Source organism: Sinocyclocheilus anshuiensis, unplaced genomic scaffold (assembly GCF_001515605.1).
Source record: "Sinocyclocheilus anshuiensis isolate Anshui unplaced genomic scaffold, SAMN03320099.WGS_v1.1 scaffold95, whole genome shotgun sequence".
NCBI lineage: Eukaryota > Metazoa > Chordata > Actinopteri > Cypriniformes > Cyprinidae > Sinocyclocheilus > Sinocyclocheilus anshuiensis.
The window spans coordinates 345,555-417,305 of record NW_015548190.1 but is presented as its reverse complement, the minus strand read 5'-3'; the positions used below and the strand labels follow the sequence as shown (position 1 = coordinate 417,305).

At 37.3% G+C, this 71,751-nt stretch overlaps 3 protein-coding genes and 1 pseudogene across 9 annotated transcripts; 3 read left to right on the top strand and 1 right to left on the bottom strand.

Moving 5' to 3' along the window:
- The first annotated feature begins 11,837 nt into the window (after positions 1-11,837).
- Positions 11,838-28,827, top strand: LOC107705055 (SH3 domain-binding protein 2-like). 4 transcript variants are annotated; one of them, XM_016508182.1, is made up of 13 exons: positions 11,845-12,049; positions 20,047-20,186; positions 21,732-21,834; positions 23,149-23,266; positions 23,390-23,454; positions 23,777-23,859; positions 24,622-24,678; positions 25,382-25,910; positions 26,974-27,082; positions 27,579-27,634; positions 28,008-28,086; positions 28,340-28,399; positions 28,653-28,827. In XM_016508182.1, exons 1-13 carry the CDS (start codon positions 11,964-11,966, stop codon positions 28,806-28,808), a joined length of 1,641 nt encoding a protein of 546 aa, XP_016363668.1. In that variant the 5' UTR covers positions 11,845-11,963; the 3' UTR covers positions 28,809-28,827. The 4 variants fall into 4 exon arrangements, 2 of the variants coding, with proteins under 2 accessions (XP_016363668.1, XP_016363667.1); XM_016508181.1 differs by having other exon boundaries at positions 26,971-27,082; XR_001636035.1 differs by lacking the exons at positions 28,340-28,399; positions 28,653-28,827 and having other exon boundaries at positions 11,838-12,049; positions 26,971-27,082; positions 27,371-27,634; positions 28,008-28,040.
- Positions 28,828-32,906: 4,079 nt separating this feature from the next.
- On the top strand, positions 32,907-55,955 carry LOC107705052 (very low-density lipoprotein receptor-like). 3 transcript variants are annotated; one of them, XM_016508173.1, is made up of 20 exons: positions 32,907-33,323; positions 41,047-41,166; positions 42,740-42,862; positions 43,875-43,997; positions 45,097-45,468; positions 45,711-45,833; positions 46,685-46,807; positions 48,542-48,661; positions 48,794-48,919; positions 49,814-49,985; positions 50,360-50,578; positions 50,732-50,850; positions 51,662-51,801; positions 51,877-52,018; positions 52,863-53,012; positions 53,386-53,472; positions 53,917-53,958; positions 54,231-54,311; positions 54,678-54,847; positions 55,120-55,955. In XM_016508173.1, the coding sequence occupies exons 1-20, from the start codon at positions 33,257-33,259 to the stop codon at positions 55,153-55,155; spliced, it is 2,655 nt and encodes an 884-aa protein (XP_016363659.1). In that variant the 5' UTR covers positions 32,907-33,256; the 3' UTR covers positions 55,156-55,955. The 3 variants fall into 3 exon arrangements, with proteins under 3 accessions (XP_016363659.1, XP_016363660.1, XP_016363661.1); XM_016508174.1 differs by lacking the exon at positions 53,917-53,958 and having other exon boundaries at positions 32,908-33,323; XM_016508175.1 differs by lacking the exons at positions 53,386-53,472; positions 53,917-53,958 and having other exon boundaries at positions 32,909-33,323.
- Positions 55,956-57,615: 1,660 nt separating this feature from the next.
- On the top strand, positions 57,616-61,222 carry LOC107705056 (potassium voltage-gated channel subfamily V member 2-like; annotated as a pseudogene).
- A 28-nt stretch (positions 61,223-61,250) lies between these two features.
- On the bottom strand, positions 61,251-69,079 carry LOC107705054 (pumilio homolog 3). 2 transcript variants are annotated; one of them, XM_016508180.1, is made up of 18 exons: positions 68,970-69,079; positions 68,607-68,680; positions 68,247-68,422; positions 67,990-68,128; positions 66,998-67,073; positions 66,807-66,900; positions 66,651-66,717; positions 66,324-66,498; positions 66,109-66,212; positions 65,167-65,245; positions 64,989-65,087; positions 64,834-64,887; positions 64,515-64,595; positions 63,490-63,632; positions 63,143-63,365; positions 62,447-62,534; positions 62,188-62,278; positions 61,251-61,448 (listed from the first exon to the last, which is right to left on the bottom strand). In XM_016508180.1, exons 2-18 carry the CDS (start codon positions 68,672-68,674, stop codon positions 61,322-61,324), a joined length of 1,884 nt encoding a protein of 627 aa, XP_016363666.1. In that variant the 5' UTR covers positions 68,675-68,680; positions 68,970-69,079; the 3' UTR covers positions 61,251-61,321. The 2 variants fall into 2 exon arrangements, with proteins under 2 accessions (XP_016363666.1, XP_016363665.1); XM_016508179.1 differs by having other exon boundaries at positions 68,247-68,420; positions 68,599-68,680; positions 68,970-69,070.
- Positions 69,080-71,751: the final 2,672 nt, after the last annotated feature.

Here is a 71,751-nt window from a genome sequence, read left to right as displayed (position 1 = left end):
GCCAAAACAAACATCAAACCACAGCGGCAGATACTTGATACTTTTACTTGCTCAAATTACTTTTTTTTTTTCTGTTAAATATTTGTTGGAAATTCTTCTAACTCTCATGTAGCGTGACATATACGCTCCTAAATGGCCATTACATGTATAGCGATTCCTCAAACCATCAAATTTATCTGTGAAAAACAGCAGTGCCGAGTCACTGACGTGAAAGTGAAATGAAACGTGACATTTTATTGGCTAAAGTTCAGTAGTGCAGCTAAATGGTAGTGAAAGTAAATAGGGTCATATTTAATTTCATGCTGACATACATGACAAACCTTACTTTAAAAATAAAACAAAAACATTGCTCCATAATGAAAAAAGTATTAACAATTCATGATTATAATAAAATTCTATAATTATAAAAATTAATAATAAAAATAATATTTGACTAAAAATAACTCATGCCTATGCATGATCTGACTTATATAATAACTGTCCTCTGATGTAATATTTTGTTGCATCAACAGAAGCTTTGGTGCACTCTTGAGAAAAAGTTAAAAGTAGTTCATTAGTGTTTTTTAAGTACAGGAATCTCTGGCCCTTCTTGGGCTTTTTAATAGGACTGTATTTTTTATTTGATGCTATACTTGTCTTGAGAAGAGGCTATTTTAAGTGGTGACCGTGGCAGGGGTTTGTGACATACTTTTTTCCCATTTCCTGTCAGAGACGTGAAGCCTGTAAAATGTCTGTTTGAGGGACTTTACAAGGACTGGGGAGGGAGCAATAGAGCAGCGCTGTCGCTTTCTCACACAGTGCAAAAAACGTTGTTTCTTTTTAAGTATTGCCTTCTGGTGCAGCAATAAGTATCATCCATAAAGGAATGATCAGTGGGCTTCTGCCTGTTAATTAACAGCATATCTCTGTTTGAGAGCATACTGAGGAGAAACAGTGACCTGCGTCAGTTGACGTCAAATAAATGAAAGGTGTTGATGTCTCAGTAAATTGCTGTAATTAGGGCCGTCCCGGGCCCTCTGAAATTAAGTGGCAGTCCGGGCTGCAGTACAGGTTTTCCCATAGTACTGGTGCAGTTAGAGTTATGTAGTTTTAAGAATGAAAAATAAACTAATTTTGGAGTTTGACAACGAACACATTGCAACCAGGTCCCCATGTTTGTGACGGCCCTGATCGCAAAACACACAGCTATACTGCATAGTTCAAAACAATGTGAGCAAACAGATGAAGAAACCCAGAAAAACACAGAGATGAACACAACACTCCCCTCCCTCCACACACAGCTCACAGAACAGGAGACCCATAAACAAGCCAAAACGCTTTACATTTCTTTGAACATTGAACATTGACTCCCAGCCTTTATTCACCTATTTCTTGTGGTTTCTCATTAAAATTCATGAAAGTAAATAGTGTAAATTACATCACTAATGTCATAGAATAGCATAGTTCTAATAATAGCGGAGCACATTCTAACACAGTTAGTTACAACATTTCCCATCTGCGCAACTGGAATTTAAAACTGGTTAGTGTTTTCTGCTAGTTAGCGAAGCATGAAAAAACTGCTATCTAAACTATCTAAAAAAATCTAAACTGCTAAATAACAGATCGGAGATTAAAATAATAGCAGATTTGTCTCATTTTAAATGAACACTAAAAACTGAGATGAAAAGTTTACTTCAGCCAGAAATGTACTTTTGCTATGGTTAAATAAATGTTCGGTGATATCATCAAAAGATTTTTTAATTTTGGCACAATTTCTTCTCTATATAGGGGGAGAGTGGGGACGGTTGCAACACATTTTGCATTTCCTTTAGTTTCTAAGAAACTGTTTATATTAGAAAGCCAAAATTTTAATACAGTAAAGCCACATCCGTCCACTACTCACCCACACTGCTGTAACGTGTACATATGATAATATATAGAGTAATATGATACATTGTATAGACAATGTCAAATGTTGCAACTGACCCCACAACAGTCCACATGCAGGGGCAGTTGCAACATTCATTCAAATGTAATTAAAATCAGTCTTAAATATCATTTTGCAATTTGTTTATTTTATTTGTGCACAGATAGAGTCTTCAATAAGTTAAATTGGCAGCATAAAAACCAAGAATAGTAAATGGAAAAACCATTTTCAGGTAACAACCATGTTTTGGTTAATTATTACAATTCATTTGAACTACAAAATACTAATTTAATCAAAGTCAAGACACTGAAATTTAATAATAGCCTACTTCTGTTAACTTCTGTAAAAGTTTACAGAAAGTGAAGGAAATTAGTCCACCTAAGACTTGAACTGATTTTTAACCTATTCACTTAAATAAAAAAGGAGAGATACCTAACTATTGATAGGGGTTCTTTATTAATCCATACAATTACAATTATGTCATGTTATGACTAGCTTTTACATCAATGTTGTGGTAAGGGACAGCATGTTGGGACCTGTCCCTACACTGACAGCTGTGATAAAACTTGGTGTATTAACTTGACACAATACCTTTGACACATGCTAGCTATGCCTATTAGAAGCTAAGAAAACACATTAAAATAATATTATTTACAATGTTTCACTCAAACAACTTAGACAGTATGACAAAAAAATCTGAACATTAAAAAAAAATACTTTACCATGAAAATGCTTTTTTTGTAGAAGGAATGGTCACATGTGGCTGCTTTCGTCCAGGAAGGATGAGGGTCTAATTGAGCATGTGCAGTATGAATATCATCACTGTTGCTCTTTCCTGATTGAATAATAATAATAATAATAATAATTCATTACATTTATGTAGCGCTTTTCTAGGCACTCAAAGCGCTTTACATTGTCAGGGGGTATCTCCTCATCCACCACCAGTGTGCAGCATCCACCTGGATGATGCGACGGCAGCCATAGTGCGCCAGAACGCCCACCACACACCAGCTAATTGGTGGAGAGGAGACAGAGTGATGAAGCCAATCAGCAGATATGGGGATTGTTAGGAGGCCATGATGATCAGAGGCCAATGGGCAAATTTGGCCACACCTCTACTCTTTTCGAAAGACATCCTGGGATTTTTAATGACCACAGAGAGTCAGGACCTCGGTTTAACGTCTCATCCGAAGGACGGTGCTTGTTGACAGTATAGTGTCCCCGTCACTACACTGGGGCGTTAGGACCCACACAGACCACAGGGTGAGCACCCCCTGCTGGCCTCACTAACACCTCTTCCAGCAGCAACCTTGTTTTCCCAGGAGGTCTCCCATCCAGGTACTGACCAGCTCAACCCTGCTTAGCTTCAGTGGGCAACCAGTCTTGGGCTACAGGGTGATATGGCTGCCAAAGAAAAAAGCCATGTTGCAACTGCCCCTAGTTGCAACCGTCCCCACTCGTCCCCTAGTGTTCATATCGCAACTATAAATAGCGCAAATTTTGTTATGCTAGGATGTGTGGAAATATTTAAACCATGTGTATTACAACTAACCCGCATTAGGTTGTGCCCCGCGCACCCCTAGTTCACCCAAAATTTACCCTCAGGCCATTCAAGATGTAGATGAGTTTGTTTATATCACTTGCTCAGCAATGGATGCTCTGCAGTGAATGGGTGCCATCAGAATGAGAGTCCAAACAGCTGATAATAACATCACAATAATCCACAGGTAATCCACACCAGTCCAGTCTATCAGTAAACGTCCTGTGAAGCGAAAAAGCCGCATGTTTATAAGAAACAAATCCAACATTAAGACGCCTGAACTTTACAGTGACCCTATAATGCTATTTCGAATATTGCCATTAATGCAGTGTGTAATGTAGCTGTATGTCAGGGTTGTCCAATCCTGCTCCTGGAGGGCCGCTGTCCTGCAGAGTTCAGCTCCAACACCAGTTAAACACACCTGAAGCAGCTAATCAAGATCTTAGGCATACTAGAAACTTCCAGGCAGGTGTGTTGAGGCAAGTTGGAGCTAAACTCTGCAGGACACCGGCCCTCCAGGACCAATTTTTGAGACCCCTGCTATACCCACTTCCGTGACGGCTACACATTCATGGTAACACATTTGCATAATTTCCACCTATGTTCCTCGTTGGCCGGTCGCGAACAGCTTCACCCGCCCTCAAACACATCATTTTACTAACGACTGCTTCTGTAATCTCGGGCAGTTCAATGCAGGATTCACAAAACGCTTGCTCTTGAAAGATGAGCTCAGTGCTCAGTTTATTTGAGCAGCTGGCTCCACTGAATCACAACCTGTAAGTATGATAAATAATAGATGTTTATATTTTTTATCAAGCGTTCAAAATACAGAATTATGGTGATGGGCGCATCGTTTCCGACACGCGCTGAACGCGGTAGACCAATCACAACAGACTAGGCCATCTGACCAATCAGAGCAGAGTAGACTCAGGAAAGAAGAGGTTTAGAGCAACTGAATCTTAGAACTGCTCCAAACGAATTGAGAATTTGAAAATCATTGGAAAATGAGGTGATAGTAAATGCATATTTTGAGAAAACAAAAGCGTTTTTTTGACATTGCATGCATGTAATCCTATTGTAGGAGACTCCCAAACAATATTAGGAACCTTAAAAATGGCATAATAGGGGGAACTTTAAACTGTTATTCTAGCTAAAACACAAGTCTGTAATCCATAATAACGCTTCCTCCAGTAAAAGGTTCATCCCCTCTTGTCCTTTCACATCAACGTATTTGTTTAGAGCTGTTTTGAACTATTTTGGCTGGTAAACTGTGCTTGATCTTGCATATTTCTCTCCTTATTCAGACGAGATGACTTTTTCTATGGAGAGAGCAAGATTATAGGACTCATACTTTAGCCAGAAGCAGCCATTTAAAGTTAAAAACATCTTAATGATGGACTTGTTTCTTACAAACACACAAGACATTAACTGATGGACTGAAGTGGTGTGGATTACTTGTGGATTATTGTAGTGTTTTCATCAGCTGTTTGGCCTCTCATTCTGACGGCACCCATTCACTGCAGAGCATCCATTGGTGAGCAAGTGATATAATGCAAAATTTCCAAATCTGTTCCCATGAATAAACAAACTCATCTACATCTTGGATGAGCTGAGGGTGAGTACATTTTCTACAGATTTTCATTTTTTGGTGAACTATTGTTTAAAATAAAAACAATTAAAGAGAGTAAAAAATGCAGTTAGTTAACAGAAACCAGTCTCTGTTTAGTGCTTGGAAGGTTAAGTGTGCTCATAGGTTGTTTGTTGTGTCTCCAACAGCAGGTGGCGTCATTGACTAGAACAAGAAGCAACTTTAGTGGATTCCTGTCATCAGTGCTGTAAAGTAGTGAGCTTGCCTGACATGTCTTGTGGTACTTTGTTTTGACAGAGAAAAACTATAGAGTAATGCATCAAGCCTCTTAAGGGCTTCAGGGCTTTCTCTTTATGCCAGTAATTCCCAATACAAATACAGTTTTATGGGAACAGATTATATAAATTAAATGAAAATATATATTGTTATGTTTGCAGATAGTTTTAACATAAATCTAGAATAAATCCCAAGCTTTCTCTCTTTTCAAATTATAGAGGTAAGAGATAAGATGGACTTGGAACGCAATTCATATTTTTCTGAGAAAAAAAAGCAGGTCTTTTGAGTCATTGTAAATATTTCCTTTCAATGGGAGATAATAATAGAAACCGGTCGCAGATGTGTGGGCTAAAGACGTGTCAGTCGCACTTTCACTTCCTCTGCACAACAGTGCACTTATTGTTGAATCTCTTTCGAAACAATATAATGATACAGTTATTCAGTACAAAGCAAACAGATCAAACACAAGATTAAACAGGAAAGCGTCATCTTGCCTGAAGCTTCATCAAAGAAGATGCATTTTATCAGATTCGTTTATACCTTCATACCTCCTGAACTCAAAGTGCCTTTGCTGCGACTTAACTACTTTTAAGAGAGAGTAATTAGTGCTTCTGCTTTCAATGACCTACTTCAGTTGCATTTGATGTTTATTATCTGCAGAAGTCAAGGGCTCCTGTGATGTGGCTTTTTTATTTTTTGGAAGGACGCACAAAGAAATCACTTTGCTATTTAACTGCTATTAGACCGGTATTTCACCCAACATATTCTGTTAAGCAAGCTTCAATAATGAGAGCTCCGAGAAAAAACAAATTAGATGAAGAGAACTTGTATGTACAGATACAATATAATATCTAAAGAGAAATAATAATACAATATAATATATAAAGAGAGATAAATGCACCAATTCAGAATGAACTTGACAGTTTCATAAAGTACGTCTATCTAATTATTATTATTATTATTATTATTATTATTACTGATACATACAGCAAGGATGTATTTCAAGGATCTATTTCAAATAAATGCTGTTCTTTTAAATTTCCTGTTCAGCAAAAAAATAAATAAATAAATAAAATAATCATATAATAAAAAAACAAAATGTACAACACAAATCAGCATATTAGAATGATTTCTGAAGGATCATGTGACACTGAAGACTGGAGTAATGATGCTGAAAATTCAGCTTTGATCACAGGAACAAATTACATTTTAAAATATATTTAAATACAAAACATTTATTTTAACCCTAAAAAGGGCAAAACCATAAAGAGACGTCAGAAAATTAATTTATTGCTATTTTCCATCTTATTGGGACTCAAATAATACAATTTCATGATTTTTTATTTAATTTAATTTTTTTATGTTTGTATTCCCCAGGATACATCGCTACTTTAGGGGTATAAATTCACTGAAAACAGAACACTTGTTTATCAATGCTTGTTACAACATGGTTGTAATTCCTGAACGCATACAGAATACAGACCTAAGGTTGGTCTCTTTTTAAAGAAAACACATAGCAGCTTATTGCTGAAGTGAAAGCACTTCAAAAAAATAAAGCATTAAAAAGTTATAGAAGTTTAAGTTTACAGTAAAGATAATGTAGTATAGGCTACTATTTTTTTTATTTTATATCTCTCTATAATCTATTATATCACTCTATAATTGCTATAAAATCAAAGCCATATGTTTAATCAAGTTATGTTCCAAATTTAAAGTTGACATCACAAAAATTGTGGTTTGATGCCGTCACAAATCAATCATTTGCTGTCACAATATCACTTCTGTTACAAAACAGTTACTAAATATGAAACCTTGACTGTCAGATCTTTCCAAAGATATGTGTTTTGTCAAGATTACAAAAAGATTAGATTTTCTAAAACACAAGCCACAAAGTCTATAGGTTTTTATATTTTGATTTATACCCCTAAAAGGGCGACGTATCCCCTGAGATACAAACATTTAGAGACAGATTACAAAAAATGTAAGCATTTCATTCATAAAATTTCAATGTAAACCTAATAAGCGAATGCTGAACAACAGCTTTTTAAACAGGTAAGTCCCCTCCAACGTGTGTAAATATGTGAACTAGGTCAACCTTGATGAGCAGAAGAGACTCTTTCAAAAACATTAAAAAAAAAATCCCACCAAGCCCAATATGTTGAGCAGTAGTGTATTTTAAGAATAGAATATCACACATAAAGTTGAATAAAGGCCTCTGTCTACATTTTGTCCGGATACAGGTGGAAGACAAATAAATTAGAGCCATTTGCATTTAGTGAATGATGCAATCATCATACATTTTGACTAGATTATCAATCTTTTAATAACCATATCTGAAACATACTAGCCAACCAAGTAATTGAAAAAAAAACATTCAACAAACAAACATCCAACTAAAATGTTTCAGAAAAAAAAAAAGTTCCATGAGTGATGTTTAAATAACACTTTGAGAACATTATTAAAGACCAAAAAACTCTGAACAAACGTTAAAGTTACTGGACAAATGTTTGTTCGTAACGTTGAGAGAACCTTGCCAGAATGTTCTGAGAATGTTCCCTGTTAGCTGGGATGATATCAGTGTGCTAAAACTTTAAATCACTTTAGAATTATTCTTTGAATAGAGTGACAGTCAGCAATGTGGAGTTTAGTAACAAAAGATGCTTTGCTGATTCTGCATTCTGCAGCATTTCTATACAGTTGTTGTGAATGTGGCTTGAAAATGGTAAATATCCTTTAAGTGGAAAGTTTGTGGCACTGGCCTTGACTCATCGTTTTCCACTCTTAAGATTTGTGTTAGAAAGCATAGAGACTGAAAACAGACACATTTTTATATAAAACTATTCTGATTTGCGTATGGTAAAATGTTATCCGCTAATCTGTCTGTTTCTCTTTAATTTCTCTTTCTGTTCTGTTTTTCATTTCGGTTCTTTATGATGTTCTTGAATAGTCCCGTGTGGGTGGAAGATGGTGGTGAGGTACATGGAAAACAAACAAAAAAGACATTAAGATACTTTACATGCCACTTGCTGGAAGTCTACAACCACACGGCCTCTGTAGTACTTCCTCTGTTCGTGGGCTTGTGTCGTTTTCCAGTCAACTGTTACTTTTAATCTGATTATATGCATTGGTTTTATTTTAAGGCAGAGGCTATTTGCACTAAGTGTAAGTAATAGTTAGATGCTAGTAGTTATTTAAATTTAGTGGAAATAGTGGCGTATACTATTTGCAACTCGGTGTATTGTAGTAGCCTACATTATAAAACAGAACACAATAATAATAACATATTCAGTTTATATGATTTTATTTATTAAATTCATAAGTGGATGCTACCTTATTGGGACCTTACTTCTCCCTACAGCCCACCTCTAAACCTGTTTATTTCCTTGTATATTTAGGCACTTTATTTCTGTTTTTTGAATATTTTCTTTAAAGCCGGGTTTGTCACATCAAAAGCTAAAGCCACTGTTCTTCTCTCCACATCACTACTCATGTTACCAGACCCGTTTCTTTTGTCATTTTGTCTGGTTCAACCAGACAATGGTGAGTGGAGTTTCTGCAAATAGCCTTTGCTGAAAAGACAAATTATTTGTACTTAGTGTTAATAGACAGTCCATAAGAAGTGGCGAAATGTTGTAAAGTTGGTATGAAACGGAAATTACAATCTGTCTTTTCTGCCCTGTGACATATATGAAACAGCTTATTGAAAAAAATATATATATATAAGGTGGAACTTGATTTTGACTGTTGGGAATTGATTGGATCGTTTACTAATTGCTGGAATTTCATGTGTGTGAAAGGTAAAAAGATACGTTGATGTCCAAAAAAAAAAAGTATTTATAATAACCATAGCAATATTCCATTTAAAAAAAGTCTAGTTTAAATTTCACGATTTTAAGATGTCGAATGGGGTTCATAGATAGCATATTTTCATGTGTAATAATAATGTGCTATAATAATAATAAACAAACAAATACTCAAAATTTTGACATTTTCTAAACTTAAGTGGATGCTATTTATAATTCTGGCCTATTTTATTTTATTTTTAAGATTTGAAAAGCTCCTATTGACTAAATATGCATCATTAAAATGTAACCAACATCATTAATATTTCCATAGATAATACACTATAACTGGCATTCATTATTGCACTTATTTGCATAATAAATTGTGGCAGGTAACATTATTTTATTATCTATATTTAACCATATAGCCACAATTTATAGCTCAAATATGCTGTTGCATTGCATGCTGATTCTCGTAATGCATGACCAACAGAAAACAAGTCAAAAGCAGTGCATGTCTGTTGCAGCATTTTATTTATGCAGAACTAAAACCCAAGCCTAGTGAAAACGTTGGCACTTATTCTTCAGCTGCAGCCACTGGCATTTTATTCAGAAAATTCAACTCTAATTGCTTCATTAGGATGATGTAACATAAGAGACAAAAATATGTTTTGCCTGTAATAGATGCATTTAACAGTAGTTTCCATATCTAGACACATACAACCTTTTAAAACAAGACTTTCCATTGAACTAAATTAGTAAAAAGTGTAACTGTACGCTGAATATGTGAAACTGTGCAATCATTTCGCAGTGCAAAGAATCATTAATACGCTCATCAATGTTTTAAGATATTCAGTGGGTGGCATGGCTGATTGAAACCAGCTCTTGATGAGCAACAGAACAAAGGCAGAGTTGTAAATGGAAGGATCATAAATAGCATTTTCAAGTGCAGCAGAGAGGAAGTGGACTTGTGCTCACTACTAACCACTAACTTTAAGCACACAAGCTAAGCTCCATTAGATAATCTCAATGGGTAAGTCCTTTTATTCATTTGAAACAAATTCATCTTCATGATGCCTGGTATTCTGTTAATTGTTGCTTTACAGATTTTGCTTTTGGCTTAAAATACTGGGGTAGATCATGGTTATCTGGAGAGGCGATGCAACTTGTGTACATCCCTCCGAACTGATGAAAAAGAGAAGGAACTCGTTCGAGTTTGCATCCTCTTTCAAGGGGATTTCTGCTCGTTTTTTATTTTTAGAGGATGTTGTAGAAGGTACACTTTCCTTTCCTAAATGAAACCAAATCTGGATATATCGTCACAGTAAGGCTGTAATTGCTATGGCAAACTATTGTAGTGCAAATAATTCTGTCATTATTCAGTCGTTTTGAAGTACAGTTTGAAGAGGATCGGCTAAAGATCATTTGGATGGTTTTTCGGTGTCATGTAAGCAGATATACAGCATTAAGTGGAGTTAAAAAAAACAATTCTTTTAGACACTGTTGGGTCCTTTTTTTTTTACAATAAATGGATTAATTGTGTTTCTATTTGAAGGCTTCTGAACACAATCTCAACTGCTTCGTATTTTATTTTGTCGCAAAATGTAACTATTTTTTGGCCCAGATTTTTATATAAAGTTGGATATATACTCACAATATAAACTATATAGCAACTGCTTGATTGCTTGTATTGTCGCAAAATGTAACTATATTATTGCCCAGCTCTAATCAGCTAAGTCATGAAGAAGTTAAGATATTACAAACATTAACATCATGGTTTTCTGCAAAGCAGCTTTGAAACAATGTATATTGTGAAAAGCGCTATAGACGTAAATTTGACTAGACTTTGACGAATAACTGAGGTAACCGAATTAGAGTTGTAATTCTCTGTAAAGTCTGATGCAAAAACGTTTGCTTAAGATTGTATTACAAATTTGGTCAGCTGTGTGTCATGTGTTATGATTTGCTATAGTCTGGACTGTATTACACAGGCAACAGTGTTCATAAAAAGGAAGAAAACGCTTTGTTTACCTTTGGGAGCACCTGAATTTACCACAGCTTCAGGAACTTGACCATATATGACTGTTGGCATTCAAAATGTAAAGTATTTATTTATTTATTCATAATACATCATTTAAATAAGATACACATCAGTGCAAGGCTATTCTTGGTAGTTGTTAGATGCTTGCTAATTGGTCAAAAAGTTTCTGGCCAAGATTTGACTTGGGGATTTTGGATTTTGTTGCTCATATCTCTGACAACTATGAATCTGATTCCTTAGAAAAGTAATAGGACACATTTGAGGTAGCAAGGAGTAACACATTAAAGTTTAGTACTTAAGAATAGGGTTCAAATCCCTAACCTTAATATGAGCAATACTAATAGTGATACTAACCACTAACGGACGACATGTCTATTCATGAAACTGTGAAGCTTCACACAGAATACATCTGTTTTCAGGCTTTGGTAGTCTTTGGTTACATGAAGGAACATAGAAGCCTACTAGATATTTCTAGGAGTCAACATACAGTAGCTGTTGCAAGCTTGTCAGACTAGCCGCCTCGACTACGTCATTTCATGTTAAAAGAAGTGGAAAGTCCCTGCCAGTGAATTCAAGTCCTGAGACATTCGGCCAATCAGTTTGTCCACACAGCCACCAAAAGGAAGTGACTTCGTGACACAGAAAAAGAGTACGCCAGTGTGGGCCCTGAGAGGAAATGACTTGCACTGTGCGTGAGCCTGAGATCACAGGCCGTCTCCGCTCGTCTCCGCTCTATCAGTCGTGCCTGAACCCTCAACAAACTCGCTCGACTTCCGACTGTACGCCACGCATCAACCAGAGAACATGGTGACAAACACCAGCCAGTACGAATGGCTCTTTCTGTGAAAAAAAAGCGCTGCTTTGGTCATTTGCAACAGTCGCATGCGAAGATGTGCATCCAAGATTTCTGTAACAAGTAAGTGGGTTTCTTCACCTTGGTGCTTTTGTAGTCCTCCTAGAAATCCATAATCTGATAGTCTGCGACAACATTAATGAATGTACAAAAGAGTAGTTTGGCATTATTTGCTGTTTAAACTAGCCTACTGATTCTGCTAGTACTAAAATATTAAAATCGCAAAGCTGTTGCACAATGGTTAAAGTAATTCCCACAAGTTTGAGGGTTACTGCAGTATTGTGGCCTAGTACTGTGCTAGACCAAAAAGTAAATGGGATACATTGTGATTTCTTGTGGATTTTAAGATGTACAGTAAAAACGTGGGTAGTTTGTGGTGATGGACTGAAGCGCACCCACATGGTGCCCACAAAATACAGCACTGCTTATGCGTGTTGCCCACATATAATCTGTAGTCCGACTCCAGATAAGCTGTAGATTTAATGTAAAGAAAATCTACTTTTCATTCATACTTAGTTTTGCAGTGAGTTGCAAGGGAAACCCCTGCCATACTCAAGGCCGCAAAATGTACTTTACATTACACCTTTACCGCCAAACTCCTACCTCATGTAAAATGTGTTTACATGACCTTTTCAGTCTGGATGCACATGCATCCGTACACATTAGAATATGGGGGCGCATCCAACTGACTGTGAAACTGTGATGGTGTTATAACTAACCTGTGTAGGCAGATGTTTGAGACGAACATCATGTGCCATTGATGGAGGCTGTGTTACATGTGTACATCATCTCCTGTTTTATTTTAAAGCCGTTCTTCCGTTTTTAAATGATGTGCACATATTAGGATGCAGGAAATGAAAGAAGGACGTACGTGCAGAGCAAAAATAATAACTGCAACTGCTGCCCACAGACTCTTTTCTTACCTTTGGTTTGTAATATGCATTACCATAATAAGAGAACGGCACCCTCAGTGAGAAAAAATGTGTTCAAAATATAAGTAACACTTTAGATTAGGGAACACTGTTTGCAATTAACTAGTTGCTTATTAGCATGCATATTACTAGCATATTGGCTGTTTATTAAAGCACATATTAATGCATGACCATATTCTTGATCCCATAACTCTACCCCATACCTAAACTGAACTACTACAACAGCTACCTTACTTACTATCAATAAACAGCAAATTAGGAGTTTACTGAGGGCAAACTGCATGGTTTAAAAGCGACTGTGCAATGTAGCTTAATAATAATAAATATATATATATATATTTCACTGTGAAATTTACTAGCAATTTCTGAGTGAAAATTGTTTCTACCCCAGATTTTATCAGTGTGTAAACTGTGATTCATACAACATTAATAATAGACCATTTTGCCTGCAATATTTTGCTAATGTGACCATACATTTCCACAGGAAGAGACTGTCTTACTGACATGTTCAGTGACCGACAAGAGTTTGTTTTGTTTGCTGTGTCATTTAGGATTGCTAAACTTATTGATATTACCATAAAAGACCAGCATGGAAAATCACTGTGACCCAGCCATCCGTGAACAGCTGTACAGAAAACACTAGAAAGAATTAGCGGACAAGTACCAATTATGTCATAGATATAGTGGAATATACAGACATCTAGCGTACTTACTCTACTGATAATATTTCAAGCCACTAACCTGACAAATCCTGATTAATTCATCCTCAGAAGCACATTATAAACCTGACTTTCCCCACATATGGTTAACCATACAATATGTGGACTAGTTTTAACAGGTGTTTTAATGTGATACTCAGCTGTGCTAATGACATTTAAAACCTTGTTCTAGTTTTTACAGGGGACTTACACATTGACTAATGACTAGAATATAAAGCAGACTAGACAACCATACTCTGGTTATCAGCTGTCACAACTTGGCTTGAGTTAGAAATTTCGAGTGAAAGTGACGATATTTGTAAATATGTTAGCTAGCTGCTGGCCTTGCTAACTCTGGTGATCTGGACAAATGACATCTTAGATTTACTATCAAATCAAATTGATATTCATTTGTCACTTCTTTTAGTCAAATTGGTGGGTTGCTAGATGAGGTATTTTATCCAGCCAGTTTAAAGTGACTTTCAGCATTCAGTTTAGGTCATTTTGGATGTCGGATGTATATTTACAATTTTATTGAATGGTTTTATCTGTTGATTTGTTGTTGGTGTAGTAGTTTTATGAAGGTCTCAGCTTCTGTACTTTGCCTAGTAAGTCAGTACAGTGTGACAGACACCTCTCCAACGTTATATCACCTTACAGGACACTGTATATTGTTATACTCACCCACACCAGAGCAGGTCAAGTTCTGGTCATTGTGGATGGAAACGTTGTTAAATGTCTCAAGCAGTCTTGTGTGGAAACTCTGACACGCCACTGATGTACGATTGCTTTCATAGTGGAAATTGATACTATTCACTTCACAAATTATTGGTCTTATTGTGAATAGTGCTATTCCAAAGAATAAACTTTTACTCATAATCTTTAATCAAACTGTACTAACTCGCACTGCCTCTGAAACAACTTTACATTTCCACTGATGTCATCATAACAATGTGGGTGGGGAAAATAGCCAAATATGTTTCAGTTTCCTTCTTCTTCTTCTTCTTGTGGACTGGCTGACTTGAACTCGTGTACTTTCAAGAAGGGGGAACATTAGAGTGAGCATTGTGGTTGTGTGTGCATTTGTGAATGCCTACTAGACAAGCATATTTACTTCTTCATTTCCCACATTTCTGATCGTATGCATATTCGTACACACACACAAAAAGACTACATTTGTATAAATTATTACATTAGCTCATACTCCAACCATGTGGCTCCATTCTGGTACATTACGTCAACTTTATGTCATGATCCATTTCATTTCCAAAGGATAAACGAGTTCTGTTCTAAATTTTATCCTCTGAAATACCTCACATTTCAAAAATAAATTTGACTGTAAACTATGTTTGACATCTTAGCACTTCATGCTTATCAACACATGGAGTTACGTTTCTAACAACAGGATCAGGAAGTTGTTTGAACAAGGTTGAAATCTCCCCCACCCACCCTGTTTTTTGATAGTCTCGATAGAGCATGACCATCCTGTGTCTGATTACCATCTGTGTTTGTTTTGTTTTTTTGGAGATTTAAGATTAATACTTCATAGAGTAACCCATGTGTTTGTTTGCAATAGCAGGGCGCTGCTGGGTCATTCTAAGTAACACTTGATTACTTGACTAGTTTTTTGGTTACACTTTATTTGAAGGCGTCTGTAATGATATAATTAAGTAATGAGTAATATATATGTGTGTGTGTGTATGTCCACTACAGAGGCAAAAACTCCATAGCTGGGTCTCAGGAGGATATACTGTATGTATATTGTATATATACGTGTGTGTGTACATATGTGTGTGTGTGTGTGTGTGTGTGTGTGATGTTGGAAATTTACCACTGGGACATACATAATGTAAACAAAAAATAGTAAATATAAAGTAGTGGTTAATTTGATGAGAAATATTTGGATACAAACTCATTTTACATGTTTTAATTTTAATTTAAAATGAACTTTTATATTGTTTGGAACATGTAAAAAATGTCATAAAATGTTGAGAATTAAAAAAAAAAATGCTGTAAAATACTTCTAAGTCAGGGGTGTCCAAACTCGGTCCTGGAGGGCCGATGTCCTGTAGAGTTTTGCTCCAACTTGCCTCAACACACCTGCCTGGAAGTTTCTAGTATGCCTAGTAAGAGCTTGATTAGCTGGTTCAGGTGTGTTTAATTGGGGTTGGAGCTAAACTCTGTAGGACACCGGCCCTCCAGGACCGAGTTTGGGCACCCCTGTTCTAAGTATTTGAAAACCTTTGTCTGCCTAATAATTTGTGATAACTGTTAAAAATAAAACACCCTTTTGAAAATAACGATTAAAATGTGTAGAGAAGTGTAAAAAATTTTTTATGTATGTTGTGTACACCACATGACATTTTTAGAGGCATTACATTTAAAGTCATCTGGCATAACATTTTATTCTTTCTTTCTTTCTTTCTTTTGTTTTAAGCTCTAAAATTGTATAAATATTCGAAAAATGATTGCTTGCCTAATCAAACTCATGTGGTGTAACCAACATGGTGAAAAATAAAACAGAAAATTATATATTGGAAAACTATATATACAGTATATATCTTAAACATACATATACTATGTATCTGTCAGACTCTGTTCCGTGTTTTGTGGTTGTTTTCCTCATGTGCCTTCCTTTCCCATGTTTAATTTATCCCAGGTGTTTGCTCCTGTTCCCCAGTTAAGCCCAGGGAGGGCTCCTGTTCCCCAGTTAAGCCCAGGGAGGCCTCCTGTTCCCCAGTTCGGCCCAGGGAGGGCTCCTGTTCCCCAGTTCGGCCCACGGAGGGCTCCTGATCCCCAGTTCCGCCCAGGGAGGGCTCCAGATTCCCCGTTAGGCCCAGGGAGGGCTCCAGGCCCCGAATACAGCCCCGTAAATTTCCCCAAGGATTTTTTTAGGGGGGGGGCTAGTATGGCCAGATCCCGAGTTAAGCCCATCTGCCATGGCCTCCCGAGTCCCCTGCTCCGCCTTGGCCTCCCGAGTCCCCTGCTCCGCCATGGCACCCGGAACGGGTACCGCTCTGGAGGCCCACTGTCCCGTGTCTGTCCTGAGGGACCTCCAGAGTGCCCAACCCCCCCTCCCCATTGGATGTTATATGGCGTGAGGACACGCCTTCCGGAGGGGGGCGTTATGTCAGACTCTGTTCTGTGTTTTGTGGTTGTTTTCCTCATGTGCCTTCCTTTCCCAGGTTTAATTTGTCCCAGGTGTTTCCCATGATGTTTCATTGCTCCCAGGTGTGTCTCGTCATCCCCTCCTCCTGTGTGTATAAATAGTGTTCCCTGTGTGTGCTCCAGCGTCCGGTATTGTTTGTGTCTACAGTGCTACATGTGATTCCCCGCGAAGATTATTAAATTCCTTGGTTTCTGTACTCTTGGTCTCCTCGTTCCTTGCTCTGTGTTCCCGCACCGTAGCAGATCGTGACAGTATCATGGTCAATAATAATTGTGTATTCATATAGTTAATTCATGATTTGTTTAAAAAAAGAAAAAGGCATTTTTAGAAGCATTACGTTTAAACTTAAGTTTTTCTTTTGTTTTTTTTTTTGTTTTTTTTATAGGCCAAATTACTTTTTTAATACGTTGGTTCGAGACATTGTTCAAATAGTAAAAGTGATGCTGGCTTAGAAACACTTCTTAAAAAAGAAAAGAAACATAATTATATTCATTTGCCCAAGTGTCAACAAAACACACTTGCCTCTAACTTGTGTTAAATGACACCTGATGTCAATCATGGTCGGAAACATTGAGCAACAGAGATGAACAGACAGTCTGCGGGTAGAGCTCCTCGGCAGACTCTTTTTAACCTCATTACATCAACATCAAATCCTCAAGAGAAAGAAGAACTTCTATAAGAAGGCATGCCACTGCCAGAAACAAGCTGCAATGGAATTAAAATGTGGTTGCTGGTCTTTTAATTTCCTTGAAGTGAAGTCCGTAAGATGGTCAAGAGCATTTTGCTGACAGTGCCACACTAAACTTCTACTTAACTCCTAAAAATAGTGTCCCTTTGACACAAGCACGCTCCTGGACCATAATTCTGTGGTCGGATATTATAATGTCATGATGAGATGCACTACGCTACCATTACATTTCTCATTTAGGTCATGATTGTCCCATGGGATTCTAATCTTCCCACTCCACTCAGTGTTAGATGGACTTTCCTCCGTTCCCGTCTGTATCTGCCGACTGGCACTCAGACGTCCAGTATTACGGATAAGCAATAGCTAATTCCACTGTGTGCTCCACACACAGCCCAGGAGGGGCTCGAACTTTCCAAAGGAAATGTAGGGTTTCCTGTCCTTTCTATGTGCTGGTTAGATTCAAGGTTTTTGCTGGAGGTTTGGAGATAGCTGTGAATTCTGTGGTGAGACGAGCATGTCCTCAAACTCTTGATGCTCTCTGGTCTCTTCTGGCAGTATGTTGAGAGTAAAGCAGTGCAGAGCATCAGAAGATGTGTCAGCAGAAGGTAAGCGTGTGGGATCATGGGACGCTTGGGGGGTTATTTGGAGAAGTTTGTTTAGGTGAAGTACAATTATGTGGTGTTTATGATCACAAAATACTGTTAAGTTGTCATATTCCTGGGAAATCGCTTGATATTACTAATATGCTATGTAGAAACTGTGGATGTATAGCAGGAATTTTGTTGTGGTTCCTGTGATTGTTAGTGCTTTTGGATGGCTGTTGTGTTTTTTTCATTGTTTATGATTGTCTCATCTGTGTTTTGACTGAGTTTTCTCACTTTGTTTAAAGGAATGTCTTTTCATTTGTTTGGTCTGTGATTTGTCATGTCTGGTTCCAGTATTATCTGTTCAGATGTTGAAGGTTTTTGTTTTTCGTTTAGTTTTGCACAGTGGTTCTCAGCCTTTTTGACTCCAAGGCCCCACAACGTCCACAAAAATATTCACAGGCCTCTTGACTTTTCCAGTTGGGATTTTTTTGGATAAGTATTAAGAATGAGGATTTTGAAAAATATATTTTCACTCCTAATTTCTACCCAATTAAAAACACAATGACGAGTCTGTAAATGAGTTTATCTGTTTGTCTGATGGCATTTAATGTCCCGACAACCTCTGTAGTGCCATTTAGCAACTTGTTAGCGGCCACCTTTTTCATGATGACTAAAAGCTTTAAAAAATCAGAAGGGGGTGTTACTGACTAAATTTATGTTGTAGAATAAAATGTGAAAATAGATTGAGCTTGAGTTCACCACAGACCTTATTTCAGGCATTTACCTAAAAACACTTTCAAAAAACCCATTAATTTCAGGATGATGGAGCTGCAAATTTTAAAATGCAAACTCTGGGTTTTGGCCTATACAAAAATATATCATTCCTGCAGCACGTTATTAAAGGTACACTACAGAATTCTGGTACGTTACTTGCAGAGGAGCATTGTTCTGGTTTATTACATCAGTACATCAGAAGTGCTCTTCTACACAAATGAATCTTTTGGTTTGAGGTTTACCCATGGTTGCCCATGAACGGCATCTCAGAGTGAATCTGATTAATTACGCCAAGATCTCTGATTATAAGAAACTTCTACAAGATGTTTATCGAAAAAAAATATGTTGTCTGAGCTACTACACATATCTGCTGCCATTCCTAACCTTCTTTTCTTTACATAATAGTAGGTTTACCATAGTGAATTGGAAGAAGGCGAGATTCCTGTTTTAAACATTTGCATGTGTGTGTGTGTGTGTGTGCACGCGCAGTTTTTTCTAATGAAAGATTAAATGAGAAATCCTCTGTAATGTATAGGCCTACTTTTCAGTAGAGATGCCCAACAGTACAGAAAGATCTTAATAATAGGTCTACGAACTTAAAAAGTCAAATTCATTAAGAGAAACTTTGAATGTTGGTGTGACAGAACTCTGAAACTTTGCTTAACTGTTTATAAGCTAATGTCGTTGATAAGCCTTAAAGTTTAAATGTTTGAATGTTCGGGTAGTGTGAAGAAAGATTTGATTTTGAAAGTTATATTTTTAAAAATAAAGGTTCTTTATTGGCATCGTTGATTCCATGAAGAGCCTTTAACATCCATGGAATTTTTCCGTTGATCCAAAGATTCTTTATAGTGGACAAAGTTTCTTTAGAATTAAAAAAAATTCTTCACAGTAACTGAAAACGTTCTTTGGTAAATCAAAAATGGTTCTTTTGTAGCATTGCTGTGAAAAACCCCTTTTAGAACCTTCATTTTTAAGAGTGTTTTATACAAATAATATTGTAATGTAGACTGAATATTAGCACAGCTGTGATTTGGCTGTAGACTGGAGGCTGCTCTGTAGTTCTGGGCGCTCATATAAATGTTTTCACGCCCTGTAGCATGATGATCAAGAAGTAAGACACCTCAGCACCTTCCCCCAAGCAAGGGAATCGTCGAGTATGAGGCTGACTAATAATGCCAATCGAAAACAAACATATCTTGTTGCTTACAGAAATATGGCTGCTACGCCGATCTCCTGGCCCATTCCCATGAGGGCTATCGGAGCTCAGAATCTGCTCACCATGCCGGGAGGGGTCACCACATCTGGATATCTGCACAAGAAAGGGGGCAGCCAGTTCAGCCTGATGAAATGTGAGTTTTGCACGGCTCACTGGAATCTGTCAGTCAACAGACAAAACATGAAATATACAGTGGGTATAGAAAAGAATCACCCCCCTTTAAAATAATCACATTGTTGCTTTATAGCCTGAAATGAAGACGGACACAGTTTTTGTTTTATCCAGCTGTATTTACTCAGTGCAACTTATAATATCCAAGTGAAAGCTGCAAAGCAACAAAATGTGAAGGCATTTACACATATATATCAACAAAATATGAAGGTGTTTAATGTATTTTAAAGGCTGGTGATTCTTTTTTATACCCACTGTACGTTAACATTAGCTAAAGAAAAAGAAACATTACTGTCTATGATTTAAAGGGATACTTCACCCCAAAAAAAAAGAAAATTATGTCATTTACCCACCCTCCCTGTTGTGACCAGTATGAATTTCTTCTGTAGAACATAAAAGAAGATATTTTGTACAAATATTTTTGGCACATACAATGAAAGTAAATGGGGTCCAGTGTTGTTTGGACCCAACTGGCTTTCATTGTGAGTGCAAACAGTTCCTAAAACAGAGACATTCTGTGCATAATTCTTGTCTGTGTTCAGTGCAAAACATAAATGCATGCAGGTTTGTAATGACATGATGGTGAATAAATAATGCCCTGAAATAATACCCTCAAAAATTATGACAGTAATGCATAACCAGAAGTTCATCCATGTAGAATAGTAGTTCTAACTCACAGGACAGTTTATACAGCTTTATAAATCATGGTTAACCAGTAGCTAAATAGTTAAGCATAACTGTAGGCTAATGTTTTATGTAATGCAATATTTCTAAAAATATTACCAGTAATTTCAGTAATTTACTGCTGGTTAAGGTTACTCCGGAAGTCAAATGCTGTTTCATGTTGACTAGTGTGGAATATTCTGTGCAATTTACTGTAAGGTTCAGTTTGTTAACATTAGATATGCATTAGGTGTCATAAATGATCAATGGAAAATACCACTTTGGTAACACTTTATAATAATGTTCCATTAGTTGCCATTGGTTAATACATTAACTAACAATGAGCAATACATTTGTTACAGTCTTTATTAATCTCTATTAAGGTGAGTTAATAAAAATATAACTGTTAGTTCATTTTGGCTCAGGTCCATTAAATTATATTAACATACAGCTTTTGATTTTAATACAGTATTAGTGAATGTTGAAATTAACATAAACTATGATCAATAGATAGTTCATTTTAACTAATGTAGTTAATGAATGGAAACAAATGGAACCAAAGTGTTGTAGAGTTCTTTTTTTTTTTACATATGCTAAAACATTTCAAACAGTTCAGGTTGTGTACATTAATATTAAATTTAGATCAATAAATGCTGTTCATTGTTCATAATGCTTAATGCATTAACAAATATTAACAAATTGAACCTTACAGTGAGGTGCTACCGAATATTCCTTTTAAGAACGGGACACTGAACAATTATAAACCCTTGCTTATGTGCTGAAATTATTGTGCTGTTTAATGTGGCTTGGAAAGACATATATTGAGTTTCTGCCGATTTCGCAGGGCCTCTTCGCTTCATCATAATCCACAAAGGCTGCGTCTACTATTTCAAGAGCAGTACTTCTGCCGCACCTCAAGGAGCGTTTTCACTCAATGGCTACAACAGGTTGGTTATTAGCTGCTTATTTCCATTGCTTACTTTCACTGGTTACCTTTATAACACTGCATTTGTTCATATGACGTTCTGATGCATCTGTGATAAGCCAGGCAGAGAAAGTTTCAGTGGCCCACTTCTCCGTACTCAATTTTGCAATCTGTCTGTTAAGTTACCAGTGGCCATCTCGGCACGTTCGCAGGCCACATCCTGTCCACAGCTGTGTTTTCTTCATGCGGCCTTTTTTAAGTGCAAGAGTTTCGATTCTGCACCGAACTGGCCTTCATATGTGTTTCCTGTACATGTAAATGCAACGATTGCGTGTCTGTCGTATGTTCTGTCTAATGTCATACTTTCCATGAAATTAAAGTGGTGGAAAGTGTTTAGATTCCTGCCGTAGGTCCTCCTCAGCAGGTTCACTGCGCCATATGGTGAACGTGTAATTATTGTGCATGACTTTTTCCTGCTGCGGTTGGGTAAAAATGAATTAATACAGCAGAGCACAGGGAGTTCTCACAGACACGGACACTTTAGCCATGTGTTTGACACTCAGGAAAACTATTGCTTAAAGTCCATTTATCCTGCTGCGGTTGGGTAAAAATGAATTAATACAGCAGAGCACAGAGAGTTCTCACAGACACGGACACTTTAGCCATGTGTTTGACACTCAGGAAAACTATTGCTTAAAGTCCATTTTAAAAAATGTTTACAGTAGGATTTGTTCAAATCATTAACCCTAGATATAAATTATTAATAACAAATGAAAACAGTAGTGATGGAAAGCATCCTTAAGTATCACATGGAGTTTGGGGATGGTACAATTTTTTATGTTTTTGATAGATGTCTCTTATGTTCATTAAGGCTGCATTTATTTGATAAAAATACAGTAAAAACAGCAATATTATAACATATTATTACAATTTCAAAAAATGAAATTTATTCCTGTGATCAAAGCTGAATTTTCAGCATCATTACTCCAGTCTTCAATGTCACATTATCCTTCAGAAATCATACTAATATGCTGATTTGATGCTCAAGAAACATTTTTTATTATAATTATTATTATTATCAATGTTAAGAACAGTTGTGCTGCTTCATATTTTTGTGGAAACTGTTATACATTTTTCTTTACTGTCACTTTTGATCAATTTAATGTATCCTTTACTGAATAGAAGTATTCATTTCTTCAAAATAAATAAATAAATGAATAGTGTGCATTTAAATATATATATATATATATAAATATAAAGACCCCTAACTTTTGAGTAGTAGTGTGCATTTAAATTAATATATATTTTAATGACCATTGTTTTTATTGCTTGGCAGAGTCTTACGTGCAGCAGAGGAAACAACATCCAGCAACGTTTTTCCTTTTAAGATCGTCCACTTCAGTAAGAGACACCGAACGTGGTATTTCTCAGCAGCGAGTGAGGATGAGAGAAAGGTGAGATCACGCTGTAGGCATGTCAAATAGCATTGCACAACTATGAACTGTTTTTAAGGATAAATTCAAATCAAAATGCAGAAATCAAATCAAAAAATTTTTTTTTTTTTTTATCTCTTATAGAAATGGATGCGGCACTTAAGAAAAGAAATCAGCTATTATAATAAAAGAGATCTACCTCTTCCAAGGTAAAACCTACTGTCTGCTCACATTAAATCAACGTCATTGAAATGCTCAGACACTGATAAGTACATGTTGTACTTATAACACATATTTTCATTTTTGCTTTTAAAACCACTAATGATGCATGAATTGTATTTATATTATTCTTACACAATAGGGTTTTTACCTTCACATTTTATCTTCGATTTCTTGGGAATTTTTTTACAGCTGTAACCTCTTCCTCTTTCTTAACCTCTTCCTCTTCACTGCTTGTTAATGCAATTCTTCACTGGCATTTTTAGCTGCGTCTTCTGAGTCACCTTTCTCTCAAATTTCTTGTTTAAATAGTGATGATTTAGATTCTGAGAGTATATATGGGCAGTTAGAGGAGCCGCTGGACATCAGTCCTGTTGAAGAAGATCCTGAAGCAGGTAAACATTTTTACAAATTGCATAGTAGTATTTAATAGTTTCCTTTCATGTAACAAAGTATATGTCTAAAACTGTTTAAGCTATTAGTAACACTTTACAATAAAGTCTTGTTTCTTAGTTAACATTAACTTACATTTATTAATCTTAATGTTAAGGTAAACATTTACTAATACATTTAATACTGTGAACTAGCATGAACAAACAATGAACATCACAGTAGTTATGAATCTTTGTTAATGTTAGTTAATAATACAACTGTTTATTGTTAGTTCATGTTAGCCAGTTCATTAAATAATATTGACAGATTCAACGTTTGATTTTAATAATGTATTAGTAAAATTAACAATGCTAATACTAAATGCTAATTTTTAACTAATATAGTTATCTAATGTTAACAAATGGAACCTTATTGCGAAGTACTACCAGTTAGATTAATAATTGTTGTAAAAAGTTGTTGATGCAACTGTAATTTAATTCACTTACATTAATAAAGGAAATGAAATGCTGTAAAGTGTATTGCTCAGTGTTAGTTCATGTTAGCTAATGCATATCCTATAATGAAATGTTAGCTAGTTCATTATTGCAGTGTTACCAAAATTATAATTATATAAATTATTATATCATTCTAAAAAAAAACGGTTTATTTATATACTAAATACTTTTACTCTGTAAATAAATCAATTGCAAAAAAATAAATGCAATTAAAAATTGTGCTTAATTTATGTGCATTGTGCATGACTTAACTTATGTATTTTCATTTAGATTATATGATACATGATGAAGACAGCGATGGAGACGATGGATCGCCAGTGTCAGCAGGTAGATGCTTGATTTTCTGTCATTTCTTCACTCTCAGAAAAAAAACGGACGAAGCTGTCACGGAGCTAATAGTTACAAAAGTTGACATATTTGTTAGTAATATAACGATTCACTCAACTCACGATTCGGTTCGATTCACGATTTTTTTTTTACAAAATAAGATTTAAGACAAATTATAAATTAAACGTGTCCTTTTATTTTTGCTTGGACAAAATGCTGCACGTTTCTTTGTGGTTTCCGCTGTAAACAAAGCAAAGCTGCACTTATGAACTTTAATATGCATTATACAGAGGCAAGATGAAAATAAAAAATACCATCTAAACTTTTCTAAAGACAGTAAGTTCCCCTCAGATATGCATTCATATAAACTCCTACCTCTAAATGAATCACGATTTGTTTAGCATCTCAACCGATTTGAATCGTCACATATTTGAATCGATTTTCAACCGGCTCGCGGTTAATCGTTAAATCCCTAATATTTGTACCTTTATTTACCCCTAAAAGGTAGCACCTCAAGGGAACATACCTTTTGAAAGTGTGATCGTTTTGAAACCAGTGATAGTTTTGCACCTATTTTCTACGAGTGAACGGAAATTAGTGATTGTCACATTTTCGAGACACCTTTGTAGTTGTATTCAGATTCGCTGAGAATATTTAGCACTATAACCACACGGTGGAATGACTGTTTGATGTGTTTTTCCAGGTCGACCCACGGTTCCTCCTCCACCGTATCCTCCACCCCCTGTTCCTGTTCAACCGAGAGAAAGCCGTCTCACGAAGGGACCGCTGCCTCCGCTCCCCCCTCCATTCAAAAAACCGTCCTGTACAAGCAAAGGTCCTCCTCCGCCGCTGCCGTACGCCCCGCACCTAGAGAAACCAGACGTACACCTGTCAAACAGAGGCCCTGGTGGCCCCATGCCTCCTTTACCCCCTCCAAACAGCATGAAGCCCATGTCAGGCTCGTTTTCCACAATGCCTGTTTGGGAAAAGAAGCCGAATGCCTCTCTGATTGGGAATACGGCGGCTACTTTGCCCATCGTTGAGAACTTGCAGAAAGTGATTCTGAACTCGTCGAAACCGTCCATTTCTAGCCAGCACCTGGGGGTGAAGCCCACAGCTGAACCCCGGCCCGTCTCGCCTCACCTGTCCGGTTCTGTCAGCAACAGATTGCTCGGCCAGATACCCAAGCCTCCATTACCATCCAAACCGAAACCCAACAGACCCTCCTTCCAGTAAGTGTCTTTCATTCTCCTCACTGAGATCTGTGTCTGGTTTGGTGTTTTGTTGAGTTGCACCGCAGAGACGTTTATAGCTATAAATGTATTTAGGGCTGCTGTTTAAAGGGTTAAATACATTCATGCTCAGTCCTGTTATTAAAAAAAGAATAACAACTGCATTCTTTAACTAGAATGACTTTTTACACACATATGTGAGAGAGTTAAACCACACATGTGGGAGGACCAAAGCAGCAGTGTCGAAGTTTAGAATAAAACTTCTTATATTACAAATGCTTAAAGAGTCTTATAATATACAGTGTTTGTGTTTGCATAAAACATTACAAATATTTTTTTTTTAAATCAACGTCTTTGTGTTCATGTTGATTTCATAGGGTTTTGAAAAACATTATTCGTTTTCAAGAAATGTAATGACTCTGAAAATGTCATGTGGTGTAACCAAATAAGAATTAGAATTAAACATTTCTTTACACCTTTGAATACATGTGAGCATACACATCTTAATCATTATTATAACAGTGATTTAATTAGCTTAATATTGAATTAATATTTTATATGATATTCTGTTCAATACTTTTCAAGGCAAAAAGTATTTTTACAATTAATTGAATGCATAAATATTACGTTTTTTGGAAATTTATACTTGATATGTTATAACCTGAGCTAACCTTGCCTTGTCATATTAATGTCATGAGAGGTCCTCTTTATCATCATATCATATCAATTTCCTTTTTTATGTTTTTTCCTGCATGTATCTGCATGTCAGTAATACCACATGACTCTGATTTTTTTAATTAAAATTATTAATTTATTTATTTATTCAGTCATTCATTTATATATATTATAGTTAGTTTAATTATTTATTTATTTGTTGTTGTTGTTACAATATAATTTATTTATATATATATATAATTTTTTATTTATTTTTACTTTTTTTTATGAGAAATAATAATTAAAGTTTTGAATTAAAGAAATCGAATTTTAACATTTAGCTTGTTTGGATGTTGGTTAGACTCCAGGAGATTATTTATACAAATTGTCTGTGCCTTTTTCTCAGAAGAGCATCACCGGATGGACAGAGTTTTCGTTCTTCTATTGAAGAAAACCCTTTAAAAAAACGAGTGCCAGGCAAAATTGAAGACGACTCAGATGATGAGGACTATGAAAATGTAAGTTCACCTCGTCTGTAATATTGCTGATGTCGCTTGAACTCAACTCAAGTTACTTCAGGAAAACGGCCATTTAACACACTGATATTGTGGAAACAAATTCTAGTTCATTTTTAATAAAGACATATTTTTACTTAAAAAGAAAAAGAAAAAACGTGTAGGTCCTCCAGGTGCAGCTGAAAAGCCTAGACGTTTCAGGAAGTGCTGTGTACATCTAGGCTTAAGTTTGAGCGTTTTAAGGAGTGATGTTAAACACCTTTATAAACTTTCCTCTGTCTATCGAAGCAGAAACCACGAGTCGCTTCCTCAATGTCTTGCTGAATCGAAATATTGTGGAGGATTTGACATCATTTCTCAATCTATCTATTTTGTTTTGCTGTTGCAACATTTACCAAGATAAGTTCTTTTTTAAACATAGGGTCACCTAACCTTTGACCTGGTTTTGTCATAACAATAATAATGCCTTTTGTCACATGTTTTTTTTTTTTCTGATCAGGTGAATTTGCCTCCCTCTGTCTTCGTGGACACAATGGAAACCAGTAATGTTGAAAGGTCAATAAAAAATATTTGTGTTTATTACATTCATTTTGTGAAGTTTGGCTACTCCAAGCAATTAATGGTTTGATGCGTCCTTTGTGAAACATACACATTGGGATACACACAATAAAGAACCTGAATCCTTTAGAATGGTGTTTCTTTGTTTCTTTGTCCGAAACAATATTTGAAGTCATATACAGTATATGAGCATGATAGTTGTATTTTTCTTTATATTTCTGCCCTCTAGTGGAATGGAGTTGTAATTGCACTGTTTTTGCTTGAGGGGGCCGATTTACTTGTGGTGGGGATCCAACAGAACCACTGATCTAGTTCATGAGTCACTGTGTTCGATTGCATTGTTAATTGTGTCTTCACTTACTGATTACAGATTATTTAAGGATACATACACCTGCCCACCGAACGGTCTGTACTGCATCCGCAAATCAGGAACAGGAAAAACATCACAGGTACAGACAACTCATTACGCATTTTCAGGGTTAATAAATACAGATATATATACACACATATATACATATATATATATATAGAATTTTATTCCAAAATATATTTATTATAAACAAAATATGTAATAATAATTATAAAAAAAAGAATTATATATTTATATATAATTATATAAGATATTTTTTTCAAATGTATCTGTGTGTTTATATGTGTTTACATGTGTTACATGTTTTTTTTTGTTTCTTCTATTTGACACAGGTGCTGGTTGTTTGGGACACGGGTTTAAACAAAGCCAGAAATTATAGGCTCTTTGATGAGGTCAGTATTTTACATGGACACTAAATCGACAGTTCATGTACTGTATGCTCTTAGTAATATTAACATCATTAGAGGCTTTTACAAAGGCAAGAGTTGTTATTACTCACGGATTTGAACAAACCTCGAACTGATAGTATTGTAAATACTTGTCCTGCACTGCTACCGAATGTTGAGGAAATGCTACAGTAGCACCTTCATTTGTCAGTACAGATCAAACTCATTCTCTTTTGCCCTCTTGTTTTTACATGTACAGGACCAGCGGGTGTATCTGGAGGCAGACCTGACGTTCCCCACTTTATCTGTCCTGATTGAACACTATCACATCAACCCACTGCCCAGCAGTAGCAACTCAATGCCCAACTATTCCCTCTGTTTGCATATACCCTTCGGCTACGTCCCACCCAGGTGACATCGGCCCCCTGTCCTGTGCCGGTCCTGGACCAGACCACCGCTGACAGCACTATCTGCTGGTGAACGTCACCCATCACAGCAGAGAGCCCAGTCACTAGTCTGATGTACTGTGAATATCAATGGATAATAAATTAGTGCCAGTGAACTGTGTTAATTTAAGTCCAGTGTTCAGAAGGGAGTCTTAATATTACAATGACAAAAAATCCAGTGAATTGAACAGTATTGAACAGCAAGTGTCTACTTTAGTACACGTGCTATACTGCATATGTTAGCGTACTGCAGCTTCTTCTGACTTTTAAGAACCGACTGATTGACATGTAATGTGATTAATCACTGTTTGTTTTGTTTATTGGTGTGTTTATTGAGATACAGTAAAATATCTAGTTCTACTGCTATTAAGTGCCTTAAAGCAGCACACTATATGTAACTTTTGGCGCTCTAGCGGTTAATAAACAGAGCTGCACACATCCCGCGGAAGAACATTCCAACCGGAGCTACTTCTCTAAATTTATGTCTCTGGCGATTCACGCAGGTATGTGTTCCTCCGCAGCGGTGACGACCCGACCAGGCTACAATAGTCCAAATATAAGCACTTATTATAAGTGTACCGTAGTGATTCGGAATAAGACAAAATGTACTCGCTCATTATATACATTTAGCAAATTTTGAACACAGAAAAAGTTACATAGTGCTGCTTTAAACAAAACTTTCACAGATTTGATGCCACTAACGTTGCATCTGAACCGCAGACACTGCCATGCAACGCTTCTTCACTGGAAAATAACTGCCCATTGTGTATTCTCATGTATTTTTTTTATTCCAATGTAAAAAGTCTGAATGTTATTGTAATATTTCAGTTATATGTATTATTTTATTGTACAAATTTTGTATAATAGTGTATATTATGTAAGCCATTTAATAACTGGATGTTAATGTTATATTTGTACACTGTACACTGTTGTGAGGTGAATTATACACACTTGAAACTAAATACACTGAAAATAAATCAAATTGTTTAGAATTGGAAAAGACCTTATTTACATATGCAACACAATATGAAATTCTTCTTGACTTTATCTTACATAATAAAATAATTCCACCTCAAATCAATGTTTCATATACATGGTAAGTATATGTATAAATGATCCTAAAATTGAATTGAATGCTTTCAGAAATTACAACAACAACAACAAATAGCAGTGAGCAATAAACTACATTTTCCGAGGGGCACAGCACTGGACCTGTGGCCGATATAACTCTTGAAACTCCACATGGCCTCATATTATGCTAACCTGTTATATAATTTATGTCAAGCCAAACTGAGCAATGCATTAAAGGCTTCATAAAAGCTTATTTCACAAATTACATAATTAATGATTTGAGGATTTCAATGTCCCAAGCCAATATGTTTCCTGTACTATTTTAAGTCCACAGTTATGTAGTTCTTTAAGTCTATACTGTAGCTATATACATAAAGCCATTTTGAAATCGACACGGTCGACTTACAGCCCATGATTAAGACAGAGATTTCATATGCAACAGCGTGACCACATTCAATTGAGGCTGTTAAATAAATGATTATAATGGAGCATGATTAAACATTAGCGTGATATTTTTTCTTAAGCAAATGGAAACTGAGCTGTAATAGCAGGACTTCCTGTAAAGAGCCTAAATGGGATGCCAAAAAAGTAATATAACATACACTACCAGTCAAAAGTTGGGATGGATATTTGCTGTTTAATATATATATATATATATCCTCCTGAGAACCAGAAATAAAAAGCTTTGTGAATTTAGTATTTTTTCATGTCATTACATTGTTTAGAGCATAAGAAAAAAATGGTAAAATAACATGTTTGAAAAATTATATTTCATTCATAAGTTATGCTATGTCCTCTGTAGAGGACACCAGGACTCAGTTTTTCTAAAAATAAAATGACAAGAGTAGACATGAAAAGGCAAAAACAATGGGAATTTGTTTTAAATCACCAATCAGTTTTTAGGTTTCAGGATTTTTTTTATAACTAACTGTGTTTAAGGATGGTTATCAACTATGTTGTAAAATATATAAAACAAAATGATTTGATATACCATTTTGCTTTATGCAATATGTGTGTACAAATTCCATAAACTGGTTTTCCCATTAAGCACATTGTTATCTATACACTGTACCTAATTTGCATATTAAAGTGCTGTTGGGACAGCATGTTGAAAAAAGAAGTGTAATAATATGGCCAGATTTTCATAATAATATCTAATATTTCATAAGAATCTTGATATATAATTTGTTTTCCTATTCAATTCTTTTGTCTCCCAAAATGTATAATAAACATGCTTTTAGTCCTGGTGTCCTCTACAGTGGATATGTATGAAATGATGTCCTGTTTCATAACAGAAAGTCATATTTTGATTTGAAACCCCATAACATTTTCCTGAGATGTTGATTTATGACAAACAATTTGAAAATTAATCCGATTTAAATTATAATTACAAAATATTAGCATATTTCCATAAATATTTTAGGATGAATTGACTAATCAAAATAATAATATTGGTCAAAAGTGGTTAATCTCACCTCAGTTTTCACTACAAACAGTGATATTTCCTTAGCAAGCCCCACTAATCATAGTTATCACCACATCAGATAAAGAAAATATATTTCTCAAAGCGTTAATCAGATGTGAGGAGGTGAAGATGTCGCCAGAACAAATGAGAAGAGAAGACTCCAAGATGTCAGGATTGATGATTAATGAACAGGGTAAATAAAGTGCTTCTGTCTGGCTTCTGCGGGGAACATTGATTTGCTCTGAATAAGGGATCAATATGCATGAAAGAGTCCAGTGTGCGTTCTGATCTGGGAACAGAAGCCCTCCTGTTCCTGTAATCCTGTTTTCAGAAAGAAAAACCACCATGATCTTCGATCACTACTCTTCTCCTCAGATGTTTGATACACTGTCCCTCATGTCTTTATTCTGATCAAAGTGACCATATCCTGCAGAGTCAAATGAAGCAGAATATTTTAGATTTTATAAGTACTTTAAAGAATTCAGAATGAACCCAGTGGATTGATTTGAAAATTCCTGCTGATCTGTAAAATTTGTATTTTAAAAAAATATATTATTTTTAAAAAGACTGCATTAAATTAATCATTACTTAAATATTGGAAAATGTATGGTATTTTATGAGATTATTCACACACACACACACACACACACACACACACACACACATATATATATATAGCTGGGTAGTTACTGGGTAGTACTACTCAACTGATTATATCTGGATTATGTAATCAGATTATAAAAATTAAATACTTTAATTACATTTTAAAATACTCGTAATCAGGCTACAGTTACTTTTTTATTGATTACATGATCTCTCTCTCTCTCTTTTAAATCTTACTGACCTCAAACTTTTGCATGTTTTTACAGGGCAGTAACAGAGATGTTCAAATAAAATGTACTTTTTAGCAAGCAAGTAAATAAATAAGTGCCATATATCAAAATTGAGGGAATGTTCCTGTGTTATGTGAAATGTCAGAATAATATTGGAACTTCAAACATCAGCTATGATATAACTTGTCAGATTATGAAGTAAAAACCAAGGCCCAAATTTACAGAGAACCTGTCTTATACTGTAGTTTTCTGTGTGAGCCAACGTTTTTAGTCACATCTCCCATGTCATTATTTAAAAAAGCAAGTGATTTTTTTTTTCTGTTTTGTGCTTTGTTGCTCTTAAAAAAAACCTTGATTTTCTATAATCAGTGACCTTCTTAAACAGTTAAAGGGGTCATATGATGTTGCTAAAAAGAACATTAACATTTGGGCGGCGTTACGCAAATCTTCCCACATAGTGACGTAGGTATGTGGGGGCGTGTTAGAACGAGCTGTTTTAGGTAGGCGTGGCTGACTCTTAATGCACCAAGAGCTTGTAACACTCCAAAGAGAAAGGAAAATTTGAAATCGCATCATATGACCCCTTTAATATAGTACTGAACTTGCTACCCCAAACAAACTTCTATAAACATGACTGAAAGTACAGACTGAGGATGATGACTCTATTTTAGGTTTACTTCTTTATTTTTTTCCTCGTTTGTCTCAAATAGGCACAGAGAGGTTGCACCACACGTGTGAGGCAGGTTTAGTGGAAGAGGTGGTACAGAAAGGGTTAACAGTGTGTAAATGACATGTTGAAGGAGAAAGAACACGCCTGTGTTCGGCAGTGGCGCGGTTATTCGCTGCAGGTTCACGCTATCATTCAATTAGGACATGGACTGCGGTTCCGTGACCGCCTCGCGTGTGTGGAGAGACTGACCGGGGAACTGCCTACATGAGATAACAGCCCGTGGATCACGCTGCTTTCTGTTTGTCCCACGAAGACATATCGGCTGTGCTACAATATCAGGGACGAGGCCACAGACACCGCGTTCAGCTCTAGCGCGAAATGGTCACGTCTGCTCTGGAGCTCCTCATTCTGCCAGTATGTCTTCAGCTGTGTGGATTTTCGCGCGGTGAGTGTTTAGAACGAGGATGGTAACAAAGGTTGCCATGGGAAGATCATATAGAACAATGCTGCGTTCTCACAACGTCTGTGGTTACAGTGTTGCAATACTATTCTCAGAGGGGACTTAAATTCCCTGTAATAAACTGACCAGCTCGGTATCGTACTGAAATCTGCAGGGGAAATGTTTTAGTGTGGATCCTTCAGAAGAAAATGTGTTTGATTGGATGGCTCATTGATCGCACGTTTAACATATCTAGACTATAGGCCTCGCAAATGGCTTGTAGCAATCCACCATACAATTAAACATTACTGATGGTGTTATTTCCCAACGCTTTCATTCAAATATGTGATTCCTTCTTTTTATTTTAAATACAATCGTGCGTTTCGAAAGCGGTGCTGAACATATTTGCGCCACCGCCTGCTTATGTTCACTTATTTATATGCATATAGGCCTGTTGTTTTATAACAGATCACTTCTGTTTTTTCCTTAATTTAAAATGCTTGTTTGATATCTCAATCCGTGCACACGCCGCTTCGCTCGGTAAAGAAACGAGGCGTGTGTGGTTGCGGTAATTAAGCAGGTGACTCCGGTCGGAGCGCGTATGAAACGCGTATGTCCGCCTGTTCCAGCAGCGGTTCGCTCGGCCTGTTTATTAACTTCGGGGTGTATTCTGCTTTTAAGAGTTGCTGTGTTATATCTGCTAATGATTTTATATACGTGGTATACACAATCAGTGCGTTATTAGGACGCGTTCTTGCGTTCTGTCTGAGCTGTTTTGGATGAATTACTACCCTATGTAAACATTAAAGAATTTAACGATTCTGATTCCTCTGAACGATTCCAATTTCTTAATGGTTCAACGATTCTTTTAGATTCTTGTGTTAAATAAACACATTATATTCCTTCAGATACACTACTGATTACAACAGAACTCGTATTGTGTATGTTTAATGTTGTCGTATGAACAACGTATTCGTGAAATCGACCATTTCTCACTCACTTTGTTTGTTTTTGAGTCAAGTAACTTATTCTAGTTAAGACTAGTTAGTTAAATCATTTTATATACGTGGTATACACAATCAGTGCGTTATTAGGACGCGTTCTTGCGTTCTGTCTGAGCTGTTTTGGATGAATTACTACCCTATGTAAACATTAAAGAATTTAACGATTCTGATTCCTCTGAACGATTCCAATTTCTTAATGGTTCAACGATTCTTTTAGATTCTTGTGTTAAATAAACACATTATATTCCTTCAGATACACTACTGATTACAACAGAACTCGTATTGTGTATGTTTAATGTTGTCGTATGAACAACGTATTCGTGAAATCGACCATTTCTCACTCACTTTGTGCACAACAGTTCTTTTGAGTTAATTTTGAGTCAAGTAACTTATTCTAGTTAAGACTAGTTAGTTAAATCAGTAACCACTTCCTTTGGTTTTTAATTTTCTAAGAAGAACCGTGTCATAAGATTTATTCATTCAGGAATCAGACCACACCAACATTACTCTCATGGTAAAATCTGTTTTGGCAAACTGGTGTTTAATCTGTATGAATTTGTGAATCTCATTTTTGTATGATCTGCTTACTTCCCTCTTTTGATATACAGTATATGAGTGGACCTTCATGCTTGCTTTTTTCCTAAAAATTCATATTGTATTGTTGTTTCGTTGCACAAATCCATGTGAACTTTCCACCTCGTAAAATAGTTCTGATAATCAGAAATCAGACTAACCATAAAAAGAACCGTCTCATGCGATTCATTGTTCGGAAATCAGACTACGCTGATGGTGCTGTGTTTTAAAAGAATCATTTTATGATTTTTTTTTTTTTTAGTTTGGGAATCTCAGATTATACAATACATATCTGTACAAGTGACGTTTTTGCGATCTTCATAATCTAGGCTTTAACTGCAAGTACAACAAGACTGGAGTGGCTTAGTGGTTAAAGATGTGGGTTGGTAACTGAAAGGTTGTTGGTTTAAACCCCAGCATAGCTTTCCATGACCTACCTCCATTGCGCCCTTGAGCAAAGTACTTGGCCTCAGCTTACTCCAGCAGGGACTGACCTTGTAACGAGAGGTACTGAAGATGTATTTTAAAAAAAAGCTTGCTAACAGTTTAGAAGTAATTAGTAGCGTTTAAGTGATTGGGAAGGATAACTGGGTTTATCTGAAGGAAATACCTCTTATTTTCCTCATATGGTTGCTTGATTTCTCAAGGGAGTATGTAGTGCTGATGTGAGGAAGGGTTTTGTTTTGAGTCTTAAAGGGATACTCCAACCCAAAATGAAAATTTTGTCATTAATCACTTACCCCCATGTCATTCCAAACTCGTAAACGCTTCGTTCGTCTTCGGAACACAATTTAAGATATTTTGGATGAAAACCGGGAGGCTTGTGACTGTCCCATTGACTGCCAAGTAAATTACACCGTCAAGGTCCAGAAAAGTATGAAAGACATCGTCAGAATAGTCCATCTGCAATCAGTGGTTCAACCGTAACGTTATGAAGCAACGAGAATACCTACGTGTATTTACACTTTGATTTGAACGAAAACAGCGCATCCGTAACAGAATAGAATAGCGTACGCTGCTTGCGTTCAGCGGATATTCTCCAAAATGGCGCTACAGTGATGCGGAGAGATACAGTGGAGACAAATTGTTGAATAAAGTCGTTTTTTTTGTTTTCTTCGAGTACAAAAATTATTCTCGTCGTTTCATAACGTTACGGTTGAACCACTGATGGCAGATGGACTATTCTGATGATGTCTTTTCTGGGCCTTGACAGTGTAATCTACTTGGCAGTCAATGGGACAGTCACAAGCCTCCTGGTTTTCATCCAAAATATTTTAAATTGTGTTCCGAAGACGAACAAAGCTTTTATGGGTTTGGAACGACATGGGGGTAAGTGATTAATGACAACATTTTCATTTTGGGGTGGAGTAACCCTTTAAGGTCAGGCTGCTCCAAACGGTCCAGCAGTGCTTTAGATTAAGTCCCCTTCTGCATTCTCAGCATCTGTCTGTGATGAAGCAGAGATTAGATATTCTGATGAATCAGAGCTTTGGGAGCCTTGTGGTAAATGTTTTACTTGCACGCATGTGAAAATAAGGCATCTGGGCCTTTGGCAAGCTGCAACGCTCAGTCTCCTCTAGTAGGCTGAAATGTTGCAAGTGGTCCTCACATCTTAAAAGCGAGTCTCAGAACTGACGTTTTCTTTAAGGAGTGTTTACAGATCATCAGTGCAGAATTTTGTAAACCTCAAAATTACTTTTAAATGCCAAATGGTTTGCGCAATGCACTTTTCAGTTGAGTTAGTGGCTTTTTTCTTATTTGGCAGGTGCTTTGGTATAAACAGCACTACTGTCAAAAAATGCAGTCTTATAGTTTAAAGCATCTATAAACTGGTAAAATATGCTAAAACATTCTTTTAGTCCAAAAAAAAAGTAGGCTACTCAACTGTTATTGCTATCAGAAAATATACTGCATGCCTTTTGGTTTTATATATTTATTGTTATTATATTACTCTATACATATGATATATCTCATGATATAAAATTATATGTGGACTTTGCCTTTTGAATTAATCATGCAAAGTGATGAGGTCGAATGATAATGTAGCATTCAATCATTTAAAACATTTGTTGAAGTAATGCAGCTGTGACAAGATTCTTAAATAGTCACGGTCAAGAACAGCTGTCTTGTATGTGCACAGCCTGATAATTGTAATCTGAAACTGTAAGATGCACATATTAAAGCTCCAAGCTAGTTTAGACGCATCTAGCATGCCGTTTTGTCATTTTGAGTAGGTTGATGGAGTAGTAGAGATTTAATTAGCTTTGATAATGTTTCTGTCCCAGCTGGGACTGATCTTGGACTGTTCTGATTAGACTGAACGGCAGTCATGACATGAGCAGCTGACTTCAGCTAATGTCACATGTCATAAGGGGAACGTTGGTGCCCATGAATGAAGTGTACCGCATTGCTTCATTCAGAAGAAATGCAGTTTATGTTATTCAGATTTGCAGGTTATTGTTATATATGGTGTTTTGGCCAGTAATGGCAGTTTGAAAGATGGTGTAAATTTGAAAAGACTCTAATGCACACTGTAATTGAAGACTACTAGTCTTGCCAAAAACTATTTTTATCCGATTTGCAGTTAATGTGCCTCTCTAAGTTTCTATATCATTCATACTGTACCCTTTTGATGGCATTCAGTCAGATCTTCCACAGAGGGCAATATAACTACAACTGCTCGGATATCTGATCAAACCATGTACTCTAGTCAGATTATTTTACAAACATGAGCAGTTAGGTCATGTTATCAGAGACGTTTCAAAATGTTTTGGTGTCGTGCTGGTCTGTTCACACAGATTCATTACTGAGAACTTCCACACAACTGAACAGCAGCACTGAACAGAATTGCAAAATTAATGTTTGTTTTCGAACAGCTTTCATGAACATTGTGTTTTAACTTTATGAAAAAAAAAGAAGGTTTTTACCATGAAGATGGCCTCAGATGCTGACATTGCTTTAAAATCTATACTATTACTGCCTTGTCTGGCTAGTTAGCATGGCTCCGTTGATAGATGTTGGTAGGTTTTCCAATAAAGTATTTTTTCTTAAACAGCCTGATGTTAAACAGAAATGATATGCTTTATGGTGTATGTACTTGTAATCATGAAAATGTGCATATCACATGTTACCAAAGGTAAAATGGTCAAACTAAACATTTAAATGGTCTTTCAGTTAACCTAACTTAGCAGTTGACGTTGTCAATATAATTACGTTACTTATGTTACAAATGTAGTGTTAAGAAAACATTTTTTTATATGCCTTTTTAAAGTCACGTTTTGCGCTGGGTCGACGGAGGCGTCGGCGCGATCACTTGCATTTTTTCCTGATAACCGCGAAAAGAACTTAAAATGCTCTGCCATTTTTGATCGTAAGTGTAATACGTCATTTAAATCTGTAAAGGGTCTACTTTTATTTGTGTACACTCACAATATCAACAAAAGATTGTACTTTTGTAAAATAAAGAAAACAAACAGGGTGCGCTTTCAGCCGTCTCAGTCTCCGTGAAAATCTTTCTGAAAAGCGTCACTAAAATTAACCAAAACTCAGCGAATACTTCACACACAGATGTGAGAAATGTATCTATGGAAAGCTTGAAGTGTCTACTTTTAAATTAAGTAATCTTATCTAAAACAAATGTTCTATGATGAAGTAATCCATATGAAACCAATGCGAGGTCCAGTCTTTCCCATCTGAGCTCATTATCTGTAATGTCATCACGTCCACGAGCAGCACGTAATCATCCACGTGAGACGCGCGAGCCTGTAAACGCCCACATCACCTCCGTAAACAAAGAAGCAAGATTCATTTTTAGCATTCAAATATGCACTGTATGTTCATCAATACTGTTTTGAAATGTTATCAGAACCTTTTTCAATTTATTAAGGTTTTTTCTGTCTTTAATGCTCACACAGTTAAACACAGCCAGCATACATACACTCAGCAAGCAATGTCGTATATAAAACACTGTATAGGCACATTTAAAGATACATTTTTCAATGTTAGGCAGGTTTATACTAAGAATGTTAAGTTTTAGAAATGGATTAAATCTTTAAGTCAAGTTGATGTTTTCATACCTTTGTAATATTTTTCAGTCAATATTAAATTACTGAAAGAACTACAATTTTCACTTTGAAGTGTATTTTTAGGTTTGATATGTTTTCAAAGTAACTTGAAAGTAAAGTAATTGGTAATCTGATTACTTTTTACATGCAGTAATCAGTAATGTAATCAAATTACAATTTTCAAGTAGTAATCAGTCATTTGTAATCTATTACTTTTTTTGAGTAACTTACCCAACACTATTTAGCAGACGCTTTTATCCAAAGCAACTTACAAATGAGGACAATAGAAGCAATCAAACCAACAAAAGAGCAATATATGTAAGTGCTGTGACAAGTCTCGGTTAGCCTAACACAGCACACGTAGCAAGGTTTTTTTTTTTTTAATAAAAAAAAGAAAAGTAGTTAGAAATAGAACAGAGTGCTAGTGTTAGAGGGTCATGTTTTTCTTTATAATATTTTTTTTTAAATAGCATCATTTTATTGCTAAAAGGCCAATTGGATGGTAAAAAGCCAAGTGGTTGGATAAATTTCACAAATTTTATTTTATTATTTAATTTTTTAAAACATATTTTCGCTTTATCGATAAAATAGCGCAAAAAAAGTGAATGGGGACTTAGTGTCATTTTCCTGTAGTTCCAGCTAGAGGTCTTCACGGGTCCACTGGGATCCGAAAACCCGAGGTCCGACCCGAGTGGGTTCAGGTCCAAAACGTAGACGAGTACCTTGGACACGGGTCGGGTTCGGTATTAGCTGCCTCGGGTCTCGGGTAATTTAAAATAAACATGCGTTTTCCAAATGGACCCGATTGGACCCGAATTATTTTAAACTATCCCAAATGCGTAATCTACTTTCACTTTCACGTTAAGTGAGGAACGCACATAGAAAAGGATCATAGGCTACGTTTGTAACCTCGCACACAGAAATCATCTTATAGATATGAGATCCATCAGGAAAATCCACTCGCTTCATTATGCTGCCTGTTCATATAGGGCTTTTCTTTTTTGTGTGCAGAAGCCTTTCGCCGGAGATCAGGTTGCAGACAACACTAGCGAATCAATGAACTATCGATTTATTTTTTATAAAACGGTCACGTTTATTTTTCAAATCCACTGGTCACAATTGAAAGCCGAGCTCAGAAATAACTTGTATCCATCAGGCAGGCACTAATATAAAGTAGCATAATAATAAATTGAATAAATGTTAAACATATCAAAGTAATGGAGAAGCGGCCAAATCAGTCAGCAGGGCACCGAGATGGTCCTCACTGCAGAACACAAGATCCAGGGGGCGTGGTTGGCTCAGGTCCAACTCCTCCCACCAACCCACCCATCTCCACCCCTAAACCTACCAATCTCCACCCCCTACATGGGGATCCAACCACGCCCCCTGGATCTTGTTTTCTGCAGTGAGGGGCAACTGAGGGCACCGGGATTTTTCCTGATTGACTGCGGGGCTGCAGGCTGTACACACGTTAATGCCGTTTACGTCCGGGTCCAGTCGGGTCGGACTCTGGTCTAATTTCATCGGGTCTGTCTCGGGTTGGATTTTAAAAAAAAAAAAAAATTTATTTATGCACGTCGGGTTCGGGTAAGAAGTGATTCGGGTCGGGTTCAGCATTTACGACTCAAGTCATCGGCTGCAGAACGGAGAACCTAAAAGAGCAAAGATGACTGATTTCTCTGCATATTACTCTGTAATGGGAGCGAGAATTTTAACAGAAGATGTTACATTACCTGTGAAACTGTTAAAAATTATCATTTTTTTCCTCATGCAGGATTAGGGGTAGCGACTTTGTCTGTGATGGCATTGTAAATGTTTTATTTACGTAGTATATCACTCACTTTACAAAAAAACAAACAACATGCCTGCTTTATGTTGCCTGCTAGAATGCATTTAGAATGCCCCTGAAATTCAATATATATTTATAGACAAAATCCCAGAAAATGTCACCAATATCACACACTTCTATGTGGGACATTTTTTATATACAAAGCTCAGTACTGGGGAAAATGTGACCAGTTTCATGCATCAAGTCATTACAGGACTGACTGTAACAAGCCACTGACGCCGCCTCATTCTGCCTCACAGGTTCCCGAATAGAATGTGAGCAGTCTCAGTTCCAGTGTGGGAACGGCCGGTGTATCCCGTCTGTGTGGCAGTGCGACGGCGACCTGGACTGCTCGGATGGGAGCGACGAGACCTCCTGCGGTGAGTCTGTGTGCATTGGTGTGTGTGTGTGTGAGAGCTCAAAGCGAGTCATCTGAGAATTACATCAGCTCAGCGGCACAACATCCGTCATTGTTCTGATGTGTGGGTGTTTTTGTCTTGATGCTTGCCAGAATAGCCACACCTACCAGCCAGTGTGTGATTTCCCTGATCCGCTGTTAAACCAGTCTTGATCTCGAGAGCTGATGTAACTCTTGGGTAATCGGTTGTAATGGAGGCATAAACTGATTGGCTTGCTGCTGGACAAAACAAAGCAAAATTAATATATTGATTAGGTATAGTTGCTTGTTTGACACTCATTCATAGTATGACTGCATACCAAGTGGTTTTATATGTAAAGATTTTCCCACCTAGGTGATCTATAACGCTCATTGGTGTGCTAAGTGGGTCATTGATGCGAGGGAAATTACAGATGGGGGCCGGCACAGATATGATGAGCTGGAGTCTTTTTTTGGATCCAAGTGTTCCCATTTAGGCCTCTTCACCTTTTACTCAGGGGCGTTTCCTCTGAGAGGCCAGTACCTCCTTATAAATATAGAATAAAATAATTGACAGAACAAAAAAAAAATTTTTTAAATATGAACTAGTATGTTAATCACTATTTTTCCAACAGCAACACCAGCGATTAAGTTTCAGACAGTGGCATCATCTCTTTTGCTTCTCTTGAGGTCATTGTGATAATGACTATATACTTGTATTTTTCCCCCTCATATAATGTACCATTTTAAATTACAAAAGAAAAAAATGGGAATTGCAATTTGCAACCAATTTGACAAACATACAGTAAATATATTTTTGTAAAATTAGGTTTTTTATTATTATTATTATTATTACTATGCAGTCTCAACATATATAACCCTGATAAAGTGATAAAATATTTAGTGTTTTGCATAAATTATTTAACTCTTATGCTCTTTTTATACTCTTATAAATACTGTAATATTGTGAAATATTATTACAATGTAAAATAACTGTTTTCTATTTAAAATATAATTTATTCCTGTGATCAAAGCTGAATTTTCAGCATCATTACTCCAGTCTTAAGTGTCACATGATCCTTCAGAAATCACCCAGCAGCACTTTGCTGTAAACACTCGGCTCAGTGTTGAGAATGTGGGCCCCGTCAGTTTGCACTGCTCCGTCTCCAATTGCCATTCAGTCTGCAGGAGGCCTCCTGCTCCAAGTATGCACTTGTGCTGTGAGAGGACATGAAGAGACTGAGAATGTGTCTGAAATGGGAGGGAGTTGCTCTTTACTTCATACTGTAGGATACAGAGAGCGAAAAATCTAAATAATTCCTGAAATAGTTCCACATTGCGTCGCACATTGCTTCTTAAGTGGTCAAACTGTGTGCCAAAGTCTAAGATTTGCATTTCAAGCTCCTAAACAGCACTTCTAAATCTCAGCTTGGATACCTAGGGTTCAGTGCTAAGCATTTCAAGCACTCTTGCGCAGACATTCTTTTGCATTGCTTGTTTTTCATTCCCCTTGAGCCCATGCTAATATCTACTGAAGCGTAGGTTTTATAACGTTTCCGTTTTCTTGACCGGTTCAGTGAGGAAGACCTGTGCCGAGGTGGACTTCGTGTGCCGCAGTGGCCAGTGCGTTCCCAAGAGATGGCAGTGCGATGGGGAACCAGACTGCGAGGATGGCTCAGACGAAAGCATCGAAATGTGCCGTAAGTCCGATTTCACATCATGTGTTCAGCATTAGCGCTGCGTGAACTCTATCTGAGTAGGTTGTAAATCCCTAGTTACCTTCAAAGCTAGACCGTACAATTTCCTGTTTATTTTTAACTTGAGCGAGAGTCTTTTATCTCAGCTGTGGGTTATATTTAGTTACACCTCTGTGTTTGTTCTACATGACATCCATCATAAAAGCACATCTATGTCTTCTCGTCTTTTGCATGTCCTTGTTCTTTTTGCAGAAAATGAAAGGTTTGAAAATTAAGGGTTTGAGGCACTTATTAAAAACTGATCTATTGCTTTATTAAAGTACAGTGGCTGTACATTCTATACAGTCCAGAGCAGAAGAATCGGTGTACGCATGACATGCATGGCAGCTCTCTAAATCAAGTCTTGTTTGACCAGCTGTTGGAAAGTTAGTCAGCAGAAAATGGAAAGGGTCCAACAATGTGTGTGTGTTCGTGAGCATTTGCACACAGGTGGCTATAAACGCGCAAGTGGCTCTAGGCTTTTTGATTTGGTCATGCAGTGAGTTATTTCTGTGGAGGATGTGTTATGTTTGTACATTTTGACTTTCAAATATAAAATGTCAAAGGTTTCATGGATTACGCAACAGACCTTTAGCACCATTCCTCCTTTGCTATTAAGCTTCCCACTGCATTTTTGAGTCTTTTAACCATTGCAGGTCTTGGAGGATTGCCAAAGGGGTGAATGTTTCAACCTTAATTGTTCACACCAGTCTAAAGGTTGTTTCTATGTGAAGGTTTACACCCGTTTCGTGCAATAAAACAATGTTTGTTTATACTGATCCCGTCGAGAACTTAGAATGGATTATTTCGCCAATATGACACGTGAAAGCTCATTCTGGGGAACTCTGATATAATTCAAGAAGATACATTCCAGGATTATTGGCCTAAGCATGCTTTGGTTCACCAGGTTGTTTGTGAAATCTGATGATGATTAAGGTGAATGAAGTTGTATGGTCCTGACTGGCTTTTCTCTCAGACATGAGGACCTGCCGAGTGAACGAGTTCAGCTGTGGCGTCGGCTCCACGCAGTGCATTCCGGTCTTCTGGAAGTGTGATGGTGAGAAAGACTGCGATAATGGAGAAGACGAGATTAATTGTGGTGAGTCACTAGACGCAACACCAGCTGAACCGCCACTTACAATCAATTTCAGTTCCCATTTTGCTTGCCTCATCTACTGCTGCTTTACATGTAAAGGCAATACTTGGAAATGAGTCATTGAGAGCCAAAGTGAAACTCTTAAGATGAAAAATACAAAGGATTTTTTTTTAATCTTGCAATTGTTTCTTTTAAGCTCCGTTTGAATTAGACTAGAACAGGCCAATTCAATCAAATACGTCTGTGTTTTTGTCCTGAACAAAAGAGTAAAATACTCTTGTGTCCCCTCTAAAGTCTTTCAAGTTGCTTAAACTATGCTCAAATATGCCGATATGCACACAAACATCCGGAAGTGAGGGATATATAATTCATTTATTCATATATAATACATACAATTAATGTTAAAATATGCATAAAGTTTATTTATTTTATTCATTCATTCTAATAGCTATTATTTATTCTGATACATATTCTAATAATGTTCTATCACCACACTTGGGAAGTGTTTTATTGAAGAAATAAAATAAAAATGTACATAAAATATACATAAAAATATTGTGTACATAAAATTAAAATATACAATTATTTGTTTATTTATTAAAGGAATGCAGACCAGTGTTATTTTAGTTTTATTTGCAATATTAAAATATTTATTGATATTTTGTATCAGATTTTATATTCTATAAAATATTATATGCTCTATAGTTTTCATTTTAACTTTAGTTGTCGTTTTAGTCGTTTATTTAGTTTTTCATTTATATATTTCTATGTAGCTATTATTTCAGTTTTAGTTCACTTAAACTTATTTCAGTCAGTTGCAAAGGCAATGTTTCTAATTTTCAAGTTTACTTAAGTTCAATTACTGACAGTTATGTTTAATAATAATAATAATAATTTTTAGTTAATAACACTGATTCAGACAATAAAACAAGTAGAAGGTTGTTGGGGGTAAATTGAGGCCTACTTAAAGCTATAATTTCTAGAAAATTCCAGAGATCTCCATGAAACTATTCGCACATGTCCATTCTGTTCTGAAATCCTGAAACACACGTTGATCCATTTTGACAGCCCCATAAGTTGTTTTTCTGTGTTATTTTATTAGGTAACATTACATGCGCCCCTCTGGAGTTCACATGTGCCAGTGGTCGCTGCGTGTCTCGTAATTTCGTCTGTAATGGTGAGGATGACTGCGGGGACGGCAGCGATGAACAGGACTGTGCTCCTTCCTCCTGCGGCCCGAGTGAAGTCCCTTGTGGGAATAATACCTGCATTCCTAGAAGCTGGCTGTGCGATGACGATGTGGACTGCCAGGACCAATCAGATGAGTCGCCAGAGCGTTGCGGCCGCAACCCCACACCGCCAGCTAAGTGTTCGCCCAGCGAGATGCAGTGCGGCTCTGGGGAATGCATACACAGGAAGTGGCGCTGTGACGGGGATCCAGACTGCAAGGATGGCAGCGACGAGAAAAACTGCTGTAAGTTCCATGTTGGGGTGTGTTTTTTGTTTTGAAATATATGGCTTGTATATATCGTATGTCATGGAAACTGGACCTTTTGGTTTTTGCATATTTTAGTTGGTTTTGTTTTTTGTTTTGTTTTGGAATATATGGCTGAAATATATTGTGCGTCATGGAAAACACACCTTTTGTTTTCTGCATAATTCAGTGTGTGGTTTTTGGATAACTAACTGGTCTCTGTTTGTCCATGCCATTTCCAGCTGCCCGTACCTGCAGGCCCGACCAGTTCAAGTGCGATGACGGCAGCTGTATCCATGGCAGCCGACAGTGCAACAGATTCCGAGATTGTGCAGACGGCACGGACGAGGTCAACTGCAAAAACTGTGAGTCCGTTAAACTGGAAAACATTTTCTCAGAGTGCTCTACCTGGAAAAGTTACACATACCTTTAAAATCCAAGAAAGTTTTTAATGTTACTGTTAATATGCAAGATTGTGACATGGGCTGAATAGAAAAGTAGACGGTTTAATGGCAGATGTCTTTTAGAATTTATCCACAAGAATAAAACATGAAGCAAACACTGGTCCAAATACTGAATTAGTACTAGCCATATTACTAAGTGACAGACTCATTTAAATCAAACTATGTCAGCAACCAAAAATTGGGACGTATTTTAATTAAGCCTATTTAGCTATCCTAACTATGCATGAATACTATGATTATTTGCATTTTTTGAACAGAATTGCTACTAGGGCTGTGCAATTAATCGCATGCGTCAGTAAAGCCGGTTCCGTGATTAGTAGTAAATCTCCATCACCTGCTTTCAGATGGAGCGGCATTTACTACACAGAGCCGTAGTTCACTGACAATTAGGTAATATTGCGTTCATTATCGCAGATCAAATCGCCTGCGATAATGAACACGATATCGCCTAGCTTGTCAGTGAACTATGGCTCTGTGTAGTAAATGCCACTCCATCTGAAAGCAGGTGATGGAGATTTACTACTAATCACGGAACCGGCTTTACTGACGAGATGCGCATGACAATCGCATGCGATTAATTGCACAGCCCTAATTGCTACCCTATTTTGGGTCACAACTCACCGATTGAGAAGTACTGCTCTATGATATTATTTTAGATGTTTGTTTAATTAGACTAGTTCACGTCATTGTTTTTTTTTTGTTAGATTTGTTTTATAGACAGAAATTGATGCTCTCATTGTCTCTTCACTCAGTAACTCAGTGTAACGGTCCTGATCAGTTCAAGTGTCGGAGTGGAGAGTGCATTGAGATGAGTAAAGTGTGTAATAAGGTCCGTGACTGTCCTGACTGGAGTGATGAACCGATCAAAGAGTGCAGTAAGTACAAGTGTTTTGCTGTTCTCTTCATTACTAAAGACTTTACTAAAGCTTTCTGACATATTTTCTATATAAATCAGAAAATGTCTAAAAAGGTCTATCAGTGCACACAAAGCTTTAAACAAAATATCTTGTGTCAGGAAAATGTTAATGTGGGTTATTCTTAGAACTGTGTAATTGCTTTGCTGGTTTCACCTAACAGAATGACATAATTACTGTTTTTAGAGTTTCACTGTTATTTGATGCATAATTCCACACTTCCCCCAACATCAGAATTGGCTAATTATAAAGTCTAACAATTATGACTTAAGTGTAAAGTATAAATAAAAAAAGCTTAGGTTTTTAATTCTCCATCAGTTCTTTTAAGTTAAATTGTCCCTGCAATCTAAAGGCTGCTTAAAGATGATTAAATGGGTACAAAAAGGAAAAACCAATCACAATTTGCTATGCAAATAAACCAACAATTCAAAGCAATCACAATTCAGTAAAATGACCTCAGCGAGCATTCTAAATGTAGGTCAACTTTTGTCTAAGAACAGTTTGCTTTAAATTGTTTCAGTTGTGTGTGGTGCTCTGACTTGGTTAAATGCAGACTAAAGCATCATGGGTGCATCAAGAGGGTGAACCTGCAGTATAATTAGTTCACACAATAACAGTAGTCTGTTAGAGAGGGTTGTTGAGTCTGAAAGTTTGAGTAAATTGTTTCAAGCTGTATGTTTTGACCTAAACGCTGCTTAAACAGTTGTAGATGTTAGGGGTGTGAATGGACCATTGCACGGGTAATTTCTCCGCACTGTTACTTAACAAATTTGCTTTCACAAATCAAGGATGCTTTCACAATTGAGACCTTTTTAAAAGACCCTTGTAATAGACCACAATGAGAATCAAATGGAAAAAAGTTCCATTCTCTAGAGTTAAATTGATAGTTCACCCAAAAATCACCTTTTTCATTTTCATTGTTATTGCGCACCTATATGACTTTCTTCTTCAACTTAAAATTGGGCTCAGATCTTATTTTCACCCATTTTCGTGTTTGGCTGCAGACTTACTGTCTCGGTCACTTTGATCGGTTCCCTTGGAACTGATCAGAACTTCTGCCATTGTTTCATTCAGTGAGACCCTTAAGTCATATTGTCTTGTATGTGGCACATTCTACATCAGGGCTGCATTTGTTTGTCCAAAGTTGGGCTTGTAAAACTACTAAATTAACTTTACAGAAATGACTCCCTCTATGCTGTGCATCATCAGCAGTCTGATGGCCAGCTGGTGGGTACATTCTGCGCAACTGATTTCGACACCATTCATGACAATGCTTTAGTTTCTGTTAGCCTCTGGGACTGAAAAACAGCACCTTTTTTTCCACATTTGGCCGTTATGGGATACAGTGCAAAAATGACATAAAAATACACCATTTGTGGACAGAGGACAGGATTTTTTTCCCGTTTTCACCATTATTCTACGACCAGTTGTCATGGTCTCAAAAAATAATAATCTGTCACCCAAGCCATAAAACACAAAAGTGTTGTGGCTCGTTTGTCCAGCATGGAGTCAATACAGAGTAGCATGCTCCATGTTTTTAAACCTGATCCATGGACCCTTCGGGGCGTTCATCATATGGAGCCCCTCTAAATTATTGACATGCTATTAATCTGAGCATGTCACATCCGTGCATCTCCTGTAAATGTGCCACATTGATATTCCAAGTGTGTAACAGCCATCCACAATTTGTTTTAGATATGAACGAATGCCTGCTTAATAACGGAGGCTGCTCGCACATCTGCCGCGACCTGACTATTGGTTACGAGTGTGACTGCATGCCAGGACTCCAGCTCATCGATCACAAGACCTGCGGTGGTATGAATAGCCATACATGATGCTCAAATATAGTCAGAATAATGACTTAAGTATTGATTTTTGTGGGTCCTGAAAATGGATCTTTGTAAATGTTCTTAAACAGGAACTAAGATCATGATCGTCTCTCCATAGATGTCAACGAGTGCCTCAACCCTGGTATATGTAGTCAAATATGTATAAATCTTAAAGGAGGATACAAATGTGAGTGTCACAATGGCTACCAGATGGACCCCGCCACTGGAGTGTGCAAGGCTGTAGGTAAGAGCTTGTCAAGTGTGTAGTTCACTTGGAATTTTTCTTTACACTTGGCTGACTTGGTGATTTCAACAAATGGTGATTTGTTTTAACATTGGGTTTCCCATCCAAACAAGTAAGGAATAATTGTTGACAGACCATTGAGTTATAGAAAATTTGGTAACACTTTAGTTTAGGGACCAAATCTCACTATTAACTAGTTGCTTATTAGCATGCGCATTATTAGCATATAGGTTGTTTATTAGTACTTATAAAGCACATATTAATGCCTTATTCTGCATGACCATATTTTAGGTCCATTAATCCTAAACTTAATAACTACCATACTAACTATTAATAATAAGCAAATTAAAAGTTTGAGGCAAAAGTCATAGTTAATAGTTTGTTAATAGTGAGAATTTGTCCCCAAACTAAAGTGTGACTGAAAATTTAATGCACACCTGTGGTGACAGTGCAATTTATTTTGATTAATTTAAACATATAGAATCAGTGATGCTACATGTTCGCAACAAATCAAAGCGTGCCAGTGGACAATGAAAAAGTTTAAGGTGGCTGTGATTGCATGTTTACATGCATCTTTACCCCTTTAACACGGCACTGTGGAACTGCTTAGACAGGCGTTCTCTCTCTCATTTAAAGGCACAATATGTAAGTTTTGCTTATTTCTCTGGATTTAAACATTCTTCGAAACATTTGGGATAATGTAAGTACACAAGTCAGCAAAATATATAACCCTGTTCTAGTGGTTTTTGGATATTTTAATAAAATAATCTGACATATTGTGCCTTTAAGAGCTCTGCACACAAACTCAAGAAATTGTTTTACTTTCTGCTCTAGTATGGGCACCTGATAACTTTGAACTCCGGCATTTATGGTGCCCTCTTTTTGCATTTCTAGGTAAAGAGCCCTGTCTTATTTTCACAAATCGAAGAGACATCCGTAAACTAGGACTGGAGCGCCGTGAATATACTCAGATTGTGGAGCAGCTGCGGAACACAGTAGCTGTAGATGCTGACTTCACTCAGCAGACGATATTCTGGGCTGACCTGGGGCAGAAGGCAATTTTTAGGTAAACACTGGATCTCTGTTGCCTTGGCCTGAAGGATGCAACTTTAACCTAGAGCAAAGTTGTATAGGAACCACTATAGCAGTGGTTTTCAATCCTGGTTCTGGGGACCCAATGCTCTGCACATTTTGTATGTCTCTCTTATCTGACACACTCAGTGAGTTCATGGAGCCCCCGTCTAATGAGCTAGTGATCTGAATCAGGTGTGTTAAATAAGAGAGGCATACAAAATGCGTTTGGTCTCCAGGACTAGGATTGAAAACCACTGTAATATAGGGATAGGAATTTGTGCATAAATATTAGTAATGTTCTTATCCTCCCAATCCCTTGGATGACTTAAAAAACCCATTCTTGCCTGGTGCTTTTTCCCCCCACAGCACAGTATTGGATAAGCAGGAGGCAAGTCATACAAAAGTGATTGACAATGTTCAGATGCCTGTTGGGATTGCAGTGGACTGGATTTACAAAAACATCTACTGGTCAGACCTGAGCAGTAAGAGTATAGCAGTGGCCAACTTCAATGGGACCAAGAGGAAGGTGCTCTTTAACAGCGGCCTAAAGGAACCAGCCTCTATTGCTGTAGATCCTCTATCAGGGTAATTCAATTGCATTGAGTATTATAACATTTCCACTGCTTTCTAAAAGTTTCCAGACTTTTCAGATTTGCTCAGTTAAAACTTTTTAAAAGTGGTCCTCTGGTTTGAGCCAATATAAAGTCAGATAATTTCATCCTTGTCCTTCAATTACAGATTCCTGTATTGGTCAGACTGGGGCGAGCCAGCTAAGATTGAGAAGTCTGGCATGAACGGGATTGACAGACACGTCCTAGTTGAGACCGATATTCAGTGGCCCAATGGAATCACTCTTGGTGCGTAAAGTTTAGCGTGATGTTTCACTTAACTTTTGACAATACCTGAACCAATAAGGCAGGAGTAGCCAACGCTGCTCCTGGAGGCGCTACCTTTCTGCAGATTTCAGTTCCAACACGCCTGCCGGTTATTTTCAAGAAATCCCATACACTTTGATTAGCTGCTTCAAGTGTGCTTGATTGGGTTTGGAGCTAAACTCTGTAGGATAGTAAACCTCCAAGAGAAGAGTTGGCTACCCCTGCAAAAAGGGCATCCTTCTGCTTTTCCAGAAGTTAGTGGCATTTGCTAAGTCAATTGCTATTGCTCATATATTGGGGTTAGGGCAGGATGTGTCAAACTCTGCTCCGGAAGGTCCACAGTCCTGTAGTGTTTGGTTCCAAACCTGCTTCAACACACCTGCCTGTAGTACAAGCAATATTGAAACTGAACTCTGCAGGACTCTGGCCCTTCCAGGAGATGAGTTAAACATCTATGGGTTTTTGTGAAGCATTTGGACTTCAGATTGGGCATTTGGACAATTTCTGCCAAGTAAACGATACAACGGGTGAACAATTGAAAGAATATCCTAGAGGTCTACAGTGCTGCGAAGTTTAGATGTGACCCTGCAGCAACATTTTGAATTAGTATTCAAGTAATTATGGAGGTTTTGCTTAGCTGGTTCAGGTGTTTAATTAGTGAACTCTAAACTCTGAAGGACTGTGGCCCTCCAAAAGAATTAGGGGTGGGATCCATTGACTTGGGCATTGTGTGACCAACTAGCAACCAGCCAGAATCATAAATTATTCCCTGACCATTACTCTTGTCTTGTAGATCTGATCAAGGGCCGACTCTACTGGGTGGATTCAAAGCTGCACATGCTTTGTAGTGTAGACTTGAATGGAGACAACCGCCGGAAGGTGCTACAGTCACCAGACTACCTGGCCCACCCTTTTGCCCTTACTGTTTTTGAGGTACAGTACACTAACTAGATCAATTACAACTGCCAACTAAAACTACAGCTACAATTCTCTCTTATCCCATCCCAGGATCGAGTGTTCTGGACAGACGGTGAGAATGAGGCCATCTACGGCGCAAACAAGTTCACAGGATCTGATGTAACTCTGCTGGCCAGCAACCTCAACGAACCCCAAGACATCATTGTGTACCATGAGCTAATTCAGCTGTCTGGTGTGTCCCGAAATTATCTAGAACAAAAGCAACAACCCACATCACTCAGACTACTGTTTTTTTATTATATTTTTGATGTTTTGCTGATTCTGTGACTCAAAAGCTACTACTTTGTGTGGAAGGAATGGAAACCTTAAAGGGATAGTTGACCCAAAAATGAAACTTCTGTCATTAATTACTCACCCTCATGTTGTTCGAATCCCCTAAGACTTCCATTCATCCTTGGAACACAATTGAAGATATTTTAAATTAAATCAGAGAGGTTTCTGTTCCTCCATTTACAGCCTCAGCAACTTTCACTTCGAAGGTCCAGAAAGGTAGTAAAAACATAATGTGAAGTAGTCCATGGTACTCCAGTGGTTCAACTTAAATTTTCTGAAGTGAAGGGAATGATTTTTGTGTGCCAAAAATAAAAATAACGACTATATACAACATTTTCTTCACTTCCGCTTAAATCTCTAACGCGCATTCACGAGAGCTGCTTCTTCTCTGGTCCATGAGAGCATCGCGACGCATGCGTGTTGTGTTGACATGAGTCGTGCTCTCGCGTCAAGTTGAACCACTGGAGTAACATGGACTACTTCCATGACCTTTCTGGGCCTTCAAAGTGGAAGTTGCTTAGGCTGTCAATGGAGGAACCGAAACCTCTCAGATTTAATTTTAAATATCTCTAATTGTGTTCTGAGGATGAACGAAAGTGGGAAGGGATTGGAACAACACAAGGATGAGTAATTAATGACAGAATTTTAATTTTGGGTGAACTATCCCTTTAAAATCTTATTTTATCTTGAAGAGTATGGCGAGATGTTGGCAGTAACCAGGTTTTGTTGCCTTCTCAAAACAGGGACCAACTGGTGTAACGAGAAGATAGAGAATGGAGGCTGTTCCTTCATGTGCCTGCCAGCTCCACAAGTTAACAAACATTCTCCTAAATTCACCTGTGTTTGTCCGCAAGGTCAAACACTCACCTCAGACGGCCTGCGCTGCAGACCAGGCACGTAACAGAAACATCTCTTTGTAACAGAAATCAATGCATTGCTGATCAAGCTTTCATTTGCATTGTTACATTTTGTGTGTGTGTGTGTGCGCACGCGTCATCCATTTCTATGTCATTCATGAATCATTGTTTATGGTCCAGGCACGTAACAGAAACATCTCTTTGTAACAGAAATCAATGCATTGCTGATCAAGCTTTCATTTGCATTGTTACATTTTGTGTGTGTGTGTGTGTGTGCGCGCGCGTCATCCATTTCTATGTCATTCATGAATCATTGTTTATGGTCATCTTTGGCCAATGTTTTGACTGCAGCGCTAGAATCAAGTTGCACAAGTTCCTTAAATCTAAGAATGTAATTGTATTGCTGCAGCTCTGTATTGCTCTCTTATGACAGAGGCACCTACAGCTATCCCTCAAGATGTAGGGAGGCTGACCCCTCACCCCAGTCACCCCAAAGGTAAAGCAGTTACTAGGATGTTAACTGCATGTGCATGGCGATCAATGCCTTTGATTTGCTTCCCGCCATAATGATAGTTGGCTTCACAACTGAAGTCTGTAGAAGCAGCACGTTAACATTTCCTTCAAGCTTGCGCTGAGGTAGGCTGATGGGTGTGATGGCTAACCTGTTAGTAAAATCTCTACTGTGAGATTTTGGGAACTTCAGTGCTAATCCCTCCTAATATGAGCACATATTGTGGGGTATTTAAATATTGAATTTCTACTGGCCGCAACTGAGATCTGCTTAAACTCTAGATGACTGCCGTAAGTCTACAGATTGTTCTACATTTAGCCTATATCATTGACTTTAGTTGGATTATTTGTAGCATGCATTTTGATATATGTGAAAAATGGAAAAGGAGCCTCCAGTGTTTATACTCATAAACATAATTTTGTTTGAAAGCATCTGCAGTACCGAAGGTTGCCTCTGAACCAGTTCGGGCTGGTAAGGCTAGTTGCCTCCCATATACTTGAATCTAAATCTGGAATTAAATCTGTAACTGTAACAAGACTGGAAATAGTGGATGTAAAGTGTTTGTGTTTAAGAAATTCCATTCATCCTTTTGTTACTGCTTGTCTGCTTGCTACACCCTCATATCCAAACTTCATTTACAACATTACTCAAAGATTATTTTGCTTTGCCGACTCTCGATATAGTTTGTTTTATAGTTTTTTACGTCTTAATTTTTCAACCTTTTTGTTTCCTTTAACCATTAGAAGGAAATATAAGCACCTCGATACATGAAGTAAATTCATCTGCCAAAGGATCTGCTGCTGCCTGGGCTATTCTTCCTGTGTGTAAGTACATTGCTTCTGCTCCTGTGATATGATGTTCACAGCTGTGTTATTTATGATCTATACATCTGTGTTTGTTAATTCAAATTGGAACAATTTATATACCTCATGAAATTATTCTATGTTTTCTATGTATTTTAGCTTCAGAGTCATCTATATGTGAGTGTAGTCCTAAAAGTTGACTAATCTTTAGAAGATTAACTAAAATATTGAAACAGGAAGTTTGGGCATGTCACACAGGAAAGAAAAACGCATTAGTCAGGACATTTTTCTTTATGAAGTTTCTTTTACATATTTGCTGGAACGTTTTCACTGTGCCTACAGTCAAGTTGTTATGGAGTTATTCAATTCATTGTTCTTTGCCTGCAGTGTTATTGGCAGTGGCTGCTGTGGGTGGTTACTTAATGTGGCGCAACTGGCAGATCAAAAATAAGAAGAGCATGAACTTCGATAATCCGGTATATCTGAAGACCACAGAGGAAGACCTCAATATTGATATCAGCAGGCACAGTGCTTCTGTAGGCCACACGTACCCTGCTGTGAGTAATGCATAATCCTTATCTGTGGTTTCAGATTAATGAAACCATAGATTTGTCATCTACCTCATTGTTACATATGTTAGAAATATGGATTTTTTTCTTTTGAGCAATCATCTCTGCTATGCCATAATGCAGTTAGTCCTGGGATTATTTGGTTGTGGCAAGTTGCTCTTTCTTATTTTATGCCAGACACTGGTTTCATTTTTGCCAAATGCTTAGTTTTTTTAACGGGCTGTAACGCATCCCTAATTTTTTTTGTCTTCTTCCTGCAGATTTCAGTGGTAAACACAGAAGATGACTTGTCATAACCTAAGCACCCATAATGCTCCAGTTTATTTATTAGCCACTTGGCACCAATGGCAATTGCTGCCGTTTCAAAGGTTTCACAACCAGCTGCCTTCTGAAGTGCATTTCCAAGTTTCTTTTTTTTTCTCCAATAAGAGGATGTCATTTGTGGTACGAGAAAGTATTTGCACCCTGCTCACACTGAGCGTGCTCCAAAAGCATCAGGGCCTGGGTTTACCTTCACGTTCACCATAATGGCCCCAAAAGGATTCAACAGCCTTAATTCCTACTTACAAGGATGACGGCATAGCTGGAGACCCAGAACGCTGATTATAGATGGCCAGTAGTGTGTGTGGATGCCTGAAATATTTAAATGAAAATGCGTATTTTAGGTGGCCAGGTCTTTAAGATGTGCGTTTCTTTCTTTCCTGTTTTCCTAATGAACATTATTTTCCAGAGATACATTATTATGAAGGTTTGTGTGTCTTTCTGGGTTTAAAAAAGCTCTAGGAAAAAGTGCTGTTACAACATTTGTAAAACATTGTATATATCCCTCTCTGGAAAACATAATCAAGATTCCTCAAGCACTTTGATCAAATGTTCCTCTGTAAATAAGATTGTATACATTTTTGCTATGGTTGGGCACTGTACCAGGGTAGAGGAAAATGTATTTAAAAAATGAAGTTTGTTAAAACTATTTTGTATGTTTGTGTGCTGTTTCTGTGACCTTTTATAGCAGTGTACAGGGGAACAAAATGCTCTGTATTGTGAAAAGGAAACATTTGCAAACGTAAAATAAAATAAAAGTTTAAAGTTTCTTTATTGGTCAAAATGAAAGTTAACCTTGCGCTTGAATATTTACTTAATTTTTATAGGCTTATTTGAGACTAGGTTAGGGTAACGGGGTAGGATCTGAGCCAGACTCCAACTCTGGTCGCCTGCACATAATGCTACACTGAAATCAGAATGATAGCATTTTTAGGCACTCATGTAATTACCATCAATTCCAGAATTACTAGTAAACTTTAGACTTTCTTTAAGCCCCAACATTTTGAGTTGGTGTCAATTAATCATCATGATGCAAACTGATATTTATAACTGCATATTCGCAGTGGCAGCACGAACGTAATGAAATGTGCAGGTGTAACATCAATTACAGCGGAGTTCACATTACAATTTTGCTGTCTGAGACTGATTTCAGGGACTGTAAAAGATTTCTCCTCTTGTACGGCAAATTCAGCAGTCATCATGACCTCCACAACGGCCAATGAATTTGCGATAAATATGAATCTATGAAAAGCGTCTGAAATTTGCTTTGGGCGGGGTGATTGCTCTGACCAAAGTCTTGGCTGTGATGTGAATACAGTATGCGCCTGTGTTAATGTGTTTTCATTTTTTCATACTAGAACTAAAAATAGCTTCCTGTCTTTGGATGTGAGAAAGAAGTTAAACTGCCTAACATGTCACTTTATTCCAACAAAAAAGCACTTATTACAACCTCTGAACTCTCCAGTAGGACCTTCCCAGGTAGACTCAGTGATAAATTCGACATGAAATGAAGTTGTGATAAGCTTTTTTTTCCCTATTGTGTTGTACAGTAGTCAACATTTGGAGCAAGTGGATCAAAAAAAGTTAATCAAAGTTGTCCTAAGACAAGAACGCATTTTGGTTTTGACCTTTGATGAAAGGTTTTGATCCACTTCAAATGTTAACTACAGTATATCCAAGTGAAGCAGCTTCTCGAACGAGAAAAAATGTTAAAGGACTTAATTTTGACCATCTGCAATTGATTGGATTGTTGGCATTTGGTATTGCTGCGATCTCATGTGAGTGACAGGTTGCTGAAGGGGAGGTTTTAATGCCAGTACACATCAGAGAAAAAATGTCGTTGCAAGGGGGAGGGGAAGTTATTTTGATAATAAAAAGTGGTGGTTCAAATAACAAATACTTAGAATGTGGTCTGATGTCCCATCCCTTTGCAAAATGGCTCTCATGCATATTCCACATTATTTGGTGCAGGGTATGTCAAAAGACTTGTAGATCAGTGGTTCTCATCTCCAGTCCTCGGGACCCACCACACATTTTGTATGTCTTCCTTATTCAACACACTTGATTCAGATCATCAGCTCATTAGGAGAAAGATCCATTTACTGAACCAAGTGTGTCAGATAAGACAGACATTCAAAATTTGCAGCGCAGTGGGTCCTCTGGACCAGAGTTGAGAAGCACTGTTGCTGTGGTTTACAAGCCAGATGGTGTAATATCCTCGTATTCTGTTGGAGGTTGGTGAATGTACGGCAATGAAAGACATCAGGGTTGGTAGAGAGAGAGTCTGGGAGAGGATCATAGTATTTAAACCTTTAAGCACTCAGATCCTCTCTTGTCAGCAACATTAGTCGGTGCTGCTTCCTGCAGTTGCTCAGGGGTCTGACTCAGAGGTATTAGAGGCATCTACACCCCCAGTAACCTGTGCATCTGCCAGGCTGAGAGCACGCTGGCACCATGATCAAGCTTAAAGGCAGGAGGCAAAGCCTTTTCCCCAACTATAAACTTGGGGTCACAGTCCCTGCTCCCAAGGATCCAGAGGACTCTGAGCTTCCTTTCAGTCAACACAACTGGGTAAAACCATGGAATTCAATGCAGGAATTAAGAAAGGATATATATGACATCTATGCAGAGTATGATGATGAAGAAGAGGATGTCGACTCCTAGTAAACTGTCCTCTCTGACTACAAACTACATGCTGAACATCAATGTTGGAGGCAAGGTCTACCAGATCTCTTACAGGGTAGCAGCAAAATATCCCAAGACAAGAATTGGACGACTAGCAACGTATACTGACCACAACAGGAAACTTAACCTCTGTGATGATTACACTGTCCAGAACAATGAGTTTTTCTTTGACAGGGATCCAGACATCTTCCACAACTTCTTCAACTTCTATAGGACTGGAGTTCTCTGGATCAAAGATGAATTGTGCCCACGCAATTTTTTGGAGGAGATCAACTTCTGGGGTGTTCGTATCAAGAACACCCATCGCTGCTGCCGCATTTCATTCGAGGAACAGCAAGATGAACTCAATGAACAGCTGAAGGTACAACGGGAACTCGAGGCAGAGGTGGAAACGGAGGAGCACGAGGACTTATTTCAGGATATGGCTTTCGGTCATACACGTTTCCTCATTTGGAACATGATGGAGAAGCCATTCTCTTCAGTCACAGCCAAGCTCATGGCAGTAGCATCCAGTTTCTTCGTGCTGGTATCACTCGTGGCTATGACTCTCAATACGGTAGAGGGAATGCAGTATACAACGACCACCGGTCAGCTGAGTGGGAAGACCTACTGCGAGCATGTTGAGACTTTCTGCATTGCGTTTTTTACCATGGAATATCTGCTCCGGCTTGTGTCCACACCTGATCTCAAACACTTTGGAAGGAGCATGCTGAATGCTGTTGGCCTGATTGCAATCCTTCCATTATAGCTTCAGATTGCCCTAGAGTGTTTCGAGAATGAAGACTATGGGAAACATGGTAGCGATATCGAGACTGTAGGACGGGTGGGTAAATTGGAGCAAGTTCTCCGCATCATGCGTCTCATGAGGATATTTCGTATCCTAAAACTAGCACGTCACTCGACTGGACTTCGAGCCTTCGGCTTCACGCTCCGGCAATGTTACCAACAAGTGGGCTGTCCCACTTCTTTTCCTCTTCATCGCGATGGGAATTTTCACCTTCTCTGCCATGGTGTTTACCGTAGAGCATGATGTGCATCAAACAAACTTCACCAGTATTCCACATGCATGGTGGTGGGCAGCTGTAAGTACATGTTTTTTCAAGTTTATTCCTGGTATAAGTAGTACTGTGGTACTATGGTAAAGCGATTGTATCAGGTGATAATGCAGTGATGCTTTAGTACATACACCATGGTACTGGATGATTACCTTTATACTGTGGGATGTGCATGGCGCTCCATGAACTTCTAATTATTATGATTATGCTTGTATATACATGGTACATGTCCAAAAAAATTGTAATATGATACTTTTCTCTTTCTGTAAAGTACTGACAGAGCCACACTACCTGGTGTCTTTCTGCTATAATGCTATCAAATGCTTCCTCACATCTGTGATAAGTCCAAGTGGAGTACTGCATCTATCGTCAATGTGTCGCTTGCCAACTGTGTAATCCCATAATGCTCTTCTTAACTATTTATCTGTAGAGGGACCTTTTTTGGTATTTTCAGAATCTGTGACTTATTTTTTTTTAAGTCTCAGAAGATTGTGGGTCATTAGTCATTTTACTGGCACACTCAAGTATTCCTCATGCATTTCTTCCACAGGTGAGCATCTCCACTGTGGGCTATGGCGACATGTTTCCAGAGACTCCTCTGGGCAGGATTTTTGCATTTGCGTGCATCTCATTTGGAATCATTCTCAACGGCATGCCAATCTCCATCCTGTTCAATAAATTCTCAGACTACTATTCAAAGCTGAAAGCCTATGAATACACCTCCTCTTTGAAGAATTGCGGGAAAGTGAGGTTTGTGAAAAGGGCTGCAAAGAAGTTTTCAGAATGTTTTTAGGTTGCCATGTGATGACCTACTCTTTCCACCAACGGACTGATTTTTTAATTATGGACTTGGTCTTCTTTTCAAAAAATTCAAACCAACCAGACCAATTAAGTAACTGTCTTCTAACAAATTAGCCACTGCTTGCTTTTGTGCTGCTGGATACATGCATATTGAGGAACTTTTGTACTATAAACAAAAGGAATTTTTTTTTTTTAACGAATCAACGCATTTAGGCTGCTCTAACAAGGATGCCATTAATAAATACTTGCCTTGGCACAACAATTTAATTGTACGAGATCATTTGTTTATTGCTATTATGTTATGGAACAGTAAAAAAAAATTTTTAATTTTTGTTTACAATGTCATTAAAAATAACCATTGCTAATACTATGGGCAATGTTAAAACAAAAGGAAGTAATCCAGGGTAGACAAACACTGCTTCAAATAATCAGTTGAAGGTTTTAACATCTGGCTGAGCACAAGCTCGGCTTCAATACTTTTTTTTTTTATATCTATATATAATTTTATATAGACATTTGTGTACATTTTAATCAAGAAAAGCCAATTTATGATTTACATCAACTGGTTTCCAGTGGAAGCACTCTGAGCAGGACAGATTGCAAAGAGATTTCCTATAAGATTAACTTCTGTATTGGCAGGGTTATTTGGCAAAATCTTACAGTGCTTTAAAAGAAATTCAGAACTGACATCCTCACTACAATAGCTTGGTGTTATGTGACAATTACACACCCTGCCCAAACTTGACTTAATAAAAGGTGGCCATTGTGACATCCTTAAGAACGTAGACAACTACAGTGTAATTTACTCTGAAAAGCAAGTTCATGCAGGCATTGATAATTCTTGAAAGATTAATCCTTGGGGATCATTGAAGTCCCAAGGACAGATGGGAGTAGGGCAACAAAATTCATTTTCAAGCATGCATACATGCCTCCATTTTCAAAGCTACCTTTTTATATTTTGTGTCTATAATTCTTACTTTTAGTTGAAACTACCCTTTTAACATCTTTATTTTTAAAAAAAGAAAGATTTTATTATTTCTATTATTATTTAAATATAAGCTGACCTAAAATATACTTCACAAGTAATTCAGAATCTGCATGAAATTTGCTGCAACACTTTATGAACAAATCTCACATAGAAATCTCTGGATTGTATTTCACCCCAAAAATCTAAAGAAAACAAATTGATAAAAAAATAAACATATGTCTGTTATGATTTTATTGCATGTTGGCAATTTAATAAAAATTAAGCACATTTTCTGCTAAATCACCTTGTCTTTGACAGTTTTTTAAATCAGCATATATTAATTGTACAAAAAAAATACATAATGCATTAATAGCATTTCTGTCCACATTACTGCATCATTTGCTTAATTTTCATGAAAATGTCTTCAATGAATTTCGAGGTGAAATACAACCTGGACATCTTCTTGATTGGTTTCATGAGATTAAAAAGAAAAATAATAAAAAATAAATAAAAACTCAGGTTCAGGTATTTTTGTGAGTGTGTGTTCTGTATTCACATACATCAGCATATAAATTCACAATTAAAAATCCAAAGGAAAGAAAAAAACTAACAAAACAAAACTGATTTGGCAGATCAGGCCAGTTTTTCAAGCAGAACCTCAACTCCTTTCGAGTTCTGGACCTTCTGTAGTTCAGGAAGGATGGATTTCAGCATAACTTTCACTTCTTCAGCAACACGTTCATCTGCACTTTGGAGAAGGCTGTGGAAACACAATGAAAACCAAGCAGCTGAAACTTCAATCAAATACAATCAGCCAATGCACAGATCCACTCAAACGTTAAACATGTCTCTGCATACAGCAGGGGGTTCAATTCTTAATATATTTGGTGGGAAAAATTACATCAGAATAAACAAACAGTCCAGGCTAAAAATATAAAGAAACAAATCTCTCACTGCTTAAAGTCTTAGGGAGATTATAAGAGGTCATGCACAAAGACTGAGGCTGAGACGGGGAGTGGAAAGAACCCATAATCCTTTGCGGCATGTAACTCAAGAGCTTGTCTGCTTCAATGGCAGCTGGGAGCCAGAGTTTAGTCCTTTATTAGCATACAGACAACAGCAGAGAATAATGAAGCAGGACTGTGGAAGATGTGCTTAACCTAAAGCTCACTGTAGGGAATTCCTCCAGCTAATAATCGTGCTTTAAAAGACAGCATGATGGAAAAGCAGCGAATTTGCTGCGATAGAGAGCTTGGGATGTCACAGGATAAGCGCTTTTGGAGGCTTTGTAAAGTAGGGGCTTTAAACATGAACGACTGCACAGAGATGTTCTTCTGTGTGTGTTCAGTGTATTTAACCAGCGCTCACAGAACAATGGCTGCTGTGGTATGTTTACACCCACCAATTCAAAAGCAAGTTTTCTATCTTACTAGCGTGCATAAAAGGGAGTGTATTTTGTTATTTTTAGATCCATTCATTTGTGAAGGTCATAAACTTACCAACAAAGAACAATGGCACCACGGTTGACTGAAGCCCACGTCTTGAGGTTCTCCAACCCCACCTTCTCCAGAAGAATCCTGGAGAAATGCTCTGGGGAATAAAATAAGGCAGGACAGGCCAGTAAAACATTTGTTCGCACTGGAAAACTACTCAATTTGTTTTTATTAGTTTACATAAAGAAAATGACTTCTATGAATAGAAAAGGAAATTCAAAAGTATCCTCAAAAATCCCATCAAGCTTTGACATTTTGTACTTGCCTTCTCTCTCTGCCTCCTTCATCTTAGCATCCTGCTCGATCAACCATTTCAACACCAGATGACCAGCGGGGTGCTCTGCCATATGAAGCTACAGGAAACACAATTATTAATCCATTATCTTAAAAAAAAAATTTAAACCCTGTAATTTTTTTTATATTTCTACAAAAAAAATAAAATAGCAAGACTTTCGAATAAAGTCCCATTAGTTAATGCATCAACTAACATTACCTAACAATGGGCAATACATTTGCTTCAGTATTCATTCATCTTTGTTATTGCTAGATAATAAAAATACAACCGTTTATTGTTAGTTTAACTCTGGACCATTAAATATCAAAAATATGGTCATGCAGAATAATGCATTAATATGTTCTTTATAAGTACTAATAATGCATGCTAATAAGCAAGTAGTTAATAGTGAGAACTGGCCCCTAAAGTCTTATAAAAATACATTTTGAAATTAAGATGAACAAATGCTTTAAAAGTATTTTTCATTGTTAGTTTATAACACAACTCATTTTGTGCCATGAATGCAGCATTTTTTAAATGAAGATAATCTTATTTAAAAATAAACTTGACTGAATTAATTAATGAATGAATGAATGGTGGATCCAAAGTAACCCATTAACACTGCTATTACTGACAGTACTGCCGATATCTTCAGCCTTAGGTGTGAGACACCTGTAGATGAGTTACCTGGCCATCTTCTCCTCCCGGTATGAGGGGTTCGGCTGCCAGAGCCGCCACAGCCTCCATGGCAGGTCTGAGATCTCCGATGGCGGCGCCCAGGATGTCACTCACAGCCACGCTACAGGCTTTATCCATGACCATAGACTGAGCGTTCTCACACAGGTACTTCAGCAGAGGAGGAGACACGGCCTCCAGCAGCTCCGTCCTCCTGATCGCGACATCCTTCTTACTGTAGGAGAAAATACTTAATAGTGCACTTCTTCATCCTTTATTTTCCATCTGACACCATGGTAGGGCTGCGGTTGGCACTTATGACCCAAATGAAGTACATGTCAATAGAAAAGAGGACATACCTGTGTGCATTGCCGTCACCTTTCTTAAGCACCTGAATGATCTCAGGTAAGAAATGGGCAGGGTCTCTTGGGCTCAGCATGTAAAGCAGCACCTTTTTACCATATTTATTGCCGATTACTTCAGATAAGGAACTAACCATTTCCTGAGAGCAAAATAAGACAAAAAAATGTCTTAAATCATCCAAATATTAGAAATAATAATAATAACTAGATAAAAAAAGTTTGTCAAGACAAACTTTAGGTTGGCTTGAGAAAGCCTAGCCTGAAAGTTTAAAGGTGCAGTGTGTAAATCTTAGCGGCATCTAGCGGTGAGCTTGCGAATTGCAACCAACGGCTCAGTCCCCCGCTCACCCCTCCCTTTAGAGAAGCTACGGTGGCCGAAACAAGACTAAAATGTCGTCGGTAAAGACAGCAGAGAGCAATGAGATTTCTTAACAAAGGTAAATGAAGGAATTGTATTTACTTAATTATTTAATAAATCGATGTTATTGCGAATATTAATGTACTTGTTCATCATTGTGTCAGTGTTTTATTCGCAAGAACAACAAAGTGACGAAACGCGCTGTGTAGAGCAGTTTGTCCGTTCAGGGCTACTGTAGAAACATGGCGGCGGTGTAAGGGGACCCGCGGTGTATGTAGATATAAACTGCTCAATCTAAGGTAATAAAAACATAACGGTTCATTAAGTAAGGTCTTTATACACCTCTGAAAACATAGTTATGTACATTATATTGCATTTCTGTCAATAGATCGATGTAAATATTACACATTGCACCTTTAAAGCAGTTGTAAATTTGGAAAATTTAGATAGATTAGATGTTGATAACATGTTTCTAGCATGATTAGCCTGTTAACATATTACTGGCATTAGCAAGTTACTAGCATGTCGCTAGCATGTTTGTAACATGACTACCATGTCGCTAGCATGTTTCTAGCATGATTCTAACCCTTTTTCAAGCCAACCTAATAATACTAAATAACATATAAACCACCAACCAATAAAGAAAAAAGTAAAGAGCACTTACTGAGATGATAATTTGTTTAACCAACTTCGTGTCATCAATGCAATCGAATGCAGCCAATAGTACAAGATGAGCATATTCACCCTGAAAATACATAAATATATCTTATTTTTACTGCCTTAAAACATTTGATGGACTGAAAAATTACAGCGCATTATTTAGGTGAATCTCACGAAATCTGTCATTTATATGTCTAGGTCATATTTCCCCCTGAAAATCTAATGAAAGCAGTAATGATAATTTGCTTAAAGAAAACAAAGCCACTTTTTGTAATATTAAGACCACTTTGCTTTGTGCTGTACAGATAAGAAAGGTAGCTTACCATTGCAAACTTTGCAATGTATGATTTCAACGTTTTTACTATAACTTTTCGGTCCTGAAAAAAAGACAAACAGAGAAGACAAAAACACGTCACACTAACAGCAAACGCTAACGATCATGAATGGTCTAAAATAACGTGTCTAAAGGAGTGCTAACCTTGGGTGTGCCGTGCCATAAGCAGTGCATGGTGACTCTGGCTCCGTCATGTGTGTGAGCCATGTACACGACCGCCTCTCTGATGGACTCGATCATCTCCTGAAGGACACACCGCTACAGACATTAGACAGCAAGCAGCAGTAATCAGAGCGGTGTCGTCGCTGGTCACAGCACTCACCGTTCTCTGTTTGGCTGGAGCGTGCTCAAAGAAGTCCAGAAAAACTTTGTGGACCAACGAATGTTTGATGACGGCCTCCCTGTAGAGGGAGCGTAACGCATTAATACACTCAGAAATTAAGTACTAAGAGACTGTATCATCACATACAGGTACAGATGGGCGGCAGGATGGTATATACTGTTAAAAAAAAAAAAACTGTTAGCTGGTAGAGTTGAGCGACCAGAGTTATTTTATTAGTGTTATTAATTATATAGTTTCAGAGTGTTTATTATTATTGTAAATTTGATCTTATTGCTTTTTTTTACTTTAGCTTTTCTTTTTAATTTTAGTAATGTGCTTGTCATTTAAGTTTTTTTTCTTTTTTTAATATTTCTATTCAACTTTACATTTATTTTTTTTCAGTTTTAGTCATTTTAGTACTTTATTTCAGTTGGCTTCCAAAGAAACATATTTGTTATTCATAATTTGTATTTATGTTATACTTTATTTTATTTCAGCTTTATTTCAGTTAATGAAAATTTTTGTTTTTTATTCAGGTGTTACATAACGTGAAGCTGTTTTTCGAGTGATGCAAAAATCATTGTTCATTTTAAATTCATCAAGTCATATAAAAAGATAAAAATACATTTTGTTAATTTGTAATTAATTCATTACATTAACCAGTGGATTAACAGATCCGTAACATTTCCATTTTTAATACATAAACCACTTTTCAGCAGGATTTCCTACAAAAATAACTATTGTTGTGATGTTTACAACTGAAGTGATCTAAAATTGCTAGGGCTTTCACACCCCCCGATGAAAAATCCTCTAAATAAATTCTCCAGTAAACTGAGGACAATTATGAAAAGAAATTGAAAGATGAATTACTGTAGACAGCCCTAAAAATTCCTCATATTGTGGTATAAGATTTCAGTCATACCGGCTTTAAAAGTTACTCACTTCTGAGCCATTGGTGTGAGGATCTGCTTCATTTCATCTATGATGCCCTCTAATTTCTCTGGATTTGCTTCCAAAACCTTCTCTAGCGTTGGACAAACTGAGGACTGAAAAACAGAAAATGCTCTCACCATCACGGCGGACACCAAACACACTGATCTTTCCATGTACTTCAGAAATAGAGTTTCCAAGAGTCCAGCAGCTCAGAGCTCGAGTACCTTGCAGACTTGGAATGCGTTTCCGTAGAGCTCCTCGGTGAGCACGAGTCTCTGGGACAGGACGGCCTTGTCGTTGTAAGCGTACTCGACTACTGAAGACGCCTCGGAGTGCCTGAGCATCTGCCTGACGTTCCCCTTAAAAGCCGACATCACTGCCCCCACCTGCTCTTTACTCCTACAGGACAAATCAGTGTTTTTGGATCATAAAAACATGTTCATCATTCTGAATCAAGCCTGAAGTCAAACACTTTTAGAGAAGAACGTGATTCAATCCATGTTTTTCAGAATAACTGCATTATAATTAGCTGAAATATGGAAGTGACTTACCCATACATTAGAAACTTTTTCACAATGTTTCTAGCATATTTCGATTTGCTCAACTCCACTATGTGCTCTAGAAAGACAAACATCCAGGTGAGAAGGATGATGAGAGACAACCACTTCACATAACTTCAGTTTCATTGCACTGATGAGATGACCAACCTTTGAGCTCATCGAAGACCTCCCGTCTCTGCTGATCATTGCCAAACTGAATAAAACACTGCAGCACTCGTGTGGAATCATGAGCAAATGCAATCTAGCGAAAGACGAGCACAACAGTGTTTTACAGTAAAATACTGTAAGATCATTTCAAACAGTGAATACTCAGAGCATAATAAAGAATCTTCACTTACTGTTTTAATTTTGCCCTTCACAAGATTCTGTAGCTCTTTCATCAGTTTGGCCCTTTTTTGCTTGTCACAGTCTTTCCTGTATTTCCACAAAACACACTGTGTGAGTGTTTCTGCAAACTTTGCACTTTTTTTTGTCCTACACTAAAAAATGCTGGGTTAAATATAACCCCGGCGTTTGGGGTGTTTTGACCCAGCGGTTGGGGTGTTTTGACCCAGCGGTGGGGTTGTTTTGAACCAGCGGTTGGGGTGTTTTGACCCAGCGGTGGGGGTTGACCCAGCTGTTGGGTTGTTTTGACACCCAAACCGCTGGGTCAAAACAACCCAATAGCTGGGTTTGTCCCATTTTACATTTAACCCAGCATTTTTTAGAGTGTATGATATTTGTTTTAGAATTATTTTTGTTTTTGTTAGAAGCGATGGCATCTTTTGCTTTGATATTTATTCAAACTAAATTATTGTAACTTCTTTTTGTCATTAAGTGTCTTGTTTTATGCATTTGTTTATTAACACTTTTGAAAAATAAAAAAACCATATATTTTACACAAAGTGCCATATACATAAACCATTTCAATATTTACTGTAAAAACTTGGCTACCAAAAAGACTGTATTAATGGACAGTGTCAGTGGAAAAGCTTCAGATGAAATTAGTCATGTGATGTGTTAAGAAAACAAACATTTCTAACTTTGTTACTTATGAACAATATTTCTATTCTGCATCATTTCCTATCAAGCTGTAATTCTTTATCAAATGATGCTAAATGTGTATAACTATTATTTATTGAACGCATTTAGTCTTATTAATTCCCACCACAGAATGAACTGTAATTTGAAATGTGATGGAAATGACATTTGTTTATGTTTAACCGCTGAGTGTTTAGTATTTTATCAGCTTATTCTTATTTATTTTTCTACAGGGTCAAAGGCGCTTAAAATGCTCAAAACTGAAGAAACACATATACAAAATTCTCACATGCAATAAACAAACACTTACCGTCTTACAATTTCCCACACTTGCTTTGCTCTGCTGACAATCTGGTAACTCTCTTTTTTCTCATTCTGCTGGCGATTCTGCTTCAACTCTTTCTTTTTTTGTTTGAATTCACCCCATTTAGGTTTCTTCCCTTCAGAGCCTGTCAAAGAAAATGCTATTGATTAATCAATACCTGAAAAACCACAAAACTGCACAATCCACTATTAAAACTACGGCCAAATGAGGCAATTCAGGAGACATTATTGTGATATTTGTACCTCCGTCCTCTTTGCTTCCTGGGTGTTTTCTCTTCTTTGCGAACTTTCCATCTGCTGGTTTTCTGTTGAATTTCCGTGGTCCTCCATCTCCACCTGATTTTTTAAAAGTCTTTCCTTTGTCTGTGCTGTGAGGTTTGAATGGCCGTTTGCCCTGAGGTTTTCCTCCTGGTTTACCTAATAAAGGCAAACAGATATTATTAATGCATTGTAGGCATATATCAATGGACAGATTTTGTCAATACAGCCCTGCTGGAAAGTGGATCCTTTACCATCACAAATACAAACCTGAAAATGAGGTCAAGTTAGAGATCTTGCTGCTAAATATTAAAAACAAGAATGAAAAAGAAGTTACCTTTTGGCTTGAATGATGGTTTCTTCCCGTCTCTAACGTTAGGCGTAAACGACTTCTTTCTTGGTTTGGCCTCCATACTGGACTGCAAATGGTTAATTAGCTTTGTTAGATTACCGATTTAACAAACGTATACTGTATCTCTAAAAGCTGAAAAGTTAAACATGTGCTTTTATCGGAGAACCGTGGCGAGCAGATCTTGTGTCCGAATAACACCTCGCGAAGAACCAAGTAATGGCAATTTACGCGTCTGTAGTGGCTTATAGAGTAGCTTTAAATTACTGACAGGCATGTAGTCTAATAAATGTTACACATATACAATATTGGAGCATTTCGTTGTTCAACAAAGCGATGAAACACGCTTCCACACTTACCCATGTGGCGTAGAGACAAATCACTTTACGGCATCTGAAGTCCACACATGTGTCGTAAGGAACTCTGAGAGCCCGTTTGCGACAGTCTGTCGTAGCTGAACGCAAGTGACTTGAAGTATGTTTTCTGTAAAGAGGAAAATGAGAGTATTGTCCATTTATTTTATGATTGTGTTCATACAAAACTATTTTGTTGTGATTTGGATTTTTTGTTTTAAAAAAAGTACTAAGATGGAATTGCAACTCAAAGAAAAGGATGTTGACTTCAAGTGAAAAAAATAATAATTTTATTCATTTTAAAATAGAATCTATTTATCTAGATCTTTACATTTTATTAGATCAGGGCTTCCCAAACTTTTTTTTTTTTTGTTAGCCAAATCCCTTTGATGTTAAATATTTACTTGAAGTACATTTTAAATTAAATAATTTCAATAAATTAACTCATTCACATGTTTCTCTGATGTTGTTTAATGGTCACATGACATGCAAGTAAACAGATCAAGTACTACACGTTAAATTAAAAAAATTCAAATATAGACATACATACGTGTTATTTCATGAGATCAAGATCAATAACGGATTTAAGCAGTCTTCCTTTTATCAACAAAATTCAATGAATACAGATGACTCCTGATATGTAAATTACAACTGTACTGTAAAATAAAACGAGTGATAGTATTATAATACAACTGTTTTTTTGCTTTTTAAACTATACAAATTGTTTCTCTTGGCAAAACAGGAGCTGGAAAAAGCTGTACAGGAAATACTATATTGTGTGATCCACAAGCATTTCAGACAAAACCAGGCTCAATGCCTCTTAGAAGTGATTTTGCAACAGCAACAGTCAACGGCAGAACCATCACATATTTTAACACACTTGGATTTTTGGACACATGTTGCTATAAGGAGCTGAGATATTCAGTGCTGTTGAGAACTTCTAAAAGAAGGGGCTCCAGGTCCTCATGTCTTCTTGGGAGATACAGCTGTGATGAAATGGAGAAAATCACAGAAACATTTGGAGAAGGTGCTCTGAAGTATGCAGTTGTTCTCTTCACTCACGGTGATGATCTTCGTGATGGTTGAACTATTGAAGTGTTTGTGAGAGAAAACTCAGGCTTACAGGAGCTGGTGGACAAGTCATGTCATTGATAATAAGCGCTGGAATCAGAGGCAGTGTGGAACAACAGAGTTCAGATAGAGAGTCTGATGAACACTATAGATGAGATGATGAGAGAGAATGGAGGATTTTACACTATTGAAAAGGTACAGAAAGTGAAGAGTAATGCAGACAATGAAATTCAGGATTTTAGAGCAGCATCAAATGGCAGACGATCAGAAGAGTAGATCAGAGAAAACAGAGATGAAACAGTGCTCAGAAAACTCAGGAGTAACAACAGAAGATTTCAGGTTTTTCTATTTTTGGATTAATAATATCTTCTTTTCAAGTCAAGTCAAGTTGAGCTTTATTGTCATTCTGCTGCATGTGGGGACATACAGTGGAACGAAATGTCGTGCCTCACAGGACCACGGTGTACCTATACATAAGTTAAAAAAATACAGACTATACGGATGCTTCACATAAACACTGTACCTATACACAGCTAACCTGTACATGTGCAAAGAGAAACATCGTAAGTCAAGCAGCTGGCTGGGGAACAGTGCAGATGATTTGTAGTGCATGAGCATTTGTGATTCTGATTCAATTAAACGGGAAGTGACCCTTTGAATCCCACCCAAATCTAAGTTTTACATGCTATCTTAGGGATCTGAAAAGTTTGTTTAAGGTTTGTTTCTTAGTAGCAACTGTATGTGTGTGGTTTCAAGAGAGTAAACACATTACTTCATGTTTGGCGGCATTCCGGCCGTCAGTCAGAAAAAAAGGCTCCAACTCCCGACATGAAAAATTACACGATGAATAATGTTAGTTTGCTGTTAACAAGTGAAAACATCTTAAAATATCGCAGTTTTGCATAAAACAGAAATAATATACTAACCTTTCGTCGAGTTAAGGTGCATTTCTCTTTTGTCCTTTTACAGCCACTTCCACCAAACAGTCAAAAAATAACTCCCTTGCCATTGGTCAGTTTTTCGCGGGCAAGTTCACTACTGTAAATTGATTTACAGTAGTGAGGAAATACAGTAGTGACCGTATATTTTCCCATAATCCTTTGCGGTTTACAGTAAAATACTGTATACACATTTTACAGTATCTTACTGTACAGTATAATACTGTTCAAATTACAAAAATCAGTTACAGTGCAGGTTTATCTTTCTCTCTGTGTTTACTCAGTTCTTAATATTCATTCTACACTATACTGAATCTTATGTTGTGTGCCGTATCTTCTTCAGAGGTTAGTCAGAGATAAGGGAATGTCTCCATCTCAAGGACTTAAAGACGATGTTGTGAAGCAGAAATTTTCCGCTGTCTTTGCTTTTGTATAATAATAATTGTTGAATTTGTGCTGATGTTTTATCATCTCTTTGTCACCTGCTTTCTGCTCTTCCAAAGATTAAATCAAAGATGAATCATCTAAACATCTAAATCTCTTATCCTATACATTTTGTCATACAATTAAGTTGTATGACAACATTTTAACGCTAATTTTAACACTATCATCCCTCGGCTTTTAACACTATCATCCCAAACCTCCTCCTGCCCAAATTAACTCAGCTCTCCGTGCCCACCTCCGTCTGTCAGTGGATCAACAGCTTCCTGACAGACAGGCAGCAGCTAGTGAGGCTGGGAAAACTCACATCCAGCACCCGTATAATCAGCACTGGCGCC

Bases quoted from the DNA above. Each gene is read 5' to 3' on its own strand.
- LOC107705055 (XM_016508181.1), top strand. From the start codon at position 11,964: ATGGCTCTTTCTGTGAAAAAAAAGCGCTGCTTTGGTCATTTGCAACAG. The intron at 23,267-23,389 runs GTGAGATCACGC...TATCTCTTATAG, and splicing joins CGAGTGAGGATGAGAGAAAG to AAATGGATGCGGCACTTAAG. The intron at 25,911-26,970 runs GTAAGTGTCTTT...CCTTTTTCTCAG, and splicing joins CCCAACAGACCCTCCTTCCA to AAGAGCATCACCGGATGGAC.
- LOC107705052 (XM_016508173.1), top strand. From the start codon at position 33,257: ATGGTCACGTCTGCTCTGGAGCTCCTCATTCTGCCAGTATGTCTTCAG. The intron at 33,324-41,046 runs GTGAGTGTTTAG...TCTGCCTCACAG, and splicing joins GCTGTGTGGATTTTCGCGCG to GTTCCCGAATAGAATGTGAG. The intron at 45,469-45,710 runs GTAAGTTCCATG...TGCCATTTCCAG, and splicing joins CAGCGACGAGAAAAACTGCT to CTGCCCGTACCTGCAGGCCC.
- LOC107705054 (XM_016508179.1), bottom strand. From the start codon at position 68,674: ATGGAGGCCAAACCAAGAAAGAAGTCGTTTACGCCTAACGTTAGAGAC. The intron at 66,499-66,650 runs GTAAGTCACTTC...TTTGTCCTGTAG, and splicing joins AAAAAGTTTCTAATGTATGG to GAGTAAAGAGCAGGTGGGGG. The intron at 66,213-66,323 runs GTACTCGAGCTC...TCTGTTTTTCAG, and splicing joins ACGCATTCCAAGTCTGCAAG to TCCTCAGTTTGTCCAACGCT.